The sequence below is a fragment of the Sinocyclocheilus grahami genome, unplaced genomic scaffold (genome assembly GCF_001515645.1).
Source record: "Sinocyclocheilus grahami isolate Dianchi unplaced genomic scaffold, SAMN03320097.WGS_v1.1 scaffold1436.1, whole genome shotgun sequence".
Taxonomy (NCBI): Eukaryota; Metazoa; Chordata; class Actinopteri; order Cypriniformes; family Cyprinidae; genus Sinocyclocheilus; species Sinocyclocheilus grahami.
In genome coordinates, this window is record NW_015506615.1 from 150,057 (window position 1) to 214,491 (window position 64,435).

General features: G+C 38.5%; 1 protein-coding gene across 3 annotated transcripts; it reads left to right on the plus strand.

Annotated features, from left to right (window-relative positions):
* The first annotated feature begins 15,429 nt into the window (after window positions 1-15,429).
* Window positions 15,430-60,242, plus strand: LOC107570276 (filamin-A-like). 3 transcript variants are annotated; one of them, XM_016256486.1, is made up of 47 exons: window positions 15,440-15,744; window positions 19,935-20,420; window positions 34,016-34,267; window positions 34,747-34,844; window positions 35,503-35,650; window positions 35,756-35,952; window positions 36,080-36,242; window positions 36,494-36,691; window positions 38,103-38,240; window positions 39,048-39,174; window positions 39,261-39,397; window positions 39,494-39,690; window positions 39,789-39,902; window positions 39,981-40,124; window positions 40,211-40,334; window positions 40,432-40,592; window positions 40,668-40,758; window positions 41,758-41,927; window positions 42,078-42,195; window positions 43,631-43,893; window positions 44,129-44,447; window positions 44,529-44,702; window positions 45,089-45,251; window positions 45,381-45,541; window positions 45,743-45,910; window positions 46,010-46,133; window positions 48,111-48,267; window positions 48,368-48,557; window positions 50,024-50,047; window positions 51,019-51,266; window positions 52,468-52,554; window positions 53,973-54,072; window positions 54,154-54,294; window positions 54,455-54,583; window positions 54,899-55,072; window positions 55,172-55,333; window positions 55,442-55,645; window positions 55,803-55,955; window positions 56,063-56,185; window positions 56,280-56,546; window positions 56,717-56,854; window positions 56,970-57,085; window positions 57,761-57,893; window positions 58,106-58,282; window positions 58,371-58,589; window positions 58,790-58,993; window positions 59,107-60,242. In XM_016256486.1, the coding sequence occupies exons 2-47, from the start codon at window positions 20,039-20,041 to the stop codon at window positions 59,289-59,291; spliced, it is 7,662 nt and encodes a 2,553-aa protein (XP_016111972.1). In that variant the 5' UTR covers window positions 15,440-15,744; window positions 19,935-20,038; the 3' UTR covers window positions 59,292-60,242. The 3 variants fall into 3 exon arrangements, 2 of the variants coding, with proteins under 2 accessions (XP_016111972.1, XP_016111973.1); XM_016256487.1 differs by lacking the exon at window positions 50,024-50,047; XR_001607015.1 differs by lacking the exons at window positions 58,106-58,282; window positions 58,371-58,589; window positions 58,790-58,993; window positions 59,107-60,242 and having other exon boundaries at window positions 15,430-15,744; window positions 56,970-57,644; window positions 57,761-57,824.
* The last annotated feature ends 4,193 nt before the right edge of the window (window positions 60,243-64,435 follow it).

Genomic DNA, 64,435 nt, shown 5'->3' on the forward strand with positions numbered 1-64,435 from the left:
ATATTGAGTTAAAACTATAACGCACAAATTGTGTCACTTTAGTTAACACATCAATGTGATGTTTTTGGTACGTGTCTTAAACAACTGTGTTACTGAGCAATTATTTTTAAGTTTTAAAATAAAAGATAATAGTCTGTTAATAATTTACAGGTGCAGCTCAATAAATTAGAATGACATGGAAAAGTTCATTTATTTCAGTAATTCAACTCAAATTGTGAAACTCGTGTATTAAATAAATTCAATTTTATTACAAAATCACACAAAGAAACATTGAAGTACATACTGTTAACATGGAAATAATTATAATACTAAGTGTTCATTTAACCGTTTTATTACAATATGCTAAATATTAAACTGTTTATATAAATATTAAAACATTTCAAACTTGTTAAACAAGTACTTCAATACATTCCTCTATGAAAACATTTATCAAATACCATAAAACTCATATATATCCGTTAAGCACAGTCAAATACAACACTTTCTGCAAGTTCACAACATGTAAATTACCAACAAGTTCTCAAATTGTTCTCATGTACTCCAACATGTTTTTACAAACAGAAATATACTTATAACAAACGTGAAAATATGTTCAAAACATAAAAATAATCATCACACATATAGTTCATGCAATGATCTAATGCATTCTGCTCACCATAAAACAATACAATCAAAAACCTGGTCAAAAGACAAAATCTCAAAGATAGTTGACACAAATTGAAAGAAAGGGCAAAATAATTATTCTTCGCCACAATTACATACTATGCTCCATGTCCAAGTGAACCAATGGAAACCAGCTGAGCTGACTTCAGGGACCCTTTCATGGACTCACGCAGTAAGGAGTTCAAGTTCAAGTTCAAGTTCATTTATTTATAAAGCACATTTAAAAACAGCCACAAGACTGACCAAAGTGCTGTACATTAAAATCAAACCATAAATGCATAAAACAGAAATAATAAAACATATGAATTTAAAGTGCCCCTATTATGCCTTTTCGAATAGGACCTTTCATGCAGTGTGTCATGTAGCTGTATGTGAACATAAACTATCTGCAAAGTTATGAAGACGACAGTGCACGATAAATAAAGTTATTGTCTATCAAAAAAAAAGAGTCGGCTCGCAATCGCCTAAACGAGTCATCAGGAATTCAACTCTTATTCTGTTACGTACGGTGACCGAGAAGTGCAAAACAAATCACAATTCTGAAAACAAAATAACAAATTACAAACGTAATTGCAAGTCTAAAAACCAAAATAACAATTCAGAAAACATTATAACAAGTCAGAAAACACATTGACAAATTCGAAAACAAAATAATAAGTCAGAAAACACAACGACAAATCCGAAAATAAATTAACAAGTCAGAAACACAACGACAAATCAGACAAACCGGAAGAGGTAGGTATAGTTTGAGACAGCGCCATTGGTTTGGGATTACTCACTGCTGATTGGACGAGACATCTGTCAATCAATGTATACAGGAAGAACCAGCCGAAGAACAGCAGAGTTGTGGCAGAAAGTTCGGAGATGGTATTAAAGTAGCTCAGTTTAAATGTATTGTATGAATTGCCCTTACTATTGAATAAAAAATACGAGGTGTCTATTTACATTTAGTTAAAAGTGGTGATAAATCATCAGCTCCAGTGGTGCAGATGGATAAGCACGTGTTGTTGGCTTTTTGACGCGATCGACCAGGGAAAAAAAAGTTTGGCAAAAGACAGGATCGAATCGGGGTCGATCGTGTCAAAAAGCCAACGACACACCCTTATCCATCTGCGCCATTACAGCTGATGATTTACAGCCACTTTTAACTAAATGTAAATAGATACCCCATATTTTTTGTTCCATAGTAAGGGCAATTCATACAATACATTTAAACTGAGCTACTTTAATACCATCTCCGAACTTTCTACCACGACTCTGCTGTTCTTCGGCTGGTTCTTCCTGTATACGTTGATTGACATTTCAATATTAAATCAAAAAACGAATGATCGAATGATACACGGATTCAGCGGAATGGGGAAAAACGCGCCATAAAGTCTCGATTTATGTTTTTTCAAAGTTAAACTTGCATTAATTTTACATGGCTTTCTAAACATTCGGCTCTGTAGGGATTTATCATTACCACTTATTACACTACATAATGTTATATGAAGCACCATTACTTCAAACAAATTATACTTGAAACCAGACCTCTGAGAAACTGTACACATAAATTGTAGCAACACCTCCCCCTTTACCTTTTGAACAAGGCTCATGTTTATAACAGTAATCTTGGGGGGGTAGACTCATTTAAAGTTATGTAATCATCTGGATTTAGCCAGTTTTCTGTCAAACAGAGCACCTCTAGGTTATGATCTGTGATCATATCATTTACAAAAAGTGCTTTCATAGAAAGGGATCTAATATTCATTAAGCCAAGCTTTATCATTTGTTTATCCGTATTACCGTATTGGCCCGAATATGAGACGACCCTGATTATAAGACAGCCCCCCTTTTTCCAGGTCTGCATTCAGTCTCGACAAAAACGGTGCAAAACGTTTTTTAAACGGAAACGGTGATGCGTTGAACACCCTGTTCTGATGACGCAAGAGTTGCAACTATGGCAGCTGAGAAGGCCATTCTTTGTGTTCTTTTTGAAGAATTTTCGGAGCCTGATGAAATCATCTGGATTTAGCCAGTTTTCTGTCAAACAGAGCACCTCTAGGTTATGATCTGTGATCATATCATTTACAAAAAGTGCTTTCATAGAAAGGGATCTAATATTCATATATTCAATAACATTTAAAATATTAAATATTATAATATTTATTTATAATATAATTAATATTATATTATAATATTATATCATAAAAATATTTTATATATTATTAAATATATATAATATAATTTCCCCCCAAGACTTCTTATTTTAGATTTTTCCATTTCCTTAGAAAGACAAAATAGGTTTCATGATGGCACTGAGAAACTTGATGAGCTGGCATACTGCACCATAGCATCACCTTAAACAGGAAGTGAAAATATATCCGTTGCTATGGGGATGACCACTAGTTTGTAAATAACAAAAGCCAGAAAAGCCGGCAGCTAGAGTATGACACATCATGACTTTCCTGTCTGCTGTTCTGCAGAAATCAGCAAAGACGGAAGAATTCCCTACATTCCTCTCTCACTCACCCTGTGTGGAGGGCTGCTTAGCTTAAACCTGTACCGACATGTCATCTACCATAGTCATGAGATCATGTGATGTCAACCGGGGTCACTTAAAAGCACATGTCATAACGGGGTGTATGAAGGGGCCCTGCCTTCAGGTTTCATGTTTTTAGTTCAACTGGGATGGCAGTGAAAAACTTCTACAGTATAAGTCACCATGCTGTTCTTAAAATAAACAACAAAAAAGGCAGTGAATGGTGGAAAAATATGCAATAAATGTGAGGGCTGCTTTAATTATGGGTACTTTTTGCCCCTCTTTGTTGTTTACAAAAATAATAATTATATATATATATATATATATTTTTTTTTTTTACAATCTCACTAATTTAACCAATTTGTCCAACAGCATCACTATTACATAAGATTAGATTTAAAATAATACTTTTATTCATCAAAATGTTCAAAAGAGATCAAGACATTTGTTACAAAATATTTCTTATTTAAATAAATGATCTTTTGAACTGTCTATTTATAAAATAATTATTTGAACTTTAAGCAGCACAACTGTTCACAACATTGAATAACAATAATAAATGCTTGTTAAGCAGCAAATCAGGATATTAGAATGATTTCTGAAGGATCATGTGACACTGAAGACTGGAGTAATGATGCTGCATGAGTAATGATACATTTAAAATATATGAAATTATAAAACAGTCATTTTAAATAGCAATAATATTTCACAATATTGCTGTTTTCTACTTAGTAACAAAGTATACCAATGTTTGATAAAGCTTCAACTTTGGTGCCATACTTGTAATGGAAATGACCCCACAACTGAAGAACCATCGTAATTTGTGTAAGTATAGTCATTATTATTATAGTATAGTCAAATATAATAATGAATGTTGTTAATTGACAGTTGTTGGACTTAAATTGAAAGTCGGGGTCAAGGGGTAAAACAAAATTAAGAATGAATGACATTATATGATGTATGATGTATTCATGTATGATGAATGACTCACCTATATGTGCACATTAACGTGCACATATAGGTGAGGAAACATCCTTCACAGTATAACAATGCACAAAATGTGTAAAGTAAACATTTATAGAACATAGTGTACATAAATGTATGTTGTGATTTGCAGATGTGTATATATGTGTGTGTAAAGAGGTGTAAGTGTGTCATCGGAGGTTAATCTTAAGTAAAAGAAAAAATCTAAGCATCAAAAAAGACACAGTGCACGGTACGCGTATTGCTCTCCTTTGTAACCTGGACCATAGTGTTTGGAATTGAAATTGTGAAATTCAGACAGCTGTGCCAAGTGTTACTGCTCATTGCACAATGATTTGACACGTAACAGGCATGTCTATTCTGCGCTGTCTTGCAGTCAGTGGTCCCTTTGTAAAGTAGCTTTACTGTTTAATGAGGTCACATGATGCATGTATGGATTTTTTAAACACATCATCCATCTGCTTTGGGATTGGACAGATCATTTACAGCCCTGAAGGATGAACTGTCTGGATTCTTGTTCAGACAGTTTAATTTCCAGTCTAATTTCTAAAGTGCAGATTCTCACTCTCATATACAGGCATAGGCTACACACATGAGCAGAGCCTGCTGACGGGGTGGCAGACAGTCTGAGCTCCACATGTGTGGTGAACTAGATAAACAAACACTGCCATCACTGCCATCTTCCACTCAAAAGGGACATCATTATTTATCTGCCTCAAACATCTGCTTTGGTTATTCAGTCCAGATGCAGGTATAAAAAGGGTGTCCCCATTTCATGCTGCTTCACTGCAGTGTGATGTAATGAACATACGAGTTCTATTTGTGAATTATGTCAGAATTATGAGATGCACAAATATGCATACACCATATGATCAATTATTCATTTCACAGTTGTGCACAACAGAATAATATCTTATATCCTTATTATAAAGTATTTTTTCTTATTTTAATATATATTTAAAAATAAAAAATACGTTTATTTATATTTTTACTTATGTATTCGTATTTAGATTTTATTTATATTTATTATAATTATTAAAATAATTATTATTGCTCATATACTCGAAAACCAAAAACCAAAAACTTGAGTGAGAGATTCGTCATTGATAGCTGCTATGTTCTCGACCTCCTCCACATTCCTCCTCCCCAAATAAGGATAAGGTTGTTGACACACACTCTATCTCTCTGCCCTTTTCTTGCTTGTTCTTCTTCTCTTTCTCTTTCTCTGTCTCTGTCTCATATTTGAGGACATCATTTTATCAAAAACAATAGCTGATGCACATGCATTAAAAAAGATCATGGGTTTTACTGTATGTCTCATGGCTTTTAAGCTTTTATTGTCCATGTATATTTATGCAGATGATTTTGTGTTGATGCTGGTTTTGATTAGGGGAGCTTGTGTGCAAGTGAAGCAGCACAAGGAGGATATTTTTGTTATTCCTCTGAGGCTCGGCATGATGTGATGAAGCAGTGAATATGGATGGGGGTCTTGAGGCTAACATTAGCTTTGCAGGGCCTCACAGTTTACTGAACCCCTGCCTGCCCTGAATGTAAAAGTACAACATCCTGTACACAATTAATTTTTAATACCAGGGACATGGAAAGGATTTGAAACTTTTTTCCAACTTAATATTAATTATTAAATTATTCATTATTATATATCTTGAAAGCATACAATCCAACAGCACTGAGACATTTCATTGTTTGTACCACTTAGTGGTGGGTATTTTTCAGTGGCTCTTTCATATTCCAACCTTACGCAAGGTGTTGACAAATGACTCTTTTCATGAGTGATTCATTGATTCATTAATTTAACCGATTTTAAAAAAATACACTGATTCATTCAGGAACGAAACAAAGGCTGTGTCCCAAATCGCATACTCTCTGAGTAGGTACTATTTTTTAAAAAAATAAGTAATTACTTCACAGCTGCTAAAAAGTAAGTTCTGTATAGTTTGAATGTGTGTATGTAATCTGGAAGTATTACATTCACCACCAGCATCAGTTGCGTCGCTTCACTGCCAATAAACATTCTTTTCAGCCTCATGGCATAGTATAGTGTCCATCATATGCACATTCCAGAATCATCCAGGTACTTTTTGCCTACTATTTTATGAATACTGTAAATTTGGACATACTACTCCGTTCACATACTGAATTTCGCCTAATAGGGAAGTTTGCAATTTCAATTTCAGCCACTGATTAATATAAAAACTAAACAAACGCCTGTCTTTATAGTGAATAGTTGAATCATTCACTCAACTGACTCATTCAGATACACTCAGGAACGAAAAAACAATGTGCTTTGCTTAGAGATGATATATTTAAAAATAAAAAATAAGTTTATTTATATTTTTACTTATGTATTCGTATTTAGATTTTATTTATATTTATTATAATCATTAAAATAATTATTATTGCTCATATACTCGAAAACCAAAAACCAAAAACTTGAGTGAGAGATTCGTCATTGATAGCTGCTATGTTCTCGACCTCCTCCACATTCCTCCTCCCCAAATAAGGATAAGGTTGTTGACACACACTCTCTCTCTCTGCCCTTTTCTTGCTTGTTCTTCTTCTCTTTCTCTTTCTCGGTCTCTGTCTCATATTTGAGGACATCATTTTATCAAAAACAATAGCTGATGCACATGCATTAAAAAAAGATCATGGCTTTTACTGTATGTCTCATGGCTTTTAAGCTTTTATTGTCCATGTATATTTATGCAGATGATTTTGTGTTGATGCTGGTTTTGATTAGGGGAGCTTGTGTGCAAGTGAAGCAGCACAAGGAGGATATTTTTGTTATTCCTCTGAGGCTCGGCATGATGTGATGAAGCAGTGAATATGGATGGGGGTCTTGAGGCTAACATTAGCTTTGCAGGGCCTCACAGTTTACTGAACCCCTGCCTGCCCTGAATGTAAAAGTACAACATCCTGTACACAATTAATTTTTAATACCAGGGACATGGAAAGGATTTGAAACTTTTTTCCAACTTAATATTAATTATTAAATTATTCATTATTATATATCTTGAAAGCATACAATCCAACAGCACTGAGACATTTCATTGTTTGTACCACTTAGTGGTGGGTATTTTTCAGTGGCTCTTTCATATTCCAACCTTACGCAAGGTGTTGACAAATGACTCTTTTCATGAGTGATTCATTGATTCATTAATTTAACCGATTTTAAAAAAATACACTGATTCATTCAGGAACGAAACAAAGGCTGTGTCCCAAATCGCATACTCTCTGAGTAGGTACTATTTTTTAAAAAAATAAGTAATTACTTCACAGCTGCTAAAAAGTAAGTTCTGTATAGTTTGAATGTGTGTATGTAATCTGGAAGTATTACATTCACCACCAGCATCAGTTGCGTCGCTTCACTGCCAATAAACATTTAAAAAATACACTGATTCATTCAGGAACGAAACAAAGGCTGTGTCCCAAATCGCATACTCTCTGAGTAGGTACTATTTTTAAAAAAAATAAGTAATTACTTCACAGCTGCTAAAAAGTAAGTTCTGTATAGTTTGAATGTGTGTATGTAATCTGGAAGTATTATATTCACCACCAGCATCAGTTGCGTCGCTTCACTGCCAATAAACATTCTTTTCAGCCTCATGGCATAGTCTCTCTTACCTCCACAAACACAGCTTACCATATATGGCTGTGTTTGTGGAGAGGAAAAGGGTAAGTGTGTGTCTCTGCGTTCAATTGTGCAACTTTGCACCATCATGTGCCTGCACATATGAGTGTTTGAGGGGGTCTGTGCGTATAAGTTGTTATTCAAACAACTTTTGAATGTGAAAAAAGCAAGAACAAATTTTTGGGAAAGTATTGAAAGAAAATTGATGAGAGATTCTTTGGATGTGATTCAGAGTTTACTTAGTAGGCTTACCTTTTAAAGACATGAATCATGTAAGCCAGCGATGAAGAGAATAACACACTCATGAAGACTCACAATATATCACAATGTAAGACAAAAACCATTCGATTTTCAGACATAAAATGTAATTTCATGCACCCTGATTTCAGTGACTCAGTAAAAAAGTCTCTAGTTAACCGAATATGAACTACTATTTACCAACTACTGCCAGCATATTGTTTTATATGTGCACGTTTGCAATATGAAATGCGCTAGAAGGCAGGGTGTGACGTAATGTGTAATTTGTCAAGCTTGCTTGCCTATGCCTGTATCCCATAATGTTCTTAATATGGTCAGACTTCCCAGTTGGAATGAATCAGAGAGTGAGAGAGAAAAGAAAGAGAGAACATAAGAAACAAAAGTGAGCGTCTCGGACATCATGACTGCAGCTCTGCAGGTTATTGTGTCACGCTGACCCTTGTACAGTAAAACCTCCTGAGCATGTCTCAGCGTCTTCCTTGAAAGCAACACAAACAGACGGCTGTAAGCTAGGAATAAATGATAACGTGCAGATGATGTTCATTGACTGGCATTATCTCGATCCCTCAAGACATTAATGTCTGTTTTCACTTCATTGTAGAGAATAAACTGGGCCTCATTTTGCACACTACAAAGATTTCGCACACAGCGTTCACTGCCAAAATGTCACATTTCCGCACCTCAGGGGTAAATCTTCACTGTGAGTTTGTTTACTTTTCCTTCTTCCCACAACATTTTTGGATGAATGTAAGCAGACTGAATTAGTGATGCACCGAAATGAAATACTTGGTTGGCTGAAGCCAAAACCTTTTAATTATGGATTCTATTAATGTTGCCTATTATCAAACACTTAAATTATTACAATTGAACTTCCTTCTTCATATCCAATTATGTATCTTTATGATAACTATGTTATGATCAAATAAAAAAGAGGAAGATTTTGTTTAAATAAAGGTAGGGCCTGACTCCACCCTTCATTGCTCAAGTATTTTACATTACTATTTTACTTTAGTACTCATCATTTATTACTCATTGTATCTAACATGATGCTATTTGTTGCTATTTAAATGTGATGCAAACAGTATCTACCCTATTTACCCTATTAACATTAATCTAATTGTGTTTGAATTGAATCTACCTAAATTAAATTGAAAACTGTATTGTAAAAAGTGGAGTTATGCATGTGTCAGTGCTGATCAGTGCTATAGTGACTTTCAACAAACTCAAACACAATTAGGAAAAGCTAATTTAAACTAAATGTATAATCATGTTTGAATTTTGACTGCAATGTGTTAATGTCTTTAGTGAGATTGTTGTAGTCATGCACACATTGTTCATTTGAAATTATACATGCATATCTCATCAAAATGGAAAACGTGGGCTCTTTCTGGTAAGATATTATCATCAATATGATTAAACGTGGATGATTTCATATGCACAATGCTTTCTACATATCAGAATTTCTGTTATCTGATCTTAAGAATTTACTGTGTTCATATTTTCAGTTTTCTCTTTCAGTGCACACAATTTTGGCACTTCCATCATCAGCTGATTCTGTTCTCCAAGCAGCATTAAATGAAAGCCAATCTCATTCCAATCTCATCACTAGGATATAGAGAGACAAGAGTGGGCATGTATCATAGTAAAATATTCTCAGACCTCACCAACTTGTTTAGCCATTTGAATTTGTTCATTAACTAAATGAGCAATTCTACCACTCATTTAGTGCTTTTACATGCACTTTAAAATGTTGTGTAAACTCTTTGTCTGTCTGCAATCATATACGTCTTTTACATATATACGTTTATACGCATATATGTTTTTTGTGAAGTTGGACTAATCTGATCGTAGCTCAATTTCATCCAGCATGCACACAACTGTTCCAAAGTTTGAGGTCAGTAAATTGTTTTGTAAATAAATTAATACTTCTACGGAGCAAGGTTGCATTAAATTGATCAAAAGTAACAGTCACTGTCTGTAAGTGATTGTTTCAAAAGATTTCTATTATTAGAATGATTTCTGAAGGATCATGTGACACTGAATACTAGTGTAATGGCTGCTGAAAATTCAGCTTTGCATCACAGATATTCAAATAGAAAACAGTCTTGTTTAATTGTAATATTTCACAACATTACTGTTTTTCCTGTATTTTATTATTAAATAAATGCAATGGGAGAATAAGAGACTTCTTTCAAAAACATTTTTAAAAAACCATACCAACCCCAAAGTTTTGAACAATAGTGTATAGACATTAATCACAGAAGGCTATGCTTATTTAATCCTTCAGATATTCAATTATGCATTGTGTGATTTAAACTTGGACGGGCTGATAGAGATTAAAGTTTGGCTACTCAAAAAGCCACCATAGCTTGCATATAAATATACTTATTGAGAAGTTTAACCAATTGGTGGTTGGAGGGAATGATGGAGTTGAAACGGAATGGCACTTTCCTGCCAAAAACAGGACCGGGAACAAGTTAATTGACCAATTCTCAGATTTTTTTTCCAGATACCCCAGGGAAGGACAATGTGCTCCAAACACCACATCTGCTCCCCTCCCAGAGTCACCATCAGGCAGTGGTTATACCGAGAGTAACATGCTTGAGGAGGTTAAAAAAAAAGAAGAAGCTTCAAGCCTTGTTATTTATATTGTCATGCTACCAAAACCTGATGACACCTCTTGTTTTTTAATGAGGTGTGGCGGAATGTGACGGACATGATGGGTGTGGCATCAGTGATTATGTAAGTATTTTTTTACTGGATCACATTTATCACAGTGCTCACTGGTCACACACAAGATAACAAGACTGTTTAATATAATGTTTCCTTAGCCATGCAATACAATGTTCTTGCTTCTCTCTCTCTCTCTCTCTCTCTCTCTGTGTGTGTGTGTGTGTACTTGAACCGCCTGTGTGATCAGAGTGACTATTCGTGTACAGTCAGTCAACTAGAAGGCCGTTCTGTTTTCTGTGATGTGCAGTGAAGAATAAAGCCACAATATAAAGCACTGGAGCTGACGACACCCATTACACACTTCTAGAGCTTTCAACTCTGACTCACTCTACTGTAATATCCTTTCAAACAGTAACAGATGGTATAGACTCTTTCACTGCCTTCAGACATGTTTGTAGGTGGGTGCTGGTGTCTATAGTATGTGTCTTTAAACACGTAAGTGTTGTAAGTAAGATGACTTTCCCCACACTATTTAACCCCAGTTTGATGCAGATGTGTTTTCTCTTGACTTTACTCAATGAAGAATGGCTGCTACACAACACTGTCCTGTAATGCTGAAAACCTTGAGATGGAGACATCCTCTAATCTTTACCTTGTGAAGACGACACAACATAAGATTAAACAGTATCATAAAATGTCAACATTAAATGAAAAATATATATCACTGACACATCGATGCATATGAGGAGCAAAGGGGAGCCCATCTAGTCCAATCACACAGAAGAGCTACTGCAGCTAATGTTCAGATCAGATTGAGACAATGACTATGCAAAAAAATAGTCAAAATGTAAAGGAGTGAGAAAATTGTAGAAGTTAGAATGTAAGAGCTTTTGTCTCTGGATAAAGTATTCAATGGATGTAAAACCTCCTACTAATATACTGTAGTTTTGTCTAAGGCTACATTTAGACTCCTTTTTTTTGTTGTTGCTCATATATGACTCAGATCGTTTTTTTCTATTTCCGTGACCCTGTGAACAGCACAAACCAAATGGAATCTGATCTTTTGGATTCTGATTTGGGCCTCTTTCATATGCGGTCCTAAATCTGATACAGGTCAGATGTTTTGCAATTCGACCTCAGTCTAATCAGTCATATCATAATTAACGCGACTTTTATGTCACTCTAGATCGACATTCATCATAATTCTGCACTGACAGGAGTCGCTCCAAAGATTTTACATACCATTAGTTCTTTGGTCATTCTGTGAATATGACAGACAGTTGTGGAGGTTGTCAGTGGAGAGACAGTGAGGTGTTGAACTCTCTATACAGGCTAAATATTTAAAAACTATGCTCTCTTTCTTCTCATCTTCATCCTCCTTATCGCCTGCTCACACATTAGCTGGCTTCATTGCCACAACACCTTATAAATGAACATGTAAACGCTTACTTCGGTAGCCTCCGTCTTTACTTCCGTTTGACAGTTTGCTTCATGCCGTCTTGTTATCGTGCATGTAGGCCAGTTCAGGACCATGACCATTTCACACAACAATCTGATATTGACCACATTTCAAAAAGGTAATATGAACAACCAAACAAAAAAAATCATATCTGAGCAATAAATCATTATTGAGCACGAATGCTTGCAGTGTTAATGTAGCCTAAATCGGACCTATGTCTTGATAGTCTTTTTTGGAAGAATCACTTTGTTTGGATGTCGATACAGAGTGTCCCCTGTATGATATGACTTGAACCTTTCAGCACAGTCCTTGAAGGCCATCAACATCAGCCTATGAAAACACAAAGATAAAGAACAGGAAAACATGAGAGTCTGCTCTTTTTGAAAAACACATTTGTTTTGATTGGATGTCTCAATTCATGTACTGATTCAGTTGGATGGGATCTCTGTAGATTTTGCCGGGTGTGGGCATTACCGAAGGTCATGAGCATAATGTATGAGATGCAATTTTACCATTATGAAAATTTTTTGTTAATTTGGACAGGATTATGATCACAAAGTCTGAATATACCTGACCTCCTCAGGGAAAACTAAATGTTTTTGTTTTGTTTTCGGCCTTCATTTTGCTTCTGTTTGTGTCAGAATGGTGGTGAATCAGAGCTCAGTTATCATCCTTGTTTTTCAGCTAATACGGTTCGGTTAACAACAGGACTCTCTGCCCTCCAATGATTGTATCCATCCTTCCACAGAGCCACACATTCCTGTGGAAAACATGTTGTATCTGTCACTACAGCTTCCTGTGTTAAAGAATTACACCCAGAAACGGATGGGTCACAACAGTCCCTTCTCTCTCAATTTTTTTGTCCTTCTTTTTCTCTCAATAGTGTGACACACTTGATCAAAGAACACGTACTTGCTTTTTTAGCTTGGCCAGTTCTTGATAAAGATTATTGCCTTGTTAAACTTGCTGCTATTTTGTTGCCGTACGTAATAAAACATTATTAGGTGAATGTTCAGTGAATTTAAACTGTTCAAAATGTTGCTCTGGCTTCTATCTAACATGCAAAAGTGATGTCTATTGCTTAGGGTGCAAGTCTCACTTTGAATAAAAATGTTCTGCCTCATTCTTTCGGTCTAAACTTATCTTTGAGAATAAATTGCCCTCTTTTTCTAAACCAGTAAAACAAACAAGGAATGTAGAAATCTTGGGATTACAATGTGAAAATGTAAGCAATTTTCTCTCCCTACATTTCTCTTTTATTCCTTTTTTCTTTGCTCCTGCTTGATCTCTTTGCCTGCTACTGTACCAATTCTGTGTTTACTGTCAATAAAACTGAGCATAATATTTTATTAGCCCATATATAGGCCCAATTTGTAGCAATGACAACATTTTTCCCGGTCTTCACAGTCCACTGAAGGAGATCTACTACTGCCTCTTGTGTGCATAGTGAGCATATGTTTTGTTGTGCATTGTGATATTAGTGTTTGTGTGATTTCTTTATTTTATCTCAAATTCAGAGATTTAGGACTCTAGCAACTAGACATCTTCAAAATAATTCTAATTAGTAAACTCAAAAAAAGAGATTCTGCACAAGTTTATCAATTTATATGTGTTCCTTTCTATGAAAGCACCAAGATTGCATGTACCTTGACAAATAAAACACACAGAAGCAGGTCTTCACACACACAAAAAAAAGTTTTTTGGTTATGCATGTTTAACCTACCTGGGATGTTTTGTTAGTCTGAAGCACCTGATGTATGGAAGATTTTGGACTATTCCCCCTTAGATTCCTGGCCTTGTTGACATCTTTTCTTTGCATGTGGCTATTTTTATTTATTCTCCACTGATATCTTTCTGCCTTTCTATTGTTGACAGAAGATCTCTGCCTGTCTTGTCTTGATCTAGGTTGACTTGATCACACTCTAGGGAATGTGGGCAAGAAAAAACACAGACAAATTATGAGATTTCCTCCAACACCAATATATATTGGTGCTGGGTTAAAAATTATAAAATATATAACATTTATAAAAATATTTAAGATACGTTAAGCTTGTTAGATTAATCACCAACATTTTTAAGAAACTTTTCTTGATTGTGCCAGTAGGAAATATCATTCATTATGCCATGTATGTGTTTCTGTATATAAGAGATAGGAAGGGGAAGAAAAAATACCTGCGTCAAATTCCATATGGTGCAAATGATACCTAGTTTCAGACCGCTGAATTTAGTTAAAGGTGTGGTGAGGGCAATATGATGTCATCCCACCCCAGGGTTCTTTGATAAATTAGGCAGTTACAGCTGGTCCCTTCTCTTTCCCTCTAAGGAATGAAGTACTGGGAATGTTTGCAGCCAAAGACAGTTACCCAAGGGAGACTGGCTGTCTACGCCAGGTTTTATTGGTAGCAAGAGGGTTACAGACATAGACAGACCCATACTGGGCCATTAAAACATCCAGCTGAAATAAAGTAATGTATTAAACAGCAAACTCTGAGTCTTTTATTATTACAAAGTGACACACTTATAGTCTCGCCTCTCTTCAGCAACCAATAATTTTTGTATCAAATGAGAAATTTGTCCCAAAAGTATGTGAAATAATATTCTTAGACTGCATTTAAAAATATTTGGCTTCACTATAATAGTGAGAACATCTCATAGACACAATGGCTTTTAGGGGCGATGACCGTAATCTGCCCCCTAAACCTAAAATGTACACAAAAATATCATTTTTTGTGATAAACGATAAATGATCTCAATAGGATACAGACCCTCATGACACATTTACGCTCTGCAGTATAAAGGTTGGATAAAATCCAGTGTGTTCTGAGAGAGAGAGAAAAAAACGTGTTCTATGTCTTTTAATGTAACCTACAGTGCTGTGAAAAGGTTTTTGCCCCCTTCCTGTTTTTTAATTTTTTTTGCATATTTGTCACACTTAAAAGATTCAGATCATCAAACATATTTTAATATTACACAAAGATAATGCAAGTAAATACAAAATGCAGTTCCAGAGTGTTTTAGTCAATAAGATTTTTTTTTTCACTGAGACAATGGAAGTTTAAAATGAAATGCATATTATTACCTCTGGACTTGCAACATAACAGCTTGGGTTAAACAGCCAGCCGATGCTCTTTGTTAAGCAGTCTCTTGTTAAGCCAGTGTTCAGGCATCAGGCAGATGGAGCAGATACAGGCGCTCTGAACAGGGTGACATCATACCTTTACAATCTGAAGGCGCGGCCGCCGGTATCACGTCAGCTCGAGACGAGAAACCCCCCTCTTTGATATTTTACCAATTAAGGTTCTCGCATTAAGACCAGAGAAGACAGAAGGAGGCAGAGACGAATAAGGGGTGTCACTAGTGTTTTTTTTTTCTCGAGTTCAGCGAACCAAGCTTTTCCTCCAGGGACACTCGTCCGGTCCGGGAGGGTCGTACAGTGAGATTCTGTGGTTCAGTGAAGTTCACTCTCTGCTGCCTGTGCCACACGCAAACTCTGAAGGGACACAGGAACAAGAATTACTTCAAGGCAAGCAGCAAAATGTAAGTTATAAATCCTCTATTCAGTGCTTCGAGGCATGTTTTGTCTTGCATTAAGTGCTTTTAAACCTGGGCAGCTTACTTTTATTCCAGTTTTGCGTCAAATCTAAGCTCACTTAGGGTTAAATTCGTAAACAAAAAAAATCGTTGACGCAGACTTTCACCACCAAACGTCTTGTATTTTGCGTAAATGTTTCTTGTAACGGGATGGGTGTCGCGAGTGCAGCGTAGCTTACTGTCCTTATTTTTACTGAATGGCTGGATATCATATACTGCGTACTTATAAGTGCCCTGCATAAGGGCATGCGAGGGCGTATCTATAATGCAAAGAATTAGAAGACGGAATAAAACGAAGCAAGCTAACAAGAATTAAAATGAAAAATTAATTTGTACTGAAGGCGTTGTAGCCTCTTTAAATGCAAATCCGAACATTACTATTTATTTCAAATCAATACTGCATGTCATTTACAAAAAGTGTATAAATCCAAAGCACTTCAGAGGTTTTGGCTCATCACTCTCGTAATCTAATTAAGGCCTCCTCACCAAATAAGGGAAAATATGGAAAGGTCCGCGCGCCCTTCATCCTTTGATGTGAGAGGTGCGCGCGCCCCCCCATGCTCGAGGAGAATCTTGCATCTCGAAACATCGCGACCTCACCTGGATGACAATCGTGAGACAGTAAGACTCGTACTGTTGTACATAAAACATTAGGGTTCACAGTAAAAACACGCATTTTCTTCCTTTATATGGGAGTACGGGGCTTGTTGTCACAGGAGCTATATATCAGTAACTATGGTTTGAGTCAAAAGTCCAAATACACAAATGTGTGTTTTCTCTAGCAGTCGTTTTGTTTGTTGGTTTAAAACACAGTTCAAAACCGTCTTAAATTGGGGTTATTTTGGTGAATTATGTCCTCCAAAATAAAATTACAGTATCACTATATTTTTGCTATAGCTGTTGGTTAAATAAGCGAGCACAATAAAACCACACTGGCATACATTCAGAGGAGTCAACTATGAATGAAAGCCTATTTCATTTGAAAGGCTGGATTGTGTTTGTGTTGATAGATTTTTTTTAAATAAATGTGAAGATGGGGCAAGTTGTCACATTTTTATTTAAATTTAGCTGGCTCCATTGTGACAACTAAGCCCATTTAGTGTGACCCTGCTTTTAGTCAGTCAGCTTGCAATGAACTGTATCTTTTTTCCTGGGCAACAGTGGTAGAAATGTTCAGTAGATTTTTTATTTTTTTTGTATGCAAGACTTTAAGGTTAAATTCATTGTCAAATGTAAACCTGCCCTGAGGAATATTCACTGCAGTAAAAATGTGACAACTAGCCCCTGTCATTTGCAGTGATATAATTATTAGTGTTTCAAATAATATAAAACACAACTTAGCTGCTCATATTTTCTGTTTGGTTTCCATGTGCACAGTAGCAATAGCAACTCCACATCCTGTTGACACAAGAGTAGAACACCTTTGCAAAAATACCCATAGTGCCATTCTTCCCCTCAGTGGGTAATCGGTGTTTTTCACTGGTGCAGATGAGATGCACATCAGCGGCTTTATGGCTGACAGTCAGTGTATGGGCTAACCACACTTTTCAGCATGGCTGAATCATGGCATCACATGCCATCTTCACTTCACTATTTTGACAAGTATCTGTCCTCAAATGAATCTAACGTTATAATGATTATATACTAAAGTCAAATGATTACATTGATGTCGGTTGAACTCACTACATTGAGAGCATGTTTTGATGATATAAAATTAATGAAATATATGAAATTACTCATTGATTATTATTATTATCATTAGGTTTTCATTCAGATAATTTCACTATTGTCAACAGCTGTGAGTTAACATCCTTCTGTCATTAGGGATGACATGGAAGAGGTGTTAGTGAGGCCAGCAGGGGGTGCTCACCCTGTGGTCTGTGAGGGTCCTAATGTCCCAGTATGGTGATGGGGACACTATACTGACAAAAAGCACCGTCTTTCGGATGAGACGTTAAACCGAGGTCCTGACTCTCTGTGGTCATTAAAAATCCCAGGATGTCTTTCGAAAAAAAAAAAAGAGTAGGGGTGTAACCCCATTGGCCTCTGACCATCATGGCCTCCTAACCATCCCCATATCTACTGATTGGCTTCATCACTCTGTCTCCTCTTCACCAATAAGCTGGTGTGTGGTGGGCGTTCTGGCGCAATATGGCTGCCGTCGCATCATCCAGGTGGATGCTGCACACTGGTGGTGGATGAGGAGATTCCCCCTTCTATGTAAAGCGCTTTGAATGCCCAGAAAAACGCTATATAAATGTAAGGAATTATTATTATTTTTTTTTTTAGGGCGACTGGGGGGTGTAATAGTGTTCTTTTCAGCTATGTGTCTCAAACAATATTCACATATTTGTCTGCAACATATTAAAGTATTTCAGAAAACTATACAATCTGATTTTGTGCAATATTTGTGGGTACAGTAAAAGTACACAGAAATATGTTACAGCCCATTCTGCCTAGTTAGATATGATATTTCTATTTAAAAAAACAACAACTTGTGTGATTGTTACACATCAAATTAAAAAAGAGAACCTGCTGATTCTGATAATTCCAGTTCTTTCGTTTAACAGCCATGATTGAAAATGAAGTTATAAACTGGATGTTAATAACTGTTACTTTAGTTTTACCCTTAATAAGTGTTGTGTGTGGGCCTGTTAGGTAGGAGGAACATAAAATCAGCCTGTCATACTTCATATTTCCTGCAGGTGACGCCAAACTACAATATGGCTGGCTGCAGTAATGACTTGTTCTGAATGCCTGACTTGTTCGTTCTTCCTTCTGAGCAACTGGCCTATTTACAGTTAGACTGCATCGTGGCCATGATAATATCACATGGAATTTGAGAACAATAGGACATTGGTGATTTTGTTGACTGGAAATAAGTTAATAGAGGACTATGATTACCTAGTTATAAATGAAGTTCCGTGATTTTGAGTCTGATGTGATGTAAACGTATCAATTTTAGGTTAAGCTGTGAGACTGTGATTAAAGCTTAATGACTAGTCTGAGCCATTCGTCTGCTCATCTTTTGCTCTGCTAGAAATATCAAGTTTTCACCGAGCATAAATAGGAATGAGACAGAGAAGGAGAGCAAGAGTATAACACATTATGTGGTTATGTAGAAGTTTTATGATGGGGGCAGGGCATTGGAGAGGGGGTCAGAGAGGCATCGGTGGCTCATTACATGAAGGGCATTCCACAGATTCTCCTGGAGAGACAAACTCTGAAAAAAAAAGCTCTAAAGGGAAACATTCTTTTTGGACTGCGTCCTCACATACTGTTTTGGCCCATTTGCCTTATTTAGTCAAATGTGGGATTAATGCAGCTCTAAATTGTTCTGTTTTGTGACTTTCTCCTACAAAATGGGTACAAGGAGGATGGAGATCCTGCCAAGATTTTTATATGCACACCTTGGGTATTCAAACACCTCTTTAGACATATTTTCAACTTTTTTACTCATCTTTTGTGAATTTTCACTTAAGTTGTTTGGACACCATATCCAACAGTAATAATTTGATAATTGGTGGTATTACGTCAACACATAAATATGGCATAGAACATTTGCTTGAATTTAGTCTTTACTAGCCTATATCTACATGTGTTGATAAATGCATAAAGTGAAACACTATTTTAGTATTAATTTTTTTAAACATATGACAATGTTTTTTAAACATATGACAAAACATAGGTTATAGCCTACATAATGTAGATTTTAAATGTTGTGTAACATAAATGATTTATTTAATTGAAATCGCTTTCTCACGTCAGAGGAGGTATCGAATACTGGCTTTGAGCGATATTTCGTGTAATGTTTCTTTGTCAGTATATGACATGCAAACGCAACATTAGAGAGCTTAATGCATACTAGACATTGCGTAATATCCCGTGAATGCTGCATCATGTGAGCTGTTTCAGACCGATTACCGGTCACCTACTGATAATAAAACGACTAAATGAATGACACAATGACATACTTTCATTCAGCAACATCTTAAAATCCGAAGAGGTTTTATAGAACAAATATATGTTTAAAAATGTCCACGTACTTCAGCCATGTGTCGATGAGAAACACAGATGTAATTAAATGCATGTGTATTTTAGCCTGATTTCAGTTAATTCTTTGTTTTCCCTTCTAGTCACATAACTTTGTAAAGAAGAGCACACGAATTGTACACTTCCACAAGACTCCACCCAAAAAGCGAGACAGCGAATTAGTGCAGGAGACCCGAGACGATAAAAAATGAGTCAACACACACGCCCCCACCAATCGAGCGCCGCCGCCGCCGCTCCCCTATCCAACGCTTCTCTCTCCCCGGACAAGGACGCAGACATGCCCGCTACAGAGAAAGATCTCGCCGAGGACGCGCCATGGAAGAAGATCCAGCAAAACACATTCACGCGTTGGTGCAACGAGCACCTGAAATGTGTCAATAAGCGCTTAGCGAACCTGCAGACGGACCTGAGCGATGGGCTCCGGCTGATCGCGCTTCTGGAGGTGCTCAGCCAGAAGAAGATGTTCCGCAAGTTCAACCAGCGCCCCACGTTCAGACAGATGCAGCTGGAGAACGTCTCCGTGGCTCTGGAGTTCCTCGACAGGGAAAACATCAAGCTGGTGTCTATAGGTATGTGTCCTTTCAGTTCTTATTTTAATCGTTACACTTCATTAATTTATAGTATAAAGTTATAATACAGTGTGTTTTTGGAGTTTAGCCCTCTGTTTGTGGCATCCATTATTATCCGACTTTTGGCCAACAAACAGGGCATGGCATTTTAGACAGGCCACAAAATAACGGGAAAGAGTGATGGAAATGAATTGTGGCCTCGGATTGTTTTGTGCACAGTTGTAGCATTGCTTCACAGGTTGCACGTGCTTTGTGGACTTTTGTGAACTTGTTGCTCACGCAGACGGTTTTGAAAATAAGATATTGCTTTAATCGCCTTTGCGGTTGAGAATCTGACAAAGAAGTGAGGATTCTGAGGAACCACAGTCGCTCCAATCAACTGCTGTAAATCCAGCCCCGAATGTCGTAAAGCAGCAGCAGACATCGTGGCGAATAGTTTAGGGTGGTTTAACCCTAGTTTGTGTGCTGAATGAAAACTCGACTAGTGCACCAAAACATTGTTTTATGTTAAATATTGATGCAGTAAGAGAGCTGTATGGCGAAAAGGGTGGGAAAACTGCACTTTTCCTCATGATGGGAATGTTCACTTCCTCCGCTAGAGGGTCTTATTTCAACGAAGGGTTGCTTTTTGGCATTTTTTTGTCCGTTTTTACAAAAAATGTTTTGTATTATTATTCTCACGCGGTTCACTGGTGGCACAAAGTAGAAATATCGATCCGCGAGGACACGCCTTCCTCTCATGAGGAGCACAGCTGTCTTCTTCTGAATTTAAGATTGTTGTTGTGGGTGTCAACGTTTTAACGGAGGGATTAGAACATCAAGTTGCACAACATTGCTTGTAGATGTCGAGACTCGGTTCCTTCATTCAGTGCTGGTTGTGATTTGATGACTAACACCGTGACACGCCCTCTAGTTTATGGCTCATTTCAGGCACTGGCGGTGCAGACTGCAGAGTGAATCTGTATTGGATCGTAGTTTCATTTAATGCGTGCATGATCAATGTAAAAAATTAGCATCTTTAAATTCATGTCCTAGAAATAGCATCAGCATCTTTAGTTTTCTTCATCTTTAGCATGTTTTAGGTTATTCAAAATCCTAAGACTTTTTGCCAAATTCCAAGTTTAAACTGGCTTTTGAATTCCAAGATTTTAATTTAATTCTGCCTTAGAGTTTTAGTAATTTTTTTTCTCTTCAGGATGCCCATGCTTTCACCAGCAATGCCATAGCCAAATGGCTGTAGGTTTTGCTCTTAATGGGAGAGTTTCCCAACAGTGCCCAGAGGGAATAAATAAACGTAATCAATGATTATTCAGCAATTGCTCAATATTTGTACTTCGAAACACCTTCATCCCTTATTGTTAATATGAGCATATATGCTGGACTCTGAATTGCTCACACACCCACACATGGTGTAATTGAATTTCATGGTAGCATCTAACAGCCAGTAAAACTTTTTTCACCATGAATGTGAGTTATTGCTTCCTCTAGGAATTCAGTATGCTATGGTAGGACTATTTGTGGTGTTCTATTCTTTGCAAGAACATTAAAGAATGTACAGAGACTTACTAAATGTGCATTTGTGTGTGCCTGTATATGAGCAAGCATAAAGGTGGTATGTCTGTTCCCCTGTCATGACAAGCCCAATATTTTACCCGTCTATACGAATATAGAGCTGCCTTCCAAAGTTTGGAAGAGCGTGACAGCCCTGTATCGCTGTCTTCATCTGGGTGGGGCTCCTAAAAGAGCTTTCAAGTGTGGAGCCTAGGAGACGCTCTATTCTGTCTCTTCATCTGGTGTGTTAGGACTTAAATGTGACGCAGCAAAACATGATATTAATCAGCACAGCCCTTTAAATCATATTTAGGACACTTAAGAATTTGATGCTGTTCAGCAAATAAGCTGCTCAATATCTTGTCTCATTTGAAGTGATTTTAAATGCAATAATTCTATGTGGAGTCAGAATAATGAATTTGAGTATAATTGACTTAGTTGAGCTTGTCAAAGTGAGTTGCATGTCAAGACTTGATTCTGTTGTGTAGGCAGTAAGCGTATACCTATAGGTGCAGAATACAATAACTTTATTAAACATTTGTGACCTTTTGTGTAATGGTTCAGATAGGGCTGGGCGATATAGCTAAAAAAAAATGTATCAACGATATAATGTTTCATATCGTTCGGTATCGATAATTCTTTAAATTTATAACCTTTTTTTAAAACCAAGAGCAATAGAAAAAAATGTTGACCTTTTTAACAATTTTTATTTTTATTTTTATTTTTTTTTTAAATGAACTCCAATTTATTGAGACAAACAACAAATATTTTGTTTTAACAGTCAAAAACAAAATAAAAATTAAACATCTAATTTCTAATGTTTATATGCAGATTAAATGGGTTAAACTTTTGTCTTGTCTCCCGAGGCCACAGGAGGGCGCCATGAGCAAAATAATGCAGTACACAATGTCAACGCAGGGAAATAGCTGTCTATAAAAAAAACGTGTATTACGTCTAAAATTAACTCCTATAAATCAAATATAATTTCGTAAATTGCATAAACAATTATGAACAAAACAGCATCACGTATTTATGCATTGCTTAATACAAAGAGCCGAATCGCCCATCACACAGATTGCCTTTAAAATCATATGAGACGCAGTGAAAAGGAATAAACCTCCACAAATTTGCGACGCGTTTTCTAAAAGTTTAAACTGTTTTAACTTTGCATGGCTACATCTCTTGTGTGAGACGTGAGTGCAGCAGTCGTATTTGTCCGTCTAGAAAATGCGCTGAATATGCATTCTGTGTGAATGGCTTGGTTTCAGTTTTAACCTAATCAAGATCTTCTAGGCATTGAGCTACTATATTTCTCTAATATTTTGAATGAATAACGCAGCAACTGCACATCTCGTGAGCTAGACTAACAAAACATTAAACTACAACGTCACTTACATCATCATCACGGCATCTCGTGCGCCACTGATGACGCACATCTAACATTGGATTGTACTATTTTTGCGTTCAAATGTTTATTTTAAATTTGACTAATATTCATTCTTTACTCACAATCTCCTCATCACAGGCAGGCACAGCACTCATGTTCGTGTTTGTGTGTGCTGTCTGCGTCACTCATAGCATGTGCCTATATCGTGCGCTATATCGAACATTTTTTATATTGTTATTGAAGGTGTACCGTCGATAAATATCTATATCGTTTTATCGCCCAGGCCTAGGTTCAGAGCCTCTGAAATGCAGTGAGCACAAGGTTCCAGTATATTGGTTTTGTTCTGACCACTTATCTTGAGTTTATCGGGTTCAAGTCTTTTCCCCGTTCATCACATTTAATTGTTAAATTTTCTCACTATAACATGCACTTAGCTTTTCAGTGTTTTTATTTATAGAAAGCATAATTAAGCTTAATTTTGTTCAAAAATGAAAACATTTTATTTAGAGTTATAGTGCTAAATGTAGAGGCATGTAATTATTTAACTGGTCCATGGCTGAGGGAGGCTTCCTTATGTTCCTGTGCTTTATTGGCAATGCCAGGATTTCCTGTTTGTTTGGGCGACAGTCCTGTGGCAATGGAGCGCAGCAGTGGGGCACTTTTTCAGCTGCCTTTGTAGCGGAAATATTTTTTTCCCATTCATTTTCTCTATGGGAATTAAACAAACTGAATAAAGGTCTAACCATGAACCAAACCAACCAGCTCTGAGATGAATCTCAACATTACAGTCTTTGATTTGAGGCAAAATAAGAGTCTGACAAAGATAAGAGACCGTTCTTAACGTCTTTTATAGTTGATTCTTTTTATTTGTAACTACAATCCCATGAAGCTTGTTTCCATGGTTATAGTGACAGCTTGGTGAATCCTGTTCAGGATTACGGGTAGTTCTATGCTAGATGTTGAACTTGAAACTGATGAAAGGGATTTTACTTCTGGAATCCGACTGCTGCACTCTAGTGCTCCTGAACCGATCTTTCATGTCACTGCAGCTGCTTTAAATATAAGTGAAATTCAAGTTGCCATAAACGGAAGTACATTGGTACTACTGCATACTTGCACCAGCGAATAAGTGGCATGTGTGCGTGATTGTGTACCCTCACACCGTTTACCACACTGAAAAGCACCCTATGGCAAGTCTCTCAACCCAACCTCTGTGTGGTTTTACTGTTTTTATTATTTTTTTGTATCGTCATTGCTCTTTTAATTAGTCACACTTAAATCTCAATTTCTGCATAAACAAAAGAATAAGGTGATTTTGCACTTTAATGACTTTTTGTTACTCAGATGTTGAAGTTTCATTTTACTGTAAAACCTTTTAAAGGTTTTTTAAGGTCATTGTCACCCCACTAGACAAAACCGCTGCAGCTGCATGTGAAACCACATGCAGACATCTGCCACGCGCCCAGTATTCTCTGAAAAGCCTCATGACTACAAACGGAGACACACAAATAGGTAGGCAGACTGGATAAATAGGGACACAACCTGGAGAGGAGACGGTGAATCAAGATGAGTAAAATAGAATGTGGCAGTCAATGAGAGGGAGAAAACTTCTTCCTCTGCTGAGCTGAGATTGCTGCTGATTCAGTTTTTTCCTCCTCCTCCTTTTGGAGATAAGAAATTGAATTTGACTGTCAAGCCAATGCAGAGAAACAGGGTGTGTTTTGCAATATTTTTAGATGGAGGATATGACTTATTCATTTTGGGTGAAGGGTGGTGTGTCAAAGGGAGACTGCAAATAAGAGAAGTGAAAGTGGGATCGAGGAAGGGTGGAGTGGTGGTGGGGGTGTTTCCTAATGGGTGTGATTGCATGGCAACCCATAGAAGAATCCATCACCAACATTTTTTATTTATTTATTTATTTTTTGGCAGATTGTATAATGTAGATAGTAGGGGTGATTCACCCTTGATGGTTTCAGGAAAAGAATCCAGCTCAATTGACACTTATCAGATTGTCCCAAGGCATTCATCTCCACCCTTATTTAAGAGCACAGATTTATGTTCACAGTCACACTGGCAGAACTAATGATGAACAGAAATATCACTGAACATGGTCACATCTTTAGTGACCTCACTAAAATGTAGTCTTGCCTTTTATGCCTGTGTGATATATGGATTGTGGCTTTAAACACGCTCTATTGACACTCCTGGCCTCTTTTTTGAGGTGAACTTGATGGAACTGGGTTCCGTCCAGCCACTAAACAATGAAGCCAAATGACAATCCAGCTCTGTCAATATGGGGTTTTACAAAAGCACTACCACAGCAGTTTTCTGCTCTAGTCAGTTTTCTCTCCCTCACTCCTTCCCTTCCTTTCCCTGCCTCCTCCTGTTCCCTCCCTCTCCCAGCTGTAATCAGAAACCCCTGTGCAAGGGAATGGGTGGCCTGCCAGGATCAAGTTTGCTTCTGCCCTTTTAAGGCTAAAAAACCAAGGGGAACATTTCCAGAGAGAGAGAGGGAGGGACATTTGGAAGTCATAGAAAGTAAAAGAAAAGGAAGTTTTCTTGCAGAGTTCATGCTCCTTAAGATGTGTATTGGATGTGCTCTGTTTGGAAAACCAAAGCCGGGATGAACAGAATTCGACATTTGTACGCCTCATGGTCCTCGTTAAGACCTGCGGCACAACAGTTGTTTTCGTGCTTTTTTTTTTAGGTTCTTCAAAGTGCAGATGTTTGAGATAGAGAAACATGCTGACAGGCACCAGTGTCTTTGCGGACAACCCATGTGGTGAAAACTGGTCATGGCGTTAAACTGACATATAACATCAAATCTCACAGAATGTTATATCTGAGAAAATCCAGGCACCCCTACATTAAAAAAAAAAGTTTAACACTTTCGTAAATTTGGCATGGTGGAAAATTTTTCTATATCTTTTTGGAAATCTACTTTGTTGTAAACTATTTATCCGTGCATAGGTTTTTTTTCGCAATTAAGCTCGTAATTAATCAAATGACGGAATTATCTCTGGTAATTTATGCAGGACTTCTGCAATCACATAGTCCGTTTAAACCTGCCACGTTCTCCCAGTCAACCACAAGCTCTTTCAGATCTGCCTCCATCCAATCATCAACTGATGGCCAAGACCAAGTCCCGCCCTACCTTTTTTATTTTTCCCGATAATCCATTTTTTTTGGGATATAATGTCGTCATCATACAGAAGAAAAGATTTGTTGCTACTTCCGTTACATCTCAAATTTAACTTCCATTAAAGTGATAGTTCGTCCAAAAATAAATGTCGTTTTTGGATTAACTAACATTTCAACTCGTATGATTTTTTCCTTCTGCGGAACACAAAATAAAAAAAGTTAAAAAAAAAACGTGGTCCAAACAACATTCGCTCCCAGTTTTTCGACTAAATAAAAAAAAAAAAAATCTTTTTTTTTTTTTTTTTTAAATCTTTTATTTTTCCCGATAGTCCATTTTTTTTGGGATATAATGTCGTCATCATACAGAAGAAAAGATTTGTTGCTACTTCCGTTACATCTCAAATTTAACTTCCATTAAAGTGATAGTTCGTCCAAAAATAAATGTCGTTTTTGGATTAACTAACATTTCAACTCGTATGATTTTTTTCCTTCTGCGGAACACAAAATAAAAAAAGTTTAAAAAAAAACGTGGTCCAAACAACATTCGCTCCCAGTTTTTCGACTAAATAAAAAAAAAAAATCTTTTTTTTTTTTTTTTTAAATCGTCTTTTGTGTTCCATAGTGGAAAGAAATGTCTTCGTAGGCTAGAGAAAGAGAAGGGGGGGTCAGTCCTGTCAAGTTTTCCATGTCTCTGATTGCATTTGTGTATAGAGGTCTTGACCATAATGATAAGACCTTTTTGGAATGTGTGCAATTTCCTCAATCCTCCTCTACGGCCGTGCGCAAACATTAAACCCCCACTGCAAGAAAATGACCTCAACTTTGTGAATGAAAAGTTATTTGGCTAATTATCTAACTGAAATATGTGACATTTTCTTATGAAATGTATCTCGGGACGAACACTCCTCCTCATCCTTGGCGTGTCTTCAGACATCTGCAGTGTGTTATATTGTCCAGTGGTGTGGGGTCAAGGATGAGGGCTGATGTCAGAATGGCTGAGGTTATTTGGCAGGTCCAGACAGAGGGTGAGTCACGGGAATGAATCTGTGCTCTGATCCACTACTGAGGACTCGGCACTCCAACATGGCTCAAACAGGAAGGCCACAACTCACCAACCCTGTCTCTGTCCCTCCCTGTCCAAGTCCATGGTTGTGTCTGAAAGCTAGGAAAGCAGTGTACGGAGGAAGGAAGGTAACAAAGCACAGCCGAATCCAATGTTTGCATAACATTTTGTCTACCAAGATGCCATCATTTGATTGGCAGCATGTTGTTGCCTTTAACCCACAATTATTTGTGTGTGGTTGATGTTTTGTGGAAAAAAACGGCATCTGATGGAGCGGTTTAGATAAATTAATCTAAGAATGTGTTATGACTCCTTGTGTCTCCTAAGAAATAATCATTATGGTAACAAAATATTTGCTTTTGTTATCTCTAAATGTCTACATTTGTTTTGGATCATCAGACATGATGTCATGATGCCTTCATGCAGAAAACATCAAGTTTAGTCATCGAGTGACTGGGCAGGAATGCCGCTTCCTTGGGTTTCGAACACAGGCCGTCTCTGTCCTTTGTATATTTTGTCTTTGTCTGTTTTAGTCACTATCTTTTTTTTTTCTTCTTTCTTTTATTCAGTCTCTCTCTCCCTTTCTATCATCTATCTCCTTCTCAGTCTTCTTTGATTTATCATCTTTTACTCACTGCCAGCTTTCTCTCTCGGATGTGAGATTCATGTTTTGGGAATTTGATGGAGAGCTTTGTGCACAAATGTCCTTAAAAGGAATAAGTGTGCTGTGTGTGTATCCTGCAGTGTTTGGTGGGAATGCTGCAGGAACACAGATTCCTGTCATGTTTCATATGTTTGCCATTGTGTGCAGTGCGTCACCAGGCCTGTGTACCCCTCCAACCCCCACCCACTGCATCTAGGCATAGTTGAGGATGGTCAAGTGGTCGTACGTGAACCAACTAGTCCATCTACTCTAGCTGTGAGTTTGTCAGCTGTCTATTAAAGAGGGCGTTTCTAAATTAATCACCTTTATGGCCCACAAACATTGCTTTTTTTAAATTTATTTATTAATTTTTTTAATAAACATCTCGCTCAATGATCATACAAAAATACTTAAAAAATGCTTCTGAAAATGTTGCTTTCGTTTTTGTTTTTATACGCTTCATTCAACTGTCAAGAACACAGTCCTAAAAAATACTTTTAATCAATGTGCCTCTAAATCAGCCTAATTACATAGGGCTCACACTGACTAGTAGACTCTTTGTTCAAACATCCCTACCCCCATCCCAAATGCACCCCAAAAAGTTGTCCTCAAACATTAGCTCACATTACATTTTTACTCATTCATCAGATTCTTGGGAACGTAAACCACAGCATGCTTTTCTGTCTGTGAGTGTGGGCCACTGTGGGGTGATGAATAAGATGGCATGAATTTTATATGCACGCTCTCTTAATCCCAATTCCATTGAGCATCAAAGTCTTTGCCAGTTTGTTTCATATGGTTAATGTCACCGGAAAGGATTTTGAGAAATGTCAAAAGCAGATCAATTCTCAAAGGCCTCAAGGCCAAAAAAATGCTGCATGAAAAAAATAACTGTGGATCATTCTAGTTGTACAGGCCTCAGGATGTCGGTGTAAGCCCTACCCTGCCTTGAGTTGATGGTAAGGTCTGCCTCTAATACCTTAAACAAGCTCCAACAAGTTCCCATGTAATACTTTCATTCTATTTTTTTGTTATTTCTTTGTCTTCTCTTCACTGCCATAACAGTGAATCAGACTGTAATGGTCACTCATCATAGTCTGCACTATTGTATTTTGCTGACTTGCGTTTGTTTCTAATATTTCACTTATACATTTTTCCCATCAGTACCCTTGTGGGAATAAGATGCATTACAGTCACAAAGTTTGCATGATCTACAGGACGTTCCACTTGAGCTGAATCTGGAAGAATTTGGTGATGGTTAAACTTCCCCTTCTAGCATTATCCATAATGGCACTTCTTTATGGGTCCATAAATTTCCATATCATTGCTCCGATGCTGAAGCACATGCCCAATGTGTTTGGTCTGCGAATAAAGGGATCGGAGAGGGTTCAAGAGCACCTTCACTAGAAGCCAAGATGAATTCCAGCAGACTCTGTGGGCTCATAGTTTGTAAAACGCACCGGGAAACCAGGGCCTGTATTTATCAAGCCTCTGAGAATTACTCTCAAGAACGCTGCTAAGAATTGACTTAACCCTTTAGGCGCCAGGGTTTTTTGGAAAAATGCTGGATTTTGACATTAAAATTTCAAAAGCTTGTGGCTTGAAAGGGCTTAAAGATAGAGATCTAATGTAAATTAGAAAAATGTTGGGCATGACCGAAAGTTTATGTGGGGTGTAAATATACTCCTCTAATTTGCATATGACGTCATCAGGGGCGGCCATCTTGAATGTCATAATATTCAGGAAATAATAGATATTGAATTGATGTTTGAACTTATTTGCTTGTGGTTGTTTGTTGTTGTTTGTTTTTTTTGGTGTCTTTATCCTCATTCCAAATGATCAGAAAAGAGGAAACCAACAATAAAACAGGAGGAAGTGCTAAATTATCCCTATACTATATAGTAGTAAAACGCATGTGAACAGTAGCCTACTTTTTGATCAGTTCATCAGTAATAGTCAGGAAATAATCTATATTGCCCTGCCACCCCCATCCCCATTGGGCAAAGGGTCGAAATGATCACTTGTTTGTGCTTCGTGAACAATTGCGCCTTGCACGGCGGCACCATTGCGCTGCAAAGATGTACCGGGAGAAGCGCGATTATTAGACGACCAATCGTCATTTCCAAAAGGCAAATATTCCCCTTCAGAGTCAGAATCGGCGAATAGCATTTGCAACACATCCTCACGGTACAACTTTTTATTAGCCATTTGGCGATTTTTCTCACAGCTAACCCACACGCTATGAACTGAACTGCTTCTGCATCAATGACCGATAGCTCACTTGCTCTGCTCTTTCCTCAAACACCATTATTTTATTTTATTTTTATTTATTTTTTTTTTTTATATATATAAAAGTAGTTGATTAATGAACCTTATTTTAAAGTGTTACCAATATTAATATAAATTCTGTCTAGTTTTATTGTTACTTTCAGTAAAAGTGTGGTTATTTTATGGTCTTTTTTTTAATTTTTTTTTTATTCCGTATCATTAAAATGGAGTTCAATTTTAAAAGTCTTACAAAATTACTTTTTATATTATTTAATAAAATAATAAATAATCATTACAAAGCATTTTCGGTTTCAGTTTTCGGCCAAGTGCATCCAGAATTTTCAGTTTCCGTTTCGGCCCAGAATTTATATTTCGGTGCATCCCTAGATGTAAGACTACATGTTTTATTTAATTTAATTTAAATTTAACAGTAAATGACCCAATTGCTGAAGGGTCCGCACAACTTTTTAGTACAATTTCAAGTTGCACTGTTCAAAATACCTGTAGAAGCACAGCAGTGCATACCTGTTTACATTTAATTAAGGTGGACTAGATTAGACTGTAATACAAATAGTTTAGTTTGCCAGGTGCATACAACATTTATGACAGGTTTTCATGAAAGTGTTGGTCAGTTTGTCTGCTTGACAATCCCATTTTGCACTGCAACAATAAAACTGAAGTGAGATAAACTGAGAAATGTTTCTTTTTAGTTAAAACGGATGTTGTCAAAGTTTTCCTTTGTGGACATAATTACAACCTTATATTTAGGGTTGTGCCAGTAGACGATGGTATCGTGTATCGACGATAGTCAGAGATGTCGCCTGTTGCGGATTACTTTGATGACAGCAAAACTATATTATTTTTATTATTATTATTATTATTATTATCCGTCAAAAATATAGGCGCCTATCTTTAGTGATGCAGTGAGTGAGCCGCTTCAGAAACTTGCTGCGGCGTGGATGGTGAGTAGCCGTGATCAGCTCCGGTGGCCATGTCGGAGCCGTAACGCGCCGTAGACGTGTGCAGTGTAAATAAGGGGTAAGAGATTTATTCATGATACAGTGTAGGTAGCTTCACTGATTATAACGGGAGTGTTTTTAAAGAGCTTATAATACTCGCGCTAGACTGAAGTCAGTTTTTATGTTCTTTGGTAATGTAAATATTCTTTGCTCGTTTCTGTTTGAATAACTGAGGAAATGTAACTGTTTTATTAACTGCTCATCGTCAAACATTTCAAGAACATTCTTCCTCTCCTGAAAGATTCGCGCACGTCTCTGTCTCCTCAGCGCCATCACAAACCCCTACTGGCAACTCCTAACCACTTGAGAGACCTCTCAAGTTGTCTTAAATAACTGGGAGAGTAAGAGTGATTCTTGGCTTTAAGAAATTTGATAACTTGCTTTTATACTTAAATTTGAAAGTAGGAGTAAATTTAATGAATTCTCAGCACTTAAGACTAAAATGGCACTTTGAGAAGCTTGATAAATACGGGCCCATAACTAGAGAAAAATGTGAATGTATTATTTTACATGGCCAAACATGCGCTGTTGGATAACTGGAACGGGTCAGGAGAGGGATAAAATGTTATGTAAGGTCTCACAATATACAGGGTCTACTTCTGAACTGATCGAATGCTTTCTTTCCTCCTTGAGACAATGATTTGCTCATAGATTGAGTTTTGTTAGGTTTTAAAGGGATAGTTTACCCAAAAGTAAAAACTGTCATTTATCTCATCGTGCCTCTTGATGATTCAAAAAAAGTGTGTGTGTGTGTGTGGGGATTAATACTAATATAAATGAAAGCCTAAATTAAATCTGTTCATTGTTATAAAGCAATCATGTCTTGGAATAAACTGCTTGATTCTTATTATGTTTACAACATTTTTATGAACTTGAAGCTTCAAAGTTTTTGAAGAAATCTACATTTTCATTAAAAAATATTGATTTAAAAATCAAGGCCCCATTAGTAAACAATGCATTTGCATTAACATTTAACCCAACAATGAGCAATACATTTGTTAATGTATTTATGAACTGTGAACATTAGTTATAATACACAATAGTTATTAAAATTCTACTGTTCATTATTCATGCTTGTTAGTTCAGGTCTATTTAAATATTAACGGTGTGTGTTATTGTATTTGTACATTTTGAAATTAACATTTAAGATTAATAAATTCTGAAACAAACTTTCACAGTATGGTTCACTCAAAATAAATAGTCTCCCCTCCGGGATTAATACTAATATAAATGAAAGCCTAAATTAAATCTGTTCATTGTTATAAAGCAATCATGTCTTGGAATAAACTGCTTGATTCTTATTATGTTTACAACATTATGAACTTGAAGCTTCAAAGTTTTTGAAGAAATCTACATTTTCATTAAAAAATATTGATTTAAAAATCAAGGCCCCATTAGTAAACAATGCATTTGCATTAACATTTAACCCAACAATGAGCAATACATTTGTTAATGTATTTATGAACTGTGAACATTAGTTATAATACACAATAGTTATTAAAATTCTACTGTTCATTATTCATGCTTGTTAGTTCAGGTCTATTTAAATATTAACGGTGTGTGTTATTGTATTTGTACATTTTGAAATTAACATTTAAGATTAATAAATTCTGAAACAAACTTTCACAGTATGGTTCACTCAAAATAAATAGTCTCCCCTCCCTTTTGTCCCCTGCAAGGTTAACTGCATCCTCAGTGGAGCATGTGTCAGTTAAAACAGGAAGATGCACTGTGCTGCCCTGCCCAAGTCCTCCCTAGGGGCGTGTGAGTGCTATCAAAGAACAATTATCCACATTATCTTCAAACATTTATTGATTCTCTCACTGTCCCAGCTTGGATTAGGCCTCACTTAAATACTATGCAGTGTAGGACATGGGGAGAGTATTCTGTCTGTGCTTTGAAATTGTTTTGTGTCTCTCTCTTCTGTAACTTGGGACGCATGTGTATGCCTATAACCACATTTTGGATGGGTTTATGCTCTTGTTAAAGAAAAATGTCAAGGAAAAGGGAAATGTGAAAGTGTTGTATGAGGGTGTAGATCAGATCATGTTCAGATCTTGATGTATTGACACAGTGGAATGACTAGAAGAGGAGATGGGTTTACATTTATTTCCATCTTTTTAAGAACAGAATAAGAGCAGAACAAATAATAAAAGGCTATCAGACTTCATCTGGCTCTTAGATTTCAAATTGAAATTTTGTCCTGAAATGATCCACAGATGGGACTGGACAACCATCTAGATGGTTTAATCCACAAATGTCTTCTCTGATTATTATCTACAATCTGAAGTCTTGCCAGATTTAATTCTGAATGTTTCAAATGTGCAGTGCAGTTACAAGCACTTCATTGTTTGGTGACCATTTGTAGGATGGTCTGCAACATATTGCACTATCTTGTGCTGAATTATTAAATTATTTGTTCCAGCTTTATGGATGCAGATGCCCTCAGATGATTAAAAATCTTATTTACTCCAATGGATTTTTGCAAACTCTGTAACTCTTCTCTCTGTCTCTGTGTTACAGACAGTAAGGCCATAGTGGATGGGAACCTGAAGCTGATCCTGGGTCTAATATGGACTCTGATTCTGCATTATTCCATCTCCATGCCTATGTGGGACGAGGAGGAGGAGACCGAAGAAAGCAAGCAGAAGACGCCCAAACAGAGGCTGCTCGGATGGATCCAGAACAAGCTGCCCGAGCTGCCCATCACCAACTTCAGCCGGGACTGGCAGTCAGGGAAAGCCCTTGGTGCTCTGGTGGACAGTTGTGCTCCAGGTGAAAGATCTGAGATGGTGTTTGGGGGGATTGAGAGATTTCAGGGTTTTAGTGGTCTGAGAATGTCTTTAGTATTAAATTTGGTATTCCTTTTAGGCATGGTCAGCCTACCTGAATGATGGAATCATGATCAATAGGCTTGAAATATAAATATATATATATATATACACACACACACACACACACATTTACTCTCAGATTGTTTATATACAGTATGTTTGTGTTTTTTTTTTTTTTTGCTAAATTGAATGCATAAATGTTTGGAAAAGGGGCCTGCCTGGATTTTACATAATACATTGAATAAGTTTTCTACTGAATCATGGAAATGAATCCAGTTAATCCAACTCAAACACCTTTTAATTAACTACTTTTTTTTCATGCTGTCAATAGTAAGACCAGCAAGTATTTTAAAACTAGTCTGGCACACTCCTTAGGAAACTTGAGCATATACAATTAATTTTTTTATTTTTGGTGTGCAGGTCTCTGTCCAGACTGGGATTCCTGGGACCAGACCAAACCTGTGGACAATGCCAGGGAGGCCATGCAGCAGGCTGATGACTGGCTTGGTGTTCCTCAGGTACTTTTATCTTGGTTCAGTCATCTCTTGCCTTTTCATTAACTCCTGAATAATCAAAGAGCAGAATGTTCTAGAGCCCCTACCTGGCATGTTTCTTATTCAGTGCAGCAACTATGACTTTGTGGTTTCATCATGACCTGAATTGGAAAGGAAACAAATGAAAAAGTATTTGGCTCTGTCACACCACATGCTGTTTTCACCTTGGCCATAACGGTTGCAGTATGCGAACTCCCCTAATATTATAGTAGTGCTTATGATTATTTTTTTTTTTTTTTGAAAGAATAGACAAATAAGGAACTGAGTCAAATCACCTTTTTTTTTTTTTTTTTTTCCTTTCCTCTACTGATGTATCGAAACTACCCAGTGAGGTTTCTTTGTCATGGCGTGTGCTGATGGTGTGCCAAAGCTGGCATGTTGCGTGCCATCGGTTATGCATGTGGTTGGATGTTTCCTGCCCCAGGGCTGATGTTACTATGATACAGACTTCTCAATTTGTATGTAATAAACTTCCTGTCAGCATGTGGGCATGGCTTCAAGATAACATGTGTGGTGAAACTTACTAAAAACCTTTTATTTATTTATTTTTTTACAAAATATTTACAAATTGCATGCATTTTGCTTGGTTTGGGTTAAATTGCATGCCTTGTTTCTTCAAAAGGTGATCACTCCAGAAGAAATCGTTGATCCAAATGTGGACGAGCACTCTGTTATGACTTACCTGTCCCAGTTCCCCAAAGCCAAACTCAAGCCTGGTGCCCCCCTGCGGCCCAAACTCAACCCCAAAAAGGCCCGTGCTTATGGACCAGGTAAACCATGGCCAGTTGCATATTGCAGTTTTATTTAATGTGGTTTTTATTTTAGTTATGTCTGAAACTGATCGTTTCAATATCGTATTGTTCTGTGCCATGCAGGTATTGAACCCACAGGTAATGTTGTGATGAAGAAAGCAGTGTTCACTGTTGAGACCATCAGCGCTGGTCAAGGCGAAGTACTGGTTTACGTGGAGGACCCAGCCGGCCACCGTGAGGAGGCCAAAGTTACAGCCAACAATGACAAGAACCGCACCTACTCCGTATTCTACATACCAAAAGTCACTGGACAACACAAGGTACCCAGAAGTGTTTACCTGAAAAAGATGAAACCGAAAACGTCCCAACAAAAAATAACACTGTTGTATCAGTGTGGAAGCAAGCAGTCTTGCCTGGTTTTTGATAGACCTGTGTCTCTTCTCAAAGGTGACAGTGCTGTTTGCAGGGCAACACATCTCTAAGAGCCCATTTGAGGTGGATGTGGGAATGGCTCAGGGAGACTCTAGCAAGGTCACTGCCCAGGGCCCAGGACTTGAGCCTGCTGGCAACATCGCCAACAAGACCACATACTTTGATGTCTACACAGCTGGTACTTGCCCTCAGTATATCCTACATTATGCTTATTTTGGTTGTAGATGATGATTTTATTTTAATTTTTTAGCTAAATAAATAGGCAAAATAAACCATTTATTTGATCTAAATAAGTAACATTAATTCAAAATAAGCATTTTTGTTTTTTGTTTTATATTTCATTGAGTATATAAGAAAAAAAAAAATTTTTTTTTTAATAAGTCTCTCTCTCTCTCTCTCTCTCTCTCTCTCTCTCTCTCTCTCTCTCAGGCGCTGGCGTAGGAGAGGTCGAGGTGGTCATTATGGACCCCAGTGGAAAGAAGGGCACTGAGTGCAGTGTTGAGGATAAGGGCAACAGCAGCTACCGATGCACCTACAAGCCCACTCAGGAGGGCCAGCACACCATCTATATCACCTTCGCTGGGGGGCAGATCTCCAAGAGCCCTTACACCGTCCATGTGGGAGAGGGTAAGAGCCAGAGAAGGGCTAAGCATGAATGCATTCAGTGTGTAAGACAGGAAAGGGAAGTAGGTGAAAGGGATATACACACGGGATTCCTTTTGAAGAGGCATGGAAAGGCCATTACCACTGAATAGTATGTATAAAACTTCTTCAGATAAAAGTTTAGGTGTCTGTTATCTGTCCTTGCTGCATGCTCTTTTGTCTACATTGTTTTTTCTTGCTGTCTTTTTCCTCTGTTTTTCTTCACTGGCAATTGTGTCTCTCCTTTTGAAGGACTGGTATCGTCTGCATCCACTGGTATCTCTCCTTTTCTCTTTGGATCGGCCTCCTTTTGGCTTTTGGTATCATTTCCTGTTTCCTTGGATATGTCTTGGGTACTTGACCTGCTGCTTTTCTGTCAATGTCCTGTTATTTTCAGTTGTCCCTCACTTTAGGCTGCAAACCCTTTGCATTAATAAAGTGCCAATGAAATTACATGACATAATTTTAGACCACTGATTATACTGACCAGAAAATGTTTAACTGCCCATATAAGTGCTAATAGATGTTCATTTCTCAGGAGACATGTTTAGACATCGTTATCTGTGGCGTTGTAAGCCAAGCAAAATTCCTGTGACTCTGTAACGTGTGGCACAGTAGACAAATGGAACATTAAAAATAGCTTTTTATTATCAGACACCAGTATTATTTTCCACCAGTATTATTCAGCACTGTATAGTCATTCTTACCACTTCCTCTTGTAAGGCAGTTTGGATCAAGACAAAGAAAGATAAAAATGTACACCATGAGCAGAGCTTAATATCTCTCCCCCAATATGCTCAGTGTTTTCCTGCCTGCTTTTTTTTTGAAGAACAGAGTTGAAATACAACTTTATTTTTTTTAAATAATAGAAATCATACATTTCAACTTGTTCCTCAGTTTGTAAATACAAGACACATTTACAGTAATGCAGTGTACAATGGAAATCTGTGTGGCAAGACATTACTTTGAAATAATGCTAAACAAAAATACCATTTTGAAAATATGCTCTTGACATTATACATATTAACATGAGACTGTTTTGTTAACTTGCACCTACACACCTCTTCACAGACGGGTTAACAGCCTTTATGTGGTCATGACAGAATTGAAACGTGCTAACTAATAACTTATTCAAGGATAAAGTTTTGAAGCCCTTTTCTACCTCAGCCTAAAAATCATACATAGAAAATTGTGACAGTATTTCTCAATTGTGACTTCAAATTTCACAGTTGTGACTTTATATCTCACAGTGCCTTTTTTTTAATTTTGTATTTATATATTCATTTTATTTACTAATTGGCATGTTGCTTTTTCTGTTGAATACTTTCTTTTTGTGAATGTAAGGGCACACAGTTAACTGCAAATTTGTACTAACTTGGTTGTCTGTTCTCACCAGCCTGTAATCCAAGCCTGTGTAGAGCCAAGGGCCGTGGTCTGCAGCCTAAAGGCTTGAGGATCAAGGAGACTGCAGAATTTAAGGTTTACACCAAGGGAGCTGGCACTGGAGACCTGAAAGTCACCATCAAAGGGCCCAGTGAGTGGATGCCATACTTATATTCACGTTCACAGTGCCAGAGCCCTCTGTATTAAAGTGCCCAATTATGCCATTTTTAAGGTTCCTAATATTGTTTTGGGAGTCTCCTACAATAGGTTTACATGCATGCAAGATCAAATAACCTTTAGTTTTCTCAAAATATGCATTTAATATCCCCTCATTTTCCAACGATTCTCAAACAACTTGTTCGAAGCAGTTCTAAGATGGTCTTTCTAAACCCCTCCTTCCCATGAGTGTACTCTGCTCTGATTGGTCAGATGGCACAGTCTGTTATGCTTGGTCTACAGTGTACAGCGCATGTCAGAAATGATACACCTATTGTCATAGTTCCATATTTTGAACACTCGATAGAATATATAAACCTCTATTATTAATCATACTTACAGGATGTGATTTACTGGAGCCAGCTGGTCCAGATAAACGGGGTATTGAGCCATCTTTCAAGAGTTAGCGTTGTGTGAATCCCATGTTGAACTCCCCGAGATTAGAGAAGCAGTCGTCAGTAAAATTACTTGTTTGTGGGCGGGGTCAAGTTGTTCACATAGAATACATGTGGGAATTATGCAAATGTGTTACCCCGTGATGTGTAGCCATCACAGAAGTGGGATTCGAATTACTGACAACTCGTTTAGGCTCTGAGTCGATTCTTTACACTTTACACTTTACGCTACATTACACACTGCATGCAAGGCAATATTCAAAATGGCATAATAGGGGTGCTTTAACTTATGCTACAGTACAGATGTTTTATGAACTATTTAACCAAAAGCTAAATGTATTATGCAGAGGGTCTTGAGGAGCCCTGTAAGAAGAAGGATCTGGGAGATGGCGTGTACAGCTTTGAGTATTACCCCACCTCACCTGGGAATTACATCATCACGATCACATGGGGTGGACAACACATTCCACGCAGGTAAAATCACAGTTAATAATTGAATCAATTCCTATTAGAGTAGTGATTAGATTTGTTAAATGTCCATTGCTTATTCCTGTTTCCAGTCCGTTTGAGGTGAAGATGGAATCTGAAGCAGGACCGCAGCAGGTCAGGGCATGGGGTCCAGGACTAGAGAGTGGTGTGGTAGGCAAGTCGGCTGACTTTGTGGTGGAAGCCGTCGGGGATGACGTGGGCACTTTGGGTATGTTTCACTAGCTCTGACTTTTCATTGGTCTGTTTGAATGGCTTACATGTGTATTTCTTAAATCCAAAACAAATTTGTGAATTCTCCATTCAGGTTTCTCTGTGGAGGGCCCATCCCCGGCTAAGATCGAATGTGACGATAAGGGAGATGGCTCCTGTGATGTGAGGTACTGGCCCACAGAACCAGGTGAATATGCAGTTCATGTGCTCTGTAAGAACGAGGACATCCAGCTCAGCCCTTTCATGGCTGAAATCGTGCCTGCTCCAGGAAAAGACTTTTACCCTGACAAGGTAATTGATCTGGTGATGTTGAAATGAGCTTTTGATTGTCCATATTTTAAATGAGAGTCTGTTGGTAATTCTTATGACGAGTTTCATTTGTAATTCAGGTAAAGGCTTATGGTCCAGGTCTGCAGAGCTCTGGCCTTTCAGTCGGCAAACCAGCTGAGTTCACTGTGGATGCCAAACTAGGTGGCAAAGCTCCTCTAAAGATTCAAGCTCGGGTGTGAATCCTGCTTTATGGCTCATGACTGATCTTTGTTTCTCTAAATCAAAGCGCTAACAAGCTTTTTCCCTCTTAGGACCGTGATGGAAACCCAGTGGATGTGCAGGTGAAGGACAATAGTAATGGAACATACAGTTGCAGCTACACCCCTCGCAAACCACTCAAACACACTGTGATGGTGTCCTGGGGTGGAGTCAACATCCCAGAGAGCCCATTCAGGGTGGGTAGTCATTCAGATATGGTTAACATCCTTAAAATTACTAACAAGAAGTGTCTTAATGTGTTTGTACTGCTTTTTTTGTGTAGATGAACATTGGGGCAGGTTGCCATCCAAATAAGGTGAAAGTATCAGGACCTGGAGTGGCCAAGACTGGCCTGAAGGCATTTGAACCAACATACTTCACCGTGGATTGCTCTGAGGCAGGACAGGGTAAGAACTTTAACTCTAAAGAACTAGATGTAAACTAATATTTTCCATGTCATAGGCAAATAAGCTTAATAGTGTTGTTTTTGTTCTGTCTTTCTAGGTGACATCAGCATAGGCATCAAATGCTCTCCAGGTATTGTGGGACCTGCTGAAGCTGACATCGATTTTGACATCATCAGAAATGACAATGACACATTCACTGTCAAATACACCCCCCCTGGAGCGGGCAGCTACACAATCATGGTGCTGTTTGCTGATCAGGTAAGAAGACGCATAAGTGTATGTGGTAAATGGTCTAGTGAGGTTTCTTTTATTCAAACTTGTATCGTTTTCTAGACTATTCCCATGACGCCCATCAGAATCAAGGTTGATCCGTCTCATGATGCCAGCAAGGTTAAAGCAGAGGGCCCTGGACTCAGTCGTACTGGTGAGATAAAGTATTTAATAAAATAAAAAAATATTTAAAGGGGACATAGCATACACCGTTTCTGGCGATCTCATGTTAATCTTGAGTACTTATAGACCAGTATTGTATCCTTCATATCTCCGAAGAGTCTTTAGTTTCATCAGATTTATAAAAAGATACAGTTTTACGCTTCTCTCTGAAAACAGCCGAGCTCCTGGAGGTGTGTCATTGGCGGAGCTAAACAGTCGCGAGCATGTTCGTGTTGTTTACATTATATGCACTTACGTGCCGGTTGCCAACAAAACGCATACATTTGATGCAGGTTTACTCACCGCCTGAGGTTCTGACTCTTGTATCGCTGGGACTGCTCCATCCTTCAGTATCAAACAATGTGCAAATCCAGCGACGAACTGGGCCTTGTTCATAAAACATTTGTCATTACGGGAAAATCAAACACATGAGTGCAACTCCGTTGGTGCCCCGGAAAAACAAACTACATCCACTGTTCCCTTAATGCTGGGTTCTTTGGGAAGCTGAACAAGGTTATCTTTCCCTCAAATCAAAAAACACATTCTTCTCGAGCAAGTCCTGTGCAGCGCTGCTGATGACTTGTGTAACCTGAATGAAGCACGTTGATGGGCTGCTCTGGTTGCTGTGTGCATGTGCTCTTTTGGGAGAAGGGCCCATACAAGGAATTCCACTCTTCATGACGTCATGAAAAATTCTGAGACCTATTTGAACCCGGAAGGAATGTATTTGGCACAGAAATACTCCATCACACATCCAACTCGTTTTTGAAACTTTTACCATGTTTAGCATGAGAATCCAACTCCTAAACAGTGTAAATAACGCAGATTGCATGAAATCGTATTAGACCCCCCCCCCCTTTAATAATAAGTAAAGTAAGTTATTTAGTATGACTTCCTGCATTGTTAAATGTTTTGTTTTTTCCCTTTTAGTTTTGTTTTTAGTTTAAAGGAGAATCTCTAATGGAAAAAAATGCTGTTATTTCTTTTCAAGGTGTGGAGCTGAACAAACCCACTCACTTCACTGTGAACACCAAGGCTGCAGGCAAAGCTAGACTTGATGCTCAGTTCACTGGACCCATCAAGGGAGAGGCGGTCCATGACTTTGACATCATCAACAATCATGACGGCACCCACACTGTTAAATACACCCCTGTTCAACAGGTGAGCACACATTTGCTATTTCAGTCTCAATGACTGGTAGTGCTTGGCTTTGGAAAGAATATTGCAATGTTTGAATATTGTAACTGGTTTTCTAAATGTTATTTAGCCATTGAGTACTGGTGCAATTTAAGTGCTCATTTTCTTCTGTAGGGCAATATGGGTTTGAATGTCACCTATGGTGGTGATCCCATTCCCAAGAGCCCGTTTGCTGTAGCTGTTGCCCCATCCCTGGACCTCAGTAAAGTTAAAGTGGCTGGTCTTGGCAATAGTAAGTAATCACATTCCTTGTCTAGCTTGTGACCAGTAAACCTGGGAGATTCAAATAAGAGTTTTGAGACTTACTTGGACGTCTTTGACTGATTGTAACATTGAAAAATCTGTGAGGCTGCTTTGAAACTATGTATTGAGAAAAGCGTTGTTTACATTTAGTCATTTAGCAGACGCTTTTATCCAAAGCGACTTACAAATGAGGACAATAAAAGCAGTCAAAACTAACAAAAGAGCAGCAATATATAAGTGCAAATGACAAGTCTCGGTTAGCCTAACGCAGTACACGTAGCAAGGTGTGTGTATGTAATATATATATATATATATATACATACACAGTGGGGCAAATAAGTATTTGATACACTGCCGATTTTTCAAGTTTTCCCACTTACAAAGAATGGAGAGATCTGTAATTTTCATCGTAGGTACACCTCAACTGTGAGAGACCGAATAAAAAAAAAAATCCAGAAAATAACATTGTATGATTTTTTTTAATAATTAATTTCCATTTTATTGCATGAAATAAGTATTTGATACAATAGAAAAATAGAACTTAATATTTGGTACAGAAACCTTTGTTTACAATTACAGAGGTCAGACGCTTCCTGTAGTTCTTGACCAGGTTTGCACACACTGCAGCAGGGATTTTGGCCCACTCCTCCATACAGGTGTTCTCCAGATCTTTCAGGTTTTGGGGCTGTCGCTGGGCAACATGGAGTTTCAGCTCCCTCCATAGATTTTCTATTGGGTTCAGGTCTGGAGACTGGCTAGGCCACTCCAGAACCTTGAAATGCTTCTTACGGAGCCGCTCCTTAGTTGCCCTGGCTGTGTGTTTGGGGTCATTGTCATGCTGAAAGACCCAGCCACGTTTCATCTTCAATGCCCTTGCTGATGGAAGGAGGTTTTCACTCAAAATCTCACGATACATGGCCCCATCCATCCTCCCATCAATACAGGATGATCAGAAGAAATGGACAGCACCTGAGTTAAATATATGAGTGTCACAGCAAAGGGTCTGAATACTTAGGACCATGTGATATTTCAGTTTTTCTTTTTTAATAAATCTGCAAAATTTTCAACAATTCTGTGTTTTTCTGTCAATATGGGGTGCTGTGTGTACATTAATGAGGAAAAAAATGTACTTAAATGATTTTAGCAAATGGCTGCAATATAACCGAGTGACATACATATTATACACACACACACAAAGAAAAACAAGTAGATAGAATAGAAAGCTAGTGGGTTTTTTTTTGTTTGTTTTTTTTTAAATAAAGAACAAAAAAATGAAAAAGATAAATATAGATAAAGTAGAATTATAATAGAATAGAAAGTGTTAGAGTTAGAGGGTCAAATAAAGTTATAAAAATAGCCTTTAATTGGATTGAATCACCTTTACCCATTTAAAAGTAAAATTATCTGCTTTCTTTCTTTTCTAGCAATGACTGTTGGAAAGGATCAGGAGATCACGGTCAAGTCAAAAGGAGCAGGTGGTCAGGGCAAGGTTGGCGCCAAGGTCACAGGTCCATCTGGCAAATCGGTGCCTTGTAAAGTTGAACCAGGCCTGAGCCCAGAAAACAGTCAGGTCCGTTTTATACCCAGAGATAAGGGACCCTATGAGGTTGAACTGACATATGATGGTGCCCCCATCCCCGGCAGTCCATTCCCCGTGGAAGCCATTGCACCTACTGACCCATCTAAGGTGAGGCAGTTTGGGAATGGGGCTCAACCTAGGAATTAAATATTGCCGTTTTAACAAGATGACAAAAAGGCATCAGGACAAGCTCTTTGTGGGGTGTTTATTCTATAAACTGTAATTTGCTTCATGTTGCACGACTTCTCAGCGAGTGGTTTTGGCATCTTGGCCCCATATTGGCTTAAGCAGTAGAACAAATATACTCTTTCATTCATATCCCAACGTCTCTTCTCATGTGTAGGTGCGATGTTCTGGGTCAGGTCTGGAGCGAGCCAAGGTTGGCGAGCCAGGACAGTTTGTGGTTGATTGCACTAATGCTGGTCCTGCTGAGCTGACTATCGAGATCATCTCAGACAATGGCACCGAGGCTGAGGTCCATATTCAGGACAATGGGGATGGAACATACACCATCACCTATATCCCTCTGTACCCTGGAGCTTATACCCTCACCATCCGCTACGGTGATCAGGATGTGCCAAACTTCCCAGCCCGACTTGACGTGGAGCCTGCTGTGGAAACCAGTGGAGTGAAAGTGTTCGGACCTGGAGTGGAAGGCAAAGGTAGTGTGGTGTTCTCAGGTTAATCTGGCAGGTGCTTCTCTTGTCTTTGCTCATTTAGTCACTTTGAATGTTTGCCTGTAGGTGTTTTCCGGGAGGCCACTACTGATTTCACTGTGGATGCTCGTGCTCTCACCAAAACGGGTGGCAATCATATCAAGACCCGTATCAATAACCCATCAGGCAACCGCACTGAAGCTCTGATCAGAGACCTCGGAGATGGCACCTACCAAGTGGAGTACACGCCTTATGAGGAGGGTGAGTTTCAGCCTAGGGTATTTCATTGTTCATGCTTATTTCTCCTATTTTTACATTTAGATGATCTTTGTCATCTAATGCTTATCAAACAGTTTATCTTTAAAAACACAAATTTAATAACACTGTTACGTGTCATCTTTAACAAAGCTTAAAATGAATAACCATTTTTCAGGCTTCAAATTGATTCACTTGTAGTTTTTAAAATAATAGATTTTTGTGTTATTTAGACAAAATAGTATAGAATTGTATTGGATAGTTGTTATTGGCTGTAATATAAAACATCTTGGCATTATGGTAGTGAGTTTTACAAGGGTATGCACCACTTTTGAAACATTTTAAATTGTGGTATTACTGTAATATTATAAATGGTTAATTTATGTTAATAGGCACACACAGTGTTGAGGTTATATACGATAACACCCCAATTCCCAAGAGCCCATTCCGTGTGCCTGTGACCGAGGGTTGTGACCCAGCACGTGTGCGTGTACATGGTCCAGGACTTCAGTCTGGCATCACCAACAAACCCAACAAGTTTACAGTGGAGACCCGGTGGGTAGATTCAGCACTCGGCTTTTCGTTTTAATCTTGAGCTGCTGTTTTCTCGATCAAATCAGTCACCGCATCAGTAGGTCTGGTTGTAAGGTTCTCTGCCTCACTCCATCTCTGTCGTTTGAGCAGTGGGGCCGGCACAGGTGGACTGGGGCTGGCTATGGAAGGACCTTCTGAGGCCAAAATGTCCTGCACTGATAACAAAGATGGCAGCTGTTCTGTTGAATACATCCCATATGAGCCAGGCACATACAACCTCAATGTCACCTATGGAGGCCAACCAATCACTGGTCAGCATTTTTGCATCATGTACTAATATTTGTTTATTTGTTTTTGTTTTTTGTATTTATTTTTGCATTTATATCTTTATTTTGTCTTTTTATTTTTATTGTAATTTATCTTTTTAAAATAGTTTTTTTTGTATATTTCTTAACAAATTTTTCTTGATTTTATTTATTTATTGTTTTTAAATCCTTTTTTCCCCTCCACAGGAAGCCCTTTTTCTGTACCTGTCCACGATACTGTTGATGCAACTAAAGTGAAATGCCAGGGTCAGGGGCTTGGAAACAACGTGCGTGCCAATATCCCACAGGTCTTTTCTGTGGATGCTAGCAAGGCTGGAGTGGCACCCTTACAGGTCCGAGTGCAGGGACCCAAAGGTGGGAGTGTGATTCAAGAATCATCTTGTTCATTTGCCTTTTTTTCTTTCCCTCTCCATTGAATTAGAGGACTGTATTGATTTACGGTTTGTCGTGTAGGTGTCGTGGAGCCTGTTGAGGTGGTGGATAATGGTGACCGGACTCACACAGTCAGCTATGTACCCACCAGAGAAGGACCGTATTCTATTAATGTCCTGTATGCGGATGAGGAAATCCCACACAGGTAAACTCCAGGCTCAGATCAATGACCACCACCCTGTTAATCAAAATGAGTTTTAACAAAAAATGTTTAGTGCTTTAAAGTGATGTCAGATGTACCAGACCTTTGGTACTCTGTGGTTTAAAGTGCCCCTATTATGGGAAATGAAAGGTTCATATTTTGGTTTTGGGAGTCCCCAATAACAGGTTGACATGCATGCAAGGTCAAAAAACATTTTAATTGTCTTATAATATGCATTTATTTTTACCTTACTTGCTCAACGACTCCCAAACGATGTGCTCAGCGATTCATTTTTCCAAACCCCTCCTTTGCGTGATGCTAATCTGCGGTGATTGGTCTCATTTTCATTTCATCATGAGCCTGTAATGCCTGATAAAGCAGCGTTTGTGAGCGCAGTGCTGCTTTGCGTAAAGCGTTACCGGGGAAACCGCTATTTTTACCGCTCCAAAAGCTGCATCTAGTGGCAAAGAATGAATTTGCATTTTCATTCAGACCAACAGGAAAAGACCAACAAGTGGGCGGGGCAATATGCTAATGTTTCATGTTGACCTCAACATGAAACGGCTTGGGACTCATTAAAAAAAAATGACTCCTTTTCAATGATTGAGTTGACTCTTTCTTTTGAGAGACAATAACTTTATACATGGTGCACTTCCTGATTTAAAACTTTGCAGGATGTTTTCATTCACTTCACACTGTTACACGCTGCATGAAATGTAATTTTCAAAAATCCATAATAAGGGCACTTTAAAATTATTACAGGGGTCATGAACTGGCTTTATTATTTTATACTGTTGTCTGAAGTCCACTTATGTTCACATGGTTTTTACATTCAAAAACATCAAAATCAATAAGCAATAGACTATTTTCTACCCTGGTTTTGAGGCCGGCTCGAGAGACGCTCCATTTTTATGGGCATGCTGCATTGAAGACTTGGATGTAAATGCCCACTGCTATGATTGGATAACAGTTTTGCATAGTACACTAACTTTCTGTTTGACAAGCTACGTCCTTCATAGTTGGAGCTTTCTGTGACTTTGGTTAGACACGTACACATAATCAGGCCATATCAAGTGATCTCTAATAAAGCAATAGTGACTGTGACGAGAGGGGCGGGGCCGAGAGCCGTGGGAATGACACGAGGCCGGTGGAGTAAATGCTAATGCACGACACCTGCGCCACTCACTGGTCTCAAGTCACACGGAGGAGCTCCGGAAGGATAGAAGGAGGAGTGACGACAGTGTTGGAGGAGAGAAGTCCAGGCCTGGTTTAAAAAGTTTAACCACACATTCCTATATTTTGAATCTGAAGGAAGGTTATGCTTATTTAACGGCATGTTTATTGCTTGGTTGCTCGATCCGGATTAGCGCCACTAACCTTATTTCCCTACTATGTCATGTGCGAATCAGTGGGCGGGGCTACAGAATTGGACGTTGATATTCTTCTGTGGAGGCGGTGTTTAACCTATCTATTACAGGCATATTCCAGGATCTGGCGTTCGCTGGGCCTGGCGTCAATAAAAGCAGTAACAAGAACATTTTATTTCAGTAACAAGAACATTTTCAGTTCTGAAACTTACAGGATATTCTTTTAGTAGGATTACCTCTTATATCTCAAAAGCTCAAATAAAAGTTGATTTCTCAATTCATGACCCTTTTAAATAATAATAAACAACTTTATCAGACTGTATTGATAGGGAGTACTTTCAATTAAGAACTATTTGAAGGATGTATTTTATAGTTTATATTAATATTTAACAGCATGAAGTAGTGTGCTCAGTAGAAGGTCAGTTTTTGCTGCAGTCTTGAAATTGCCATTAAAGTACTGTGAAATTTCGATGGTATTGGCATCGATGGAGTTGGTATTATAGCAGGCCTGGTGCATTTTTAAACTCCCCTGGTCCCTGCCTTCCCTGCTTGTCTCTGTCTCTGTCTCTGTCTGTCTCTCTCTCTCTCTCTCTCTGTCTCTGTCTTTATTCAGTCCTTATAAGCTGAAGGTTCTGCCCACTCATGATGCTAGTAAGGTCCGTGCAAGCGGCCCTGGTCTGAATACCACCGGTGTGCCTGCCAGTCTGCCTGTGGAGTTCACTATTGATGCCAAAGATGCAGGAGAGGGACTTTTGGCTGTCCAGATCACTGTGAGCTGATGCTTCTCTTTACAGATATAAAGTTGCCATGGTCTCGTTGCATTGCTTTTGTCACTTTTATGCATTGTTCTGTTCTTAATGCTTGTTTTAGGACCCTGAAGGGAAGCCAAAGAAGGCTAACATTCGTGATAATCAGGATGGGACGTATCTTGTGTCCTATGTGCCTGACATGACTGGCCGCTACACCATTCTCATCAAATATGGTGGTGATGAGATCCCATACTCTCCATATCGTATCAGAGCCCTGCCAACGGGAGACGCAAGCAAATGCACAGTCACAGGTATGTAATGCTCCGGTCGTATCAGTCAAAATAAATGACCATTTTGTACATTACTGATTGCTACCCATTGCAGGCCCCTTTCCATTCATTTCAAACTTAACTATTGAGCTCTAATTACAGAGAGTAATATAATAATATAGTAGGGACAGTATGTTGTTGAAATTAAAACGATATATAATCAGAATTGCTTAATGTGATTAATCAAATATTACTTAAAGGGGTCATATGATGCGATTTCAAGTTTTCCTTTCTCTTTGGAGTGTTACAAGCTGATTGTGCATAGATAAGATCCCTGAAGTTGCAAAGACTAAAGTCTCAAAACCAAAGAGATATTCTTTATCAAAGTTAAGACTCTGCCACGCCCCCCTAAAACGGCTCGTTCTAATACGCCCCCACATATCTACCTCACTATGTGGCAATATTTGCATAATGCCGCCCAAATGTGCACGCAAAGAAAGAAGGCGTGGTTTCAGTAACCGCAGTTAGTGTTGAAGCAGCCATGTCAGGGAGACGCTGTGTTTCTAGGCAAAAGCACTTTATTTGGCCTTCCGAAAGTAGATGCATTTAGGAATCTTTAAGATTACTTACAACAGAACAGCAATGCATTTTATGGATGACCGTTTCGTGAACCTAGGAGAGGAGATTAAGCATTTGCTATTGACTGTTCAAATGTGGAGTTTTGTGCATCGTGTGTGTTTCCGACGAGTGCTTGCGGTGTTCGGCCAATCACAATGCACTGTGTCAGCTGGCCAATCAGAGCAGACTGCGCTTGTCTTGTCAGAAGGAGGGACTTTGTAGAAAACGAAGCGTTTGAGAGAGGCGGGGCATAGAGGACCTACAATAATGTACAGTATTTGAAAAATAATGTGTTTTTTGAACATTAATTCTGTTACACCAAATAATGATCTTTAAAAAAGCATCATATGACCCCTTTAATCTTTATTACATTGAACATGAAATACAGCTGAAACTCTGTATCCTGAGCTGCACATGGTGCCATGATTCACTTTGAAATTGGCAGTGCATAATTTGCAAACATCCAAAATATAAGCATGACTGTTTTACACTTAAATAAGTGTACCCATTTCTGGTGTTTTAAGATGGTCTGCCAGTGTGCACACTGAGTGGAGGGATCAAAATAAATTCTGTGGTTTGGGAGCCACTGGAAAATTAATGTTTTTATTACTCTCCACTGTGTTCTTTGAACCATTTTTCCATTTAATCTAAACCTCAGTGTTCAGGCTGGTTGTCACAAGGGAACAGATTTTTATCTTTTTGTGTAACATTTGTTCTGTGTACTGCTCCCATCTTCATCCCCCACCCAGAAACACACCTGTTGTGCAGCGCTGCTCACATTCCCATCACTTCATTCCTCACTTCTGTTTTATCTCTTCCACACATTTTGTTGTATTTTGCCCTGATTGTTACTTTTTCACTTTTTCTCGCTCTGCTTCACGGTCTCTCAGTCTCAATTGGAGGTCACGGTTTGGGTAAGCGCTTTGAATAATGCTCTAGTCTTGTTATTTGGTACTGCATGCAGAATTGCACGGTGTCCGATACTAAAGGCCTGATAATTTGCCATCCTATCCACTACTATAGCTAAGATGTAATTCATACTGTATGTAGATAATCTTGCGTTTCCTGCCATTTCAAAATTACTCGAGTACAACAGCAAAGTAGTTGTTGACTGCAGGTGACTAATGACTAACTTAACAGGTCTTTAATATGCCTGTATGGTGGAATGTACATGTACTGATATCATTTAATTATTATTGTATTTTATAATTTTTTTTCTCAGCTTTCGTATATTTCTTTTGTATTAGTGATCGCATTATTAAATGGATAACTCTGGAAATTGAGGTAGCAGACAAAAAGGATAGTGGATCTATCATTTTGAAGTCACGGAGGAGGAACAGATGCCTAGATCAGTGCTTTCTCAACCTTTTTGACCCAGAGTCCCCCACCCCATAAAGGCTAAGATATTTTTGGTATTTTTAATGTAATGATGACAACAGCTGTTTATTTTCAAGATTTATATTAAAACAAACTGGGAGTTCTAATATATTTAAAATTTTTTGAGAGAGAGAATGCAGAATTGTGTTCAATTTAAAACCGTGCTTTAACACATTATTTTTGTTGTAGTATTTGAATTTAGGTTAAGGTTTGATTTTAATATGATAAATTATTTGTTTATCAAAGTCTTCCTGTGGTCTCCTTGGAAATTTGCTGAGACCCTCTAGTAGGCCACGGCTCTCTGGTTGAGAATCATTGGTCTAGATGAGAAGCAGATCTTTTTAAATGATCGATCCTAAATCTCTAAAGCTGTTGCCTTGACGCTCCAGACATTTTGCATCTAGTGCATGGTGGAATGTAACTCTGGAGAGATGGGTACTAAACTACCTAATAACAAAACATCTGCCTGCACATTACCTGTTACTAAACCTTTCTCTGTATTCTGTAGGAGCTGGAGTTGGTCCAACTATTCAGATCGGAGAGAAGACTGTCATCACCGTGGACGCGAAGGCGGCTGGGAAGGGCAAGGTGACGTGTACAGTGTGCACTCCAGATGGAGGCGAGGTGGATGTGGACGTAGTTGAAAATGAGGATGGAACGTTTGACATCTTCTACACAGCACCACAGCCTGGCAAATACGTCATCTGTGTGCGCTTCGGTGGCGAGCACATCCCCAACAGCCCCTTCCAAGTCACGGTACATATATTCCACACAGATCCTGTGTTCATATGGAGCACTGTTTATTCATTTCAAATGTTGAACTCTCACAGGCAAGCCTTTCCAGCGGGATAGTGTGTTAAATATACCCTGTGAACCTTTAGTGCAAAACCGTCATTACAATGTGAATGAATTCGTAGCTTATTCTTGCAGTTACACTGTGGTAAGCATCAACATGCAATTTAAAGGATTAGTTCATCTTCATGTTGTTCCAAAACCATATGATTTTCTTTCCTCTAGTCTAGGGTAGCGGTTCTCAACCTTTAGACTCAAAGGCCCCTCATTGTCCAACAACAACAAAATTCAAAGCCCCCCCCCCCATTATTTCCATAGATATTTTCTCTGGTATTTCTGCTGTAATTAATTATGACAGCGCTGCTTGTTTTCAAACTTTTTTCACAGAAACTGGGAGTGATAATATATTAAAATTTAAGACATTTATTTTGTGATTTCTAAGATTCAAGATACTGTCTGTATGTTTCTTAAAAAATTGATTGAGACTTTGAAAGACACTTTTTCAAGCCAACAAAGTAAACTTCTAGCCTAAATGTTTCTAATTTTATGCAACATGTTTATAGCATGTTTTAATACTTCTACCATGTTTTAGCATATTAATGAGAGATTTTACATTTAAGTTTGAATGTTTAAATTAGAATTTTTTGACCGTTGGAGTTTGAAGAGTCTTGGCTCATTTGAACAGTCCGTCAGTGTAGATCTATGAGATTTTTGAGAGATTTGATCGTCGATTTAAGGAAAACCGTAAGTCTGATCAGATCGAAAAGATGCAGCATACAGTATGAAGTCAGAAAGTCCTCAATACTGTTGTGTTTGCACAGTTTAGTTATTTACAGGAGTAATGACCGTATTCTTTAACTAATCTTACTACCATTTTTTTGCATTTCTGCTTTCTTAAATATAATTAATCTTAAGTTTACAGTTGAATCACTGTGCTGAGGCAAATATCAGACATCATTTAGTGATATTTCAGCCAATTCCTAACACAAAAACAGTGGTTTTGGAAAAACATAAGGGTAAAAAATTACACCATTTTAATTTCGGAATGAGCTGTTGTTTGGAAAGAATCTAGATCTCTTAAAGCGGGTTCCTGGTTGAGCAGCTTTGAACCAGAGGTGGTTGTTATTGAAGGGATTTCATCTTTGATTCTGTTGCCCTGTCTCAGGCTTTGGAAGGTGACTCTCCTGACCAACTAATGCAGCAGACCCAGAACCTGCAGTACGCCTACGCGCCCAACATGGGCCAGCCATGGGTACTGACACACCCCTCTTTCCTCCCCGTCTCCATTTCCTGCTCTGCTACTGATGAGTCCCAAATCAGTCCTACGTCCTTCCCTTTTTCACCCTCCTGTTTTTCTCTTCCTCCAGGTTTAGGGTTTATTTTACCTCATTTCCAATAATTCTGCCTTCATGTGGACTCTTGAATACATTTTCTTTGAAACATAGAATGACAGCCATTTTGGAAAGCAATAAATGTGGGGAATCTACATTTGAACAAAATGGCTGGTTGTTGCCGAGCTTATGCTGTGTGTTTGACACTTTCATTCTCTTGTGTGGGCATTTAGATGTTTTTGTGTGTGGTACATCATCGTTGGTCACGTTGTCACTTGTCTGCTTGGCTTTTTCTCCACCCCCTTCTCCAGATTGGTCAATCACTGACTGATCCTGCAATCTCTCATTATAGTGTCATTCTCTCTCACAGTGTTGGTGGCTGCTTCATCATCCTCGTCATCCTCATCTCCATTATCATTGTTTTTTAGTTTTTTTTTAAGGGTACTGTTGTCATGTCTGCTGTTTGTGCGCTTCATCTCCATTTTTGATATATATACACACACACACACACACACACACACACACAAAATGTTTGTTTTCTTGATATCAAAATCAATATACTCTACCGTAAGGGTACTGTTGTCATGTCTGCTGTTTGTGCGCTTCATCTCCATTTTTGATATATATATACACACACACACACACACACACACACACACAAAATGTTTGTTTTCTTGATATCAAAATCAATATACTCTACCGTTAAAGTTTGGAGTCACTAAGATTTTATTTTATTTATTTTTTTTACATTCTATTCTGAAAAAAGTGCATCACAGTTCCACAAAACATTAAGCAGCTTAAACATCTTTTAACATTGATAATATTAAAAAATGTTTCTTGATCAAATCAGCATATCAAATGATTTTTGAAGGATCGTGTGACACTGAAGACTGGAGCAATGGCTGCTGAAAATTCAGCTTTGATATCATGAGAATAAACTACATTTTACTGTATCTTTGATCAATTAAATACAGCCTTGGTGAGCATAGGAGACTTCTTTCAAAAACATTTTAAAATCTTATCAACCCCAAACTTTTAACAGTAGTATATGTGGACATCAGCCATAATTTTATATTATCAGGATGACAGTTGAATATTATTCTTTGTCTGCCGTTGATAATTTATCTTGAGTAGACTCCTGACCTAGTAAATGAAACATACAGTGGAATAAAAAGTAATACTGAACAAACTAAGCAATTAGTAAATTCAGATTACTTGACGTAAACCTCAGAAACAAACATGTTAGTTTTAGATCTTGGGATTCTGATGGCAGTCTTGAGTGCAGTGTCCACCTCATGGTTAGTTTTGATCTGTCTGATTCCCCTCTGCTTCCTCACAGGCTACAGACAGGCAGTTGGGCATGAACGGACTGGACGTAGCTGGACTGAGACCCTTCGACCTGGTCATTCCTTTCACCATCCTGAAAGGAGAAATTACAGGTATTCTACTCTACAAATCAATCAAATAGAAATGTCCTGATTTCTACTAGAAGATTCTTATGTGTACCCGATGCCTTAAAGGTGATGTAAGAATGCCTTCTGGAAAAGTGGCCAAGCCTGATATTACAGATAACAAGGACGGCACAGTCACAGTGAAATATGCCCCAACTGAGGCTGGTCTGCATGAGATGGACATCAAATACGATGGAATACACATCCCAGGTAAAAGAGCCTGTGATTGGTCACTTCTTTTTCCAGCCATACTAACAAGTTTACAAGAGAATTAAATGCTTTACAAAATGTCTTGGTTTAATCAATATATTGGGCCTGGAGAAAAAAAAAGAAAATTGTTAAATTATGAATTCCTCCTCTTGCCTCTTAGGAAGTCCACTGCAGTTCTATGTGGATTATGTCAACAGTGGTCATGTTACTGCCTATGGTCCTGGTCTAATTCATGGCATGGTTAATAAGCCTGCAGTTTTCACTGTCAACACCAAGGATGCTGGAGAGGGTATAGATGTTCACATATTGACTAATTCAGCTTTTAATTCATAATTTCTTATTTTATTTATCCCATTTATTTGTTTTTCTTAATTTTTTATTAGTTTTATTTGTCCTATTATATTATGTATTTTTATTATTTTATATATCCTATGTATTGTTTTTTCTTGATTGTTCTTATTTTATTTATCTTTATTTATTTATCTATTGCTTAAGCCATTAATTTATAGCAAGTAATGCCGCTGGTTTTTAACAGACAACCTTAAATTCATTTGAATGGCCCAAAATGAAAAGCTGGTTACAATATTTGTCATGTGTTCATTAGGTGGTCTGTCTCTGGCCATCGAGGGTCCGTCAAAGGCAGACATCAGCTGCACTGATAATCATGATGGTACCTGCTCTGTGTCTTATCTCCCTGTTATTCCTGGTGACTACAACATCATTGTCAAGTACAATGACAAGCACATTCCCGGCAGCCCTTTCATGGCCAAGATCACAGGTGCTTTAAGAGCTGCTATGATATTTAGTAAATTTATAACAAAAGTAAATTTATGTCCATTGTTTGAAGTGATGCCATCAACTCTGTGTTTGTCCACAGGCGATGACTCGATGCGCATGTCTCATCTGAAGGTGGGCTCAGCTGCTGACATCCCTCTAGACATCGGCGAGCTGGACCTCAGCCAGCTGACCGCGTCTCTTACCACCCCCTCTGGCCGGGAGGAGCCGTGTCTGCTCAAGATGCTCAAGAATGGGCATGTGGGTAAGTGTTATGATGGAAGTGACCGTATGTGAAATGAAATGTCACATTTCATAAGTGTGAAGTCTGCAGTTGTTCTAATTGCATCTATTTCTGGTGTCTTCTCTCAAGGTATCTCCTTTGTGCCCAAGGAAATTGGAGAGCATCTTGTTAACATTAAGAAAAATGGCCGTCATATTCCTAATAGCCCCATCTCAGTCATGATCAACCAATCAGAAATCGGTGATGCCAGCCGTGTGCGTGTAACTGGTCAAGGCCTGAGTGAAGCCCGTACCTTTGAGCCTGCAGAATTTGTCATTGACACCAGAGATGCAGGTAAGTAACATGTTTAAAAGCAAAAATGTTGGATTCATTTTAATTTTATGTATTTGATTAGTTTTATATTTTTTGTATATAGTTTATGTATTTATTTATTTATTTATTTATTTATTTTTTTTTTTTATATTGTTCAATTGTTTGTATTTATTTTAAGGATATGGAGGACTCAGTCTGTCTATTGAGGGACCCAGTAAAGTAGATATCAACACTGAAGATCAGGAAGATGGCACCTGCAAAGTCACATATTGCCCCACAGAACCAGGAAATTACATAATTAACATCAAATTTGCAGACCAGCATGTTCCAGGTATTTATTAGCAGTGCTGTACTTTCCGAATGGCAGTTTTAGTTGGTCAATTATTGATGTATGATTAAATTGGCTGTTAAACTTCACCCATTATGCTCTTCCAACAGGAAGTGCTTTTACCGTCAAAGTGACAGGAGAGGGTCGGATGAAGGAGAGCATCACCCGCAGAAGAAGAGCTGCCTCTGTGGCCAATGTTGGCAGCCAGTGCGACCTCAGCCTGAAGATCCCTGGTAAGACCTGTGGGAAAAATATTAACAATCATTATTAACAATCCCCTCCTTTAACGCACCTACATCTGTTGCCCTCTGTGCTTTTGATCCACAGAGATCAGCATCGCAGACATGACTGCTCAGGTGACCAGCCCATCTGGCAAAGTACACAAGGCAGAGATCATGGAGGGAGAAAACAACACATACTGCATTCGCTTCGTGCCCACAGAGATGGGTGTGCACACTGTCAGTGTGAAGTATCAAGGTCAACATGTCCCTGGATCCCCCTTCCAGTTCACTGTTGGTCCTCTTGGAGAGGGAGGCGCCCATAAGGTCCGTGCTGGAGGCCCAGGATTAGAGAGAGGAGAGGCAGGTGTACCAGGTATGAGATGTCATGAACAACTTGAACCCATTGGGACATCTTTCACCTTCAAGCGAAAATCCCCATTGTGTGGAACACGATTGAAAATACTGCATTTCACCTGCAAAAATTCCCAGAACAATGATAAATGTGACTGCACCTCAATGCTTTAATGTTTTCCCTATGTGCAGCTGAATTCAGCATTTGGACCCGTGAAGCAGGAGCTGGTGGTCTGTCCATTGCGGTCGAGGGACCCAGCAAGGCAGAAATTGCTTTTGAAGACCGCAAGGATGGATCCAGCGGGGTCTCCTACATTGTCCAGGAGCCTGGTGAGGCTTTTGTTCTGGACTCTCCCTGTATATAACACATTTACACTTCAGGAAGTTTGTTCATTCTTATGGAAAGTTATAAGTGTCTAAGCTGACTGGTCTCAATCCATTTCAGGTGACTATGAAGTATCCATCAGGTTCAATGATGAGCACATCCCTGACAGTCCATTTGTGGTGCCAGTGGCCTCGCCATCGGATGACGCCCGCCGTCTCACTGTTGCCAGTCTTCAGGTGAGGCTTCGAGAAAGACAGACATTTGTCCACCCAAAAAAACTCCAAGTGAACCCATGGCACAGCAGCTACTATGACTGTGAAAACATTACCTCACATTAAACAAATCAAACTTCGCTTCGTCATGGTACTGCCACAAGTACAGGAAAGGAGAGGTACACCACATACTCTCACATACATGCACACCTTCGGTAGCTGCATAATGGGTACATCTTTTACTTTTTTTCATCTGTTGATAAATGAAGTAAAAGGTTGCATACACCAATCACAACAAAAAGGCCTCAGTTATCAGTTGCTGCTGTGTTCATGGGCTATGCTGGGGTTTCTGGGATACTGAAGGACTGTTTGTATTTCTCGTGCCTTGTCCTAAAGGCTCCCAACAGCCCTACCGTCAACATGGATGGAAATTATAGGCTAAAGGGTTAAAGGGGGCAAAAGAGGCTCATTTGTCTTTCTGTTCTGTGACTATGAACTATTTCCTTTTGTGAATTGCTGGGGGTGGAGGGCTTTCATTTCTAGGTCTCTCAAAGCCTCTCTCTTTAACCCCGTTAGCCTGAAGGTAAGAGATGTATTATAAGAGTCATATTAGGCGAGGGTCTGTCGCATGTTTGTAGTGTCAGAGTTTTATGCAGTTTTTGATCCTTGGTTGAGTGTGGCAGTGTCATGTTAATGCAGGAGTCTGGATTAAAGGTGAACCAGCCGGCCTCTTTTGCTGTGAGCCTAAATGGGGCGAAGGGAGTCATCGATGCCAAAGTTCACAGCCCATCTGGAGCGCTTGAGGAATGCTGTGTTACAGAGATCGATGAAGGTAATGATGGCTTGGTTTGACTGTGTTTTGCATTGTATGCTCGCACTTCAAAAAGCCCATTGAGGCATTTACATGTTTTTGGAAATGAAGCATCCAGGATAAAGATTAAGAGCTTCAAAAAGGACTTAAATGATATTACTTTGATTACCTCAAGGCTACCAGTATTTGTAATTTATCTTCAACTGCTTTCCTCTTGCCGCCTTTCCTCACAGATAAGTATGCTGTGAGATTCATCCCCAGGGAGAATGGCCTGTACCTGATAGATGTGAAATTCAATGGTTCTCACATCCCTGGAAGCCCCTTCAAGATCCGTGTTGGTGAAACTGGCCAGGCTGGAGACCCAGGAATGGTGTCTGCTTATGGAGCTGGTCTGGAAGGAGGCACCACTGGTACAGAGCTTCAGATATCATGTATAGTGTGATCTTTTATAGTTGTCAGTGTGACAGTGCAACTGACCCAATACCACTACCTTCTCAGGATCTCCGTGTGAATTCATTGTGAACACCAGTTCAGCTGGCCCAGGTGCTTTGGCAGTGACCATCGATGGGCCTTCCAAGGTGAAGATGGACTGTCAGGAATGCCCAGAGGGCTACAAGGTCACCTACACACCTATGGCGCCTGGAAACTACCTAATTTCTATCAAATATGGTGGACCATACCATATTGTTGGCAGCCCGTTCAAAGTTAAAATTACAGGTAAGAAAACAATGCTTAATGTTCAGTTTTATAACAATAACAACTTATATCAATTACATACCATGATTTATCTTAGTGTTTAAAATTTTTTGTTTGTTTGTTTTTTTGCTTAATTTGTCAACTTAAAAATGTTATCATGGTATCTATTTGGTGGTGGGCAGAAAAGTTATTGTGCATAATTTCAAATGTGTCCTTCGCAGGCTCCCGATTGGTCAATAGCCACAGCATGCATGAGACTTCATCAGTACTGGTTGACCCTGTGACCCGCAGCATGACGACCAGCCAGCAGGCAGCGCCAGGCTGGGGCAGCTCTGATGCCAGCCGTGTAGTTGCCAAGGGTCTGGGGATCAACAAGGGCTTCATAGGACAGAAGAACACTTTCAGTGTGGACTGTAGTAAAGCAGGTACGGGCAAGAGATGGATGACTTTAAACAATTAGGCTAACTATTAAACATTCCTATGCATATCAAACGTTCAATGCACATGTTTGACTCTGTATTTCCATCTGTCCACTCAGGGAGGAACATGCTCCTGGTTGGAGTGGATGGGCCCAAAGTGCCCTGTGAAGAGATCTTGGTGAAACACTTGGGTAACCGTCTCTATAATGTGTCCTACCAGCTGAAGGAGAAAGGAGAGTACATCCTGGTGGTGAAATGGGGCGATGAGCACATCCCCGGGAGCCCGTATCACATCACTGTCTAACTGCCCTCCACCAAAACCTCCAACACCATCTGAGGCTCCTTCCAACATCAAATACATGAACACTGAAAACTCTCTTGTCCTCCTCCTTCCTTTTTATGATGCTCTTATCCAGTATTTTCCTGCACCACTATTCAGCTTTCAAGTAAGAGGGGGATTTAAAAGAAGCACCTTGTCACTGTATGCCAGTCATTTTTGGATCTCGTTACATTTTCTGCATTCTGTAATTTTTTTTAAATCAGAGGGTCCTGGTGGCTTTTGCTCCATGTTTGGTTTGTTACTGATCTTGTCCTTTACACAGAGTAGCTGCTAGTATGTTTTGCCTGGTTTAGGAGACTGCTGTTCCAGTCATAACTGTACAGAGTAACCATTGCTAGTAGCAGAAGAAATATAGATGTGATTCAGCCGCTTGTTTAACAAACTTGTTTTCATTTAACTTAACATTGGGTGAAGTGGCGCTTAACCATAGACTGTCACATAGACTGAATTAACACTGGTACCAAAGCTCTGCGGGTCTGACTTGAGTGTTTTGAATATTTTTCAATCTACAGAGCTGCATGTTACTTCCGTTTGACCATTAAGACATTTTTGAAAATGTCACTTAGGTGCCATTTAAAACAGGATTGTGTGCCAAGTGATTTAGAAACCAAAGGGAAGTTACATAGCAGAATAAAGATGATGACCATGTCATTTGGCTGAAAGTGTAACGAAAGGGAGATTTTTGATGCATACTGCTTGAGCTATTGTTGGTTATGTAAAACACACTTGGAAATCGTAACGTTTGGCAAAATGTCACTTTGCGCTCACTTTGTCAGCTCTTTAGCCCTTTGTGCTCCAATGTCAATGTATAATCAGTATTCCAGAATTAAAAAAAAAAATTGTCTAAAAAAAGTATAGTTTTGATTTACAGTATTTTGATACACAATAAAGTTGTCTTAACTATTTTTCTGTCAATCAATGTGTAAATGTTTTCATTTTCTCGTAAACCCCCCAATTTTGAAGAAAAACTGATTGAGAACATACAAGATTAAAGTCACCATGAAATAAAAATTGGCAATTATTTTTCAGTGTTTATTATAAATTATTTAGCTATGCACATCTTTTTTTTTTAAATTCATGTGCTCTAGTAATCAAAATAAAATAATAACAATAATGCCAAAACCAATTCAAGTTCAAGAAGCCATTTCACTCAGATACCACAATTGGAATGAAAAGAATACAGCTGTTTCAGTCAATGTAAAAAATAAACTAAATATACTACTAAAAGACACCTACCATTAGATAACATGGCTTGATGAACACTAGCACAAAAAGTAAAACAACTACTGTATGTGCTTAGTTACTGATTCATCAAATCAGTTCTGACTGCTCACATGTAAAAAATAAACTAAATATACTACTAAAAGACACCTACCATTAGATAACATGGCTTGATGAACACTAGCACAAAAAGTAAAACAACAACTACTGTATGTGCTTAGTTACTGATTCATCAAATCAGTTCTGACTGCTCAAGAAATCGTTTGAGCAACTCTAAATCAGGTTGACGGCCTGTGGCTGGCATGCAGTTGAGTCAAGATACTGTACATAAGCAGCTGTACTCTGTCCATATAAGGTATGACAAATCCAGTTTCATGACTATGGTTTCCAGGGCCCTGGATCTGTTTATTACTTCAGGCCCCTGCTCGTGAGGCCCGTTGTTGAGGAAAGTTTTGACCATCTTTTGACGACCTTACGTTTACTTTGATTTGAATAAATATGGTGATTTGACTGCCTTTTTTATCCACATCACAAGAGATTTACACAGGTATCACTGCTCAGGCGATTTAGTATAAAAGGAAAGAGCTGCCCTTCAGAGAAGATTAACAGTCAATCATATTATCGCCGTCTGTCCACGGCAACGCGAAAACAAATACAAACAGTTTGGTTTTTTTCCCTCCTATCTTTAAAACGTCCAAGTCCTCGATTAGTTGCAATGTCGCCCCTCAGCGGTAGACAAGTGCACTGCATGTCGGGAGGGGTTCACCCAAAAATTATGGTTCTGTCATCACCATTTCTAATCACACTCATGTCGCCAGTATTTCTCTTTTTTCCGTGAAACACAGAGCAAATGTCGATTAATGTTTCGCTTTTGTTCATGAAATTGTAATGAAAGGACTGAGGAGTTCAAGCTTCAAAAAGGACCCAATGGCACATATGCACTATATTTCCAGTAATCTGAAGTCCAACGATCATTTGTGTGAGGAACAGACTGAAATTTAATTCATTATTCACAGAAAATCTTGACACCAATCTAATTTTTGCTTTGCATTCTTGAGTAGGAATGAAGCAGATATTTTCAGATTGTGCCTTAAATCAAGCTGGATCACACTGATTATCCATGTAGCAGGCAGCACACTGGAAGTGAAGATTATCATTTAACATTTACATATTTTTTAATCTTGTAAAAACCATATATATATATACAGTATCTCACAGGAGTGAGTACACCCCTCACATTTTTGTAAATATTGTATTATATCTTTTCATGTGACAACACTGAAGAAATGACACTTTGCTACAATGTAAAGTAGTGAGTACAGCTTGTCTAACAGTGTAAATTTGCTGTCCCCTCAAAATAACTCAACACACAGCCATTAATGTCTAAACCGCTGGCCACAGAAGTGAGTACACCCCTAAGTGAAAATGTCCAAATTGGGCCCAATTAGCCATTTTCTCTCCCCGGTGTCATGTGACTCATTAATGTTACAAGATCTCAGGTGTGAATGGGGAGCAGGTGTGTTAAATTTGGTGTTATCGCTCTCACTCTCTCATACTGGTCACTGGAAGTTCAACATGGCACCTCATGGCAAAGAACTCTCTGAGGATCTGAAAAAAAGAATTGTTGCTCTACATAAAGATGGCGTAGGCTATAAGAAGATTGCCAAGACCCTGAAACTGAGCTGCAGCACGGTGGCCAAGACCATACAGCGGTTTAACAGGACAGGTTCCACTCAGAACAGGCCTCGCCATGGTCGACCAAAGAAGTTGAGTGCACGTGCTCAGCATCATATCCAGAGGTTGTGTTTGGGAAATAGACGTATGAGTGCTGCCAGCATTGCTGCAGAGGTTGAAGGGGTGGGGGGTCAACCTGTCAGTGCTCAGACCATACGCCGCACACTGCATCAAATTGGTCTGCATGGCTATCATCCCAGAAGAAAGCCTCTTCTAAAGATGATGCACAAGAAAGCCCGCAAATAGTTTGCTGAAGACAAGCAGACTAAGGACATGGATTACTGGAACCATGTCCTGTGGTCTGATGAGACCAAGATAAACTTATTTGGTTCAAATGGTGTCAAGCGTGTGTGGCGGCAACCAGGTGAGGAGTACAAAGACAAGTGTGTCTTGCCTACAGTCAAGCATGGTGGTGGGAGTGTCATGGTCTGGGGCTGCATGAGTGCTGCCGGCACTGGGGAGCTACAGTTCATTGAGGGAACCATGAATGCCAACATGTACTGACATACTGAAGCAGAGCATGATCCCCTCCCTTCAGAGACTGGGCCGCAGAGCAGTATTCCAACATGATAACGACCCCAAACACACCTCCAAGACAACCACTGCCTTGCTAAAGAAGCTGAGGATAAAGGTGATGGATTGGCCAAGCATGTCTCCAGATCTAAACCCTATTGAGCATCTCAAGGTCTCTAACATCCACCATATATATATATATATATATACATACAAAGTAAATATTTTCCAAATAATACTTATATGTTTTAGGATTCAATACAGTGACAATTACAAATGTTTGGGGTGGGTAAGATTTTTAAATGTTTTTGAAATAAGTATCTTATGCTCACTGAGGCTGCATTTATTTGATCAAAAATACTGTCAAAATAATATTGTGAAATATTGTTACGATTGAAAATTTTTAATATTTAAATGTTATACTTTAATTTATTACTGTGATGACAAAGCTGAATTTTCAGCATAATTACTCCAGTCTTCAGTGTCGCGTGATCCTTCCGAAATCATAATATACTGATTTGGTGCTCGAAAAACATTTCTTATCAATGTTGAAGTTCTCGCACATAATATTTTTGTGAAAACAGTGATACGTTTTTTTCAGGATTCTTTGGTGAATAGAAAAAAAACAGCATTTATTTGAAATGGAAATCTTTTGTAAAAATGTAAAAGTCTTTACTGTCACTTTTGATCAATTGAATGGGCGTTATTTCTTGCTTTTTTCAGACTGTATTCATGGGTCTTTATAGGCTAAAATATATAGCCTAGCTGCCTTTAAGCTGTTGATTTTGTCACTTTGTACAACATTTTGCTTTCAGTTAGGTATAAAAAAATAAATAAAAAAGCCTTGATGTCGAATTGAACACGCCTAGTCATATGACCATTTGTGTCAAAAATTAGTCGACTGCTTTGTGCTTTGTACTATACATTTGTCTTTGTCTGCAGTCATTGCCTACTTGTTCAGGTAACTCAGTATATGTAGGCGTGTATGTTGTCTGTTGACTTCGTCTTAATCTGTCATCCTGCTTGTTTTTTCTCTGTCGTTTAATTACTGTCGTCCTTATTAGAGGTCGACCGATGTATCGGTTTTGCCGATTAATCGGCACCAATAGTTGATTACTGAAACTATCGGTTATCGGCAAAAATTCATGCCAATAGTTTTCCGGGTTGCGTCCATTGCTGGAGCGGCTGAGAAGGGTACTTGTTTAGACACATGATACTGCACGCTGAACAGAGCGGGAAACTTCAGACGTGGATTTAAATGCAGCCGACAGAAAATCCTGCCACGCCACAGAGCGCCATTCACATAGTTTTCCATTAAATTACATTATATTGGTCCCGAATCATTGTTAATGTACATAATGAATAGTTTATTGTGCATTTTCAGCAAAACGTTTGTCTTTCTGTGGCTCTAATAAAGACTGTGTGCTTCATTTATAGAGCTATAATATAGGTCGCGCTTTCTCTTTCCGTTTGCTCCGTTTTTTAAACACCGAACTTCAAACTCATCTTTGGCAAATTGTTCATTCTTGAAGTAAACTTGTGTCTGTTTGGTGATTAAATAAACTGTTTTAGACCGCTGCTCGAGTTGAAAGCGACGCGTCCGGAGTGTGTGTGATACCGGTGAGTTCTCCTAGACTCAG

Excerpts from the sequence above, each read along its gene's own strand:
- LOC107570276 (XM_016256486.1), top strand. The coding sequence starts at position 20,039 with ATGAGTCAACACACACGCCCCCACCAATCGAGCGCCGCCGCCGCCGCT. Across the intron at positions 20,421-34,015 it reads CATCAAGCTGGTGTCTATAG|ACAGTAAGGCCATAGTGGAT; the intron begins GTATGTGTCCTT and ends TCTGTGTTACAG. Across the intron at positions 55,956-56,062 it reads TGCAGACCAGCATGTTCCAG|GAAGTGCTTTTACCGTCAAA; the intron begins GTATTTATTAGC and ends CTCTTCCAACAG.